Genomic DNA, 72089 nt, shown 5'->3' on the forward strand with positions numbered 1-72089 from the left:
GACAGGTGCCATTGCATCTCAGACAAAAGAGCTGGAAGGTGCCATTACCCACCCCTGCCCCTCAGCAAATGCACAGAGACATCTGCTGACAGCTGCTAACCCAGACACGGCTCTTTCCTGCACTTTACTCCAGAATCCACATCCTTGTGCTTTGGTGCAACTGCCCTTCTGAGACAAACTGGTACTGGCCCAGTGCAGAAGAACCTCCGCCAGAGGGTCTGTGTGGGTCTGTGCTGCACTGGTTCCTAAAGTTTGGAGTTGTAAAACTCAGCCAGCCTGCCAGGGATGGAAAACAGGTGCACTGCCCTGCTGGGTGGGCAGGTGGCCTGGACACAGACAGGGTGAGGCAGATTTCTGAGGAACACCCAGGTCACACAAGGTGGGGATTGTTCACTCTTCTGGGAGGGCTTCTGGGACACTGGTAAGTACGAACTCCCCTCTCTGGGGATGAGGAAGAGGGCCAGTGCCATTTATCTCCCCTGCCCCCGGTGTAAACTAACTTCAGGAAGCAGCATAGTGCCAACTCTGGCGGCCTAAACTGCTTACACAAGCCCCACCCCACGCATTCTGCAGATGCTGCTTTTCTCAGGCAACTCTGCCTGAGAACTAGTGTAGCGGGCCCCTCTCCCAGAAAACCAGCACAACCCCCCTGCCCCGGGGTCCACTGACCATAGAGTTCTGCAAAGCTTCAGCTCCAGTAGAAATAGCATCAGGTCTCTTTCCACAAAGAGACCAGGGCACACCTAGTTAAAACCTGTCACAGTCTGGCCAAGGTCCTAACACTCCCCACTGCAGGCAAGGACAGACTCTGCCAAAGACTGGCCGGAGGCAAATAGCAGCCAAAACACAGCAGCAGCATGCATACAGCACACCCCAGAGACACTTCCTAAAGCGCCAGGCCCTGGACAGCATACGACGTCTTCTTTATAAAGCCATTACTCTCAGTAGCAGGAAACATAACAGGCTTTCCTAGCACAGAGAAGAAGACAGACCTAGACAAAAATGCCAAGATGGAGGAATTCATCCCAAAGGAAAGAAAAAGAAAAAGTTACAGGAAGGGATCCAATCGAAACAGATAAAAGTAATATGCCTGATCCAGAAGTTAAAGCAATGATCATAAGAATACTGGCTGGGCTTGAGAAAAACATAGAAGATCCTGGGAGTCCCTTACTGCAGAGATAAAGGACCTAAAAACTCATCACGCCAAAATGAAAACTGCAATAATCAAGATTTGAAAGTAACTGAATGTAATGACCACAAGGATGGAAGAAATAGAGGAATAAATAAGTGATATAGAAGATAAAATTCTGGGGGCACCTGGGTGGCTCATTCATTACGCATCTGCTTTGGCTCAGGTCATAATCCCAGGGTCCTGGGATCAAGTCCCGCATCGGGCTCCCTGCTCAGCAGGAAGCCTGCTTCTCCCTCTCCCACTCCCCCTGTTTGTGTGCTTGCTCTCGATATGTCTCTCTCTGTCAAATAAATAAATAAAATTTTTTAAAATGAAGATAAAATTCTAGAAAATAATGAAGCTGAAAAGAAGAGGGAAAGAAAAATATTCACAAATGAAGACTTAGGGAATTTGATGACTTCTTAAAGAATAATGACATTTGTATCATAGGAGACCCAGAAGAAGAGAGGGAAAAGGGGGCAGAAGGTTTCTTTGAGGAAATTATAGCGGAAAGATGTCTATAAGGAAACAGACATCCAAATCCAGGAGGCACAGAAAACTCCCTTCAAATTCAACAAAAGCCGGCCCACACCAAGACATAGCATAGTCAAATTTACAAACTATAAAGAAAAACTCCTAAAAGAACCAAGATAAAAGAAGTCCCTAACCTACAAGGGAGGACAAATAAGGTTAGCAGCAGATCTTTCCACAGAAACTTGACAGGCAAGAAGCCAATGGTATGATACATTCAACATGCTGAACAGGAAAAATATACAGCCAAGAATACTCTTGGCTAGCAAGGCTAGAATTCAGAACAGAAGGTGAGAGAAAGAGTTTCCCAGACAAACAAAACTAAAGGAGTTCACGACCACTAAACCAGCCCTTAAAGAAATATTAAAGGGAAATACTGAGTGGGAAAGAAAGACCCAAAGTGACGACGACAAGAAAAAAAACAGAAAATCTCCAGAAACAACAAAATAATAAAATGGCACTAAACTCCTATCTATCCATAATGACTCTGAATGTAAATGGACTAAACTGCCCAATTAAAAGACAAAGGGCATCAGAATGAATAAAAAAATAAGACCCATCTAAATGCTGCCTACAGGAGACTCATTTTAGACCTAAAGGCACCTGCAGATTGAAAGTGAGGGGATGGAGAACCATCTTTCATGCAAATGGACGTCAAAAGAAAGCTGGAGTAGTAATACTTTACACCAAACAAACTAGATTTTTATTTATTTTATTTAAAAAAAAGATTTTATTTATTTATTTGCCAGAGAGAGAGAGCAGAGGGGGAGGGAGAGGAAGGCAGAGGGAGAAGCAGGTTTCCTGCTGAGCAAGAACCTTGATGCAGGGTTCAATCCCAGGACCCCAGGATCACGACCTGAGCAGAAGGCAGATGCTTAACCAATTGAACCATGCAGGTGCCCCCAGAAAAATTAGATTTTAAACCAAAAACTGTAACAAGAGATGAAGAAGAGTACTATATTATAATAAAAGGGTCTGTCCAACAAGAAGATCTAACAATTGTAAATATTTATGCTCCCAAGTTAGGAGCACCCAAATATATAAAACTATTAATAATAAACGTGAAGGAACTCATTGATATAATATAATAGTAGGATACTTTAATACCCCACTTACATCAATGGATAGATCATCTAAGCAGAAAATCAACAAGGAAACAATGGCTCAGAATGACTCACTGGACCAGATGGACTTAAAAGATAAATTCAGAACATTTCATCCTAAAGCAGCAGAATACACATTCTTTTCAAATCTGCATGGGATATTCTCTAGAACAAATTACATTCTAGGTAACAAATCAGGCCTCAACAATTACAAAAAGATTGAGATCATACCATGCATACTTTCTGACTACAGTGCTATGAAACTTGAAGTCAACCACAAGAAAAAAAATTGGAAAGACCACATATACACGGAGGTTAAAGACCATCCTAGTAAAGAATGAATGGATCAACCAGGAAGTTAAAGAAGAAATTAAAAAAATACATGGAATAAAATGAAAATGAAAACACAAAACTTTTGGAATGCGGTAAAAGCAATCACAAGAAGGAAGTATATAGCAAAACAGGTCCACCTCAAGAAGTATGAAAAATCTCAAATATGCAACCTAACCTTACATCTAAAGGAGCTAGAAAAAGAACAACAAATAAAGCCTAAAGCCAGCAGAAGAAGGCAAATAATAAATATTAGAGCAGAAATAAATGATATAGAAATAAATCCAGAAGAGATGAATGAAATCAGAAGCTGGTTCTTTGAAAGAATTAATAAAACTAGCCAGCTTTATCAAAAAGGAAAGAGAAAGGACTAAACAATAAAATAATGAATGAAAAAGGAGAGATCACAACCAACAGCATATAAAGACAAACAATTAAAAGAGAATACTATGAAAAATTATATGCCAACAAAGTGGGCAATCTGGAAGAAATGGATAAATTCCTAGAAACACATAAACTACCAAAATTGGAACAAGAAGACATAGAAAACTTGAACAGATTCATTACCAGCAAAGTAATTGAATCAGTAATAAAAAATCACCCAACAAGTAAAAATCCAAGGCCAGATGGCTTCTCAGAGGAATTCTACCAAATATTTAAAGAAGAGTTAATATCTCTTCTTCTCAAATTATTCCAAAAAATAGAAATGGAAGGAAAAATTCCAAACTCATTCTATGAGGCCAGCATCACCTTGATTCCAAAACCAGAGAGACTCCACTAAAAAAAGAGAATTATAGGTCAATATCCCTGATGAACATGGATGCAAAAATTCTCAGCAAAATACTAGCAAATTGAATCTAATAGTACATTAAAAGAATTATTCACCACCGTCAAGTGAGATTTATTTCTGGGCTCCAAGGTGGCTCAATATTTGTAAATCTATCAACTTATACACCACATTAATAAAAGAAAGGATATGAACCATATGATCTCAATAGATGTAGAAAAAAAATTTGACAAAGTACAGCATCCATTCTTGGCATAAACCCTCAACAAAGTAGGGATAAAGGGAACGGAACTCAACATCATAAAGGTCATATATGAAAAACCCACAGCTAATATCATCCTAAATGGGGAAAAGCTGAGAACTGTTCCTCCACAGTCAGGAACAAGACAGAGATGTCCATCTCACCACTGTTACTTAACACAGTACTAGAACTCTTAGCCTCAGCTCTCAGACAACAGAAAGAAATAAAAGGCATCTAAATCAACAAGGAAGAAGTAAACTGTTAGTATTTGCAGATGACATGATACACTATGTGGATAACCTGAAAGGCTCCATCAAAAAAATTGCTCGAACCGCTATACAAATCCAGTAAAGTTGCAGGATATAAAATCAACATACAAAAATCTGTTGCATTTCTACACACCAATAATGAAATAGCAGAAAGAGAAATCCGATCCCATTTACAACTGCACTAAAATGCATAAGATACCTAGGAATAAACCTAACCAAAGAGCTAAAAGAGCTGTACTCTGAAAACTATAGAACGCTTATGAAAGAAATTAAAGTTGACATATAGAAATGAAAAGACAGTCCGTGCTCATGGATTAGAAGAACAAATATTATTAAAATGTCTATACTACTCAAGCAATCTACACATTTAATGTGATGCCTATCAAAACGCCACCAGCATTTTTCACAGAGCTGGAATCCTAAAATTTTAATGGAACCACCAAAGACCCCAAATAGCCAAAGCAATCTTGAAAAAGAAAAGCAAAGCTGAGGTCATCGCAATCCCTGAACTTCTAGGTATATCACAAAGCTGTAGCGATCAAGACAGTATTGTACTGGCACAAAAACAGAAAGATAGATCAATGGAACAGGAACAGAAAACCCAGAAATGGACCCATAACTATATGGTCAACTAATCTTTGACAAAGCAAGAAAGAATACCAAAGGAAAAAAGGGCAGTCCCTTCAACAAATGGTGTTGGGGAAAGAGGACAGCAACATTCAGAAGAATCAAACTGGACCATTTTCTTACAAGACACACAAAAATAAATTCAAAATGGATGAATGAATAAATGTGAGATGGAAACCATCGCAATCCTAGAGGAGAATACAGACAGCAACCTCTTTGACATCGGCTATAGTAGTTTCTTATTAGGTCTTTGGAAGCAAGGGAAACAAAAGGAAAAATGAACTACTGGGACTTCATCAAGATAAATCTTCTGCACAGTGAAGGAAACAATTAACAAAACTAAAAGATAACCTTTAAGATGGGAGAAGATATTTGCAAATGACATATCTTATAAAGGGTTAATATCCAAAATCTATAAATAACTTAATAAAGTCAACACCCCAAAAAACAAATAATACAGTCAAGAAATGATTAGAGACAGGAATAGACATTTTTCCAAAGAAGGCATCCAGATGGCTAACAAACACATTAAAGAGATGCTCACCATCATCATTCATCAGGGAAATACAAAACTAAAATGAGATTCACCTCACACCTGTTAGAATGGCTAAAATTAACAACTCAGGAAACAACAGATGTTTCCTGCGAGGATGTAGGGAAAGGGGAACCCTCTTACCGTATTGGTGGGAATGAAGGCTGGTGCAGCCAATGCCTAGAACTTCTTCAAAAAGTTCAAATAGCAGTACCCTAATCCAGCAATTGCACTGCTAGGTATTTATCCAAAGGATACAAAAATACTGATTCGAAGGGATACATGCACCCCAATGTTTACAGCAGCATTATCAACAATAGCCAGATTATAGAAAGATCCCAAATGTCCATCGACTGATGAATGGATAAAGAAGATGTGGTGTATTGGGGCGCCTGGGTGGCTCAGTGGGTTAAAGCCTCTGCCTTTGGCTCAGGTCATGATCCCAGGGTCCTGGGGTGGAGCCCTGCATGGGGCTCTCTGCTCAGCAAGGAGCCTGCTTCCTCCCTGCCTACCTCTCTGCCTACTTGTGATCTGTCAAATAAATAAAATCTTAAAAGAAAAGAAGATGTGGTGTATATATACAATGGAATATTCCTCAGCCATACAAAAGAATAAACTCTTATCAACTGCGGTGACATGGATTGAGCTAGAGTGTATTACGCTAAGGGAAATAAGTCAGTCAGAGACATGAGTGAAATCATATGTGGAATTTAAGAAACAAAACAGACAAATGTAGGGGCAGAAAAAGAGGGAAGCAAATAATAAAAACAAATAATAAAACAGATCCTTAACTAGAGGGCTGGGGATGGCGGGGGGGGGGGGGAGGTGGCCGGTTCAATGAGTCCTGGGCATTCGGGAGGGCACTTGAGATGATTACTGGTCTTTGTGCACAAATGTCGAGTTACTTAATTCTCCTCCTGAAACTAGTATTACTGGAATATAAATAAAAACTTGAATAAACAGTATAAAGCCTTGGTGGTCTCCGCAAGGGCTTTGGCTTTGGTTAGGAGAGGTGGGGAGCCCCCGGAAGGCTTCGACAGGAGGCGTTTACAGTTCAGCCAGGTCCAGCTGGTTGCTGTGCTGACCAAGTAGCCAACAGTGGAGGCAAAGGCGGGAACAAGAGAGCATTTAGGAGACTTATTTCAACACTTCAGGCAGCGTTGAATGGGGCTCTCCAACCAGTTTGGTAGAAGCAGGAGAGGCGGCTGGGTTTTGTTTGTATTTGCAAGCCGTAAGATGGACAGACTGTGAGTGTGGAAAAATCAGAGATGACCTCACACTAATGGACCTGCGCAACTGCTGGAACGAAGCTGCTGGGATGGGGAAGGGTCCAGGTTGAGCGAGCCGAGGGTGAGGCAGCGACCGCAGTTTGCTCAGGAGCCCCCCGGCTGCTGGTGAGTACCTTCCGCCCGGTTCCCCAGGGAAATAACAGGAAAACTCCCGCTCCCAGAGTGCCCCGCGCGCCAGCCCGCGAGCCAGGGGGCGGGGCCTGCGCGCGCGTGCGCCGAGGCGGAACGGGCTGGCGGGTGCGGCGAGGCGGCCCCTTCGAGCGCGGTAGTCTGTTCAGTGAGGAGAGCGAGGACGCTTACGCGCTCTCGGCCACCTTCCCTTCCCGGGTAAGAGCGGCAGCGGTGGTGGGTGCCGCCGCCAGGTGGGGGCGGCATCCAGGGGAGGGTGCTCGCGCGCCTGGGGGCCCCATCTGACACATTTCGAGCTCGCGGCCGTCGCCCCTCGGGGGGTATTGGTCGCCTCCGTGAGGCGGTCGGTGTAAGCTCGGTGCCCGCGGGCCCGGCCGCCGGGATTTCGCCCGCCTGGCGGGAGGGGAGGCGGGAGTGAGGGGCCGCGGCGGGCGGGGAGAGGCGAGCTGCGGGGAGCCGTGAGGGGTCGCGCGGAGCCCTGGGGACGGCCACCCAGCCCCGCGCACGCGCGCCAGTTGAGCGAACGTTGGGAGCCTCCGGTGCCTTGGAATCGCGAACTCTGGGGGACTCCGCTCCGAATTGCTGCCCTGCGACCGCTCGCTGTCTGTCGCGGACCCGGCCGGGTTCTCAGCCCCCGGAAGACTTGAACTCTTAGCGCTTTTCTTTGCCCACGACTTGCAGCGTGCGGCAGTGGGTCCGACCGGTGGTGCCCACGCCGGTTTCTGGTGGAGGTTACGGTGGTTGTGGCGTGTCGGTCCTGCAGCGTGAGCTGCGATCGCTCAGCGCACGGTGGGCTCGAGGAGTCGTCGTGCGGGTCCCTCTTGAAGGCTCGCGATGTGGGGACACTGCCAAAGGAAGGGACTACCGACCCCTCGGCGCGGTGTCTCCGCGGCTCCCGGTTTGCAGAGCCAGACTCTGGGCCGAGACGGGGGATGCGGTGCGGCCCTGCTGTGAGTAATAGTGAGCACCGGAACACGTGCGCCAGCCACGAAGAACAGACTGTTCCTCGGGAAATCTGGGAGTAGAGTTTTTTCTGGAAGCACCCCCCCTCCGGTACACACCCCCCTCACGCAAACCCAGGTTTCTGAGGAGTAGTGGAGCATTCTGGGCTAACAGAGTGGGCTGAATACGTGTATCTGATATTACTCCCTGCGGAAGTGTCACCCAACTTACAGTAAAGAGGATTTTTAAGAGAGTGAATCCAGGTGATGGAGAGAACGGGAAAGGAAACAGCAGCAGTAAAATATTGGGGCCTGGAAAGCAAATGTTCTTCGCAAAGCTTAGCTTAATTCTAAACCTGCAGCGAGTACTGTTGAACAAGTGCCTGCGAACCACACAGACGCTGGCAGCACCGGTCACCTTGGGAACTGGCAATGAAGGGAATGGTGTTGGGGGTGGAGCTGGAGGGCTTAAGTAAAGCTAACTTAGGTGAAATTGTTCCACAGGCACTTAGGTATCTACATCTCCTTCCCCATTTCACATTTTTGGGTGACCGCCTTTCTCCCATTAGAAGGCAGGAGGCTGTTCTCTTGAGAACATAAAACAGGATCTTTGAACCACGGGACCCCAGGCACACTTAATTATGGGGCTACATTTATGAAAGCAGGGACACTGAAGGCTGAGGTACTTTATCCTCCTTCTCCCACTCAAATCTCAGAATTGTTGTAGCTAGATTAATCCCTCTCATGTTCAAATAAGAATGTTTCTGCACACACATACACATATATGGAAGGACGATAAGTTGGTCACAGTGGTTGCTTCTGGGAAGGGAAAGGAACTAGGCGTTTGAGGGAGAAGGATGTGAGGAGACTTACTATTTACATTTTTGTTCTTTTAAAATTTTGTACCATATGCAAATATATTGCCTATTCAAAAATTAAATGTATTCCTTAAAAACTAGAATTTCAAATGAATACATCATTTGATACAGCAATTCCTCTCCCATGAATTTATTATATGGGTTTGTCTACACATAAGAAAATAATGTAAGTACATGCCATTCATTGCAATATTTTAGCAAAATATTGGAAATAATCTCAGTGTTCATTAATAGATAATGGTTGGTGAAATAAATTATGTAAGACCCTTCCTTGGAATATTTTGCAGCCGTAAAATACAATGAAAGAAACTCATTGTATAAAAAAAAAAGTAAGCACAAAATGTATTTTAAGTGGTAGGGGATTCAGAAAAACATGACTGTATTTTTTAAAAAGGAGGGGTATGTGTGTATATATGTATAAAATATCTGGAAGTACATGTAAGAAGCAGGTAATACTAGCTGACTTTGGAGAAGGGATCTGGGTAATGAGTCAAAAATGGAGTGAGGGAGGCTTTTCACTGTATATTTTTGGCATCTTTGAACTTTGAACCCTCTTACTGTTACCCAGTGAATGAATAAGTAAATGTTAACAGGTAAAAATAGATGAATAATGGAGATCTTGAGGTTGGTAAGATCCTGAACAATAAAAGATTTCTCAAAACAGGAAGGCATGCTGCATAACAATCCCAAGATCTCAGTGGCTTACATTTCATGCTCTTGGTTCTTCAGTGGCTCAGATCTTGGCTGGATTAGGCTGGACTCCAGACTTTAGTTTTGGGTTCGTATCTGCAGCATGTATCTTCGACCTGGCACCCAGGCTGAAAAAGCAGAAATACCTGGAACATGCTTTTCTGATGGCTGAGGGTGGGACTTCAAGGGAGGCTTCTTCAAATTTGCCATGTTTTCTGCTCAGAAGTGACACATCGAAACTTTTACATATATTCCATTATTTAAAGCAATGTCACAGAGTCAAGTCCCAAATCAATAGGGTAGAAATGTATGTACACTCTGTCTACTGGGAGGCTCTGCAAAGGCACCTAACAGAGAATGTGGATGTATACTTCTGTTGTGGGGTGAGAGGAGTTGGAGAGATAATGTTGGAAAGATAATGATGAAAGAAATGGGTTAATAGAAAGATACTGTGAAATTAAGTTGAAGATAGTTGGTTGAGAATAAAGATGCTTAGGAAAAAACATATGCATAATATATGCCAAGATACAGCATTTTACTCCGATATGAATTTTCTTAAGGTTTCCATGTCAAGGTATCATATTGGCTTTTCTTATGTAACATCTGCCATCCCCACACCTGACCCTGTAACCCAATTCTGAGTACCTGTGGTTTTAGGAAGCTTGAAAATTATTAATGAAATAATGCACCTGTAAAGGCACCAGTTCTTAGAGAAGTAGTTCTAAATGTGTGTATTTCAGCTACTGAATGTGTTCATTCATAGTTCTGTATGTCATATCCATGTCTGCCAACCCACCTTTCACAACAGAATCTTCTTTTCAGGGAGATGTCCTTTGCTTCTCAGATGTAATGCACTTTAAGTTTGTTATTCAACAGTGAAAATGAGTCATACAGAGGTAATACATATTTTCGTATGTTCTACATCTTCAGGGTTCCTTTTTTTTTTTTTTTTTTTAAGTCATGTGGCTCCAGAGTAATTTTCTTATTTTCAGCTTGTACAGTGAGAGACAGTATAGCATTAGTGGTTAAAAGGAAGGACTGCCCAAGTTTGAATCCTAGCTAGTGGCTGTATAACTTTGGGCACAAAGTTACTTAACCTGCTGTGGCTCTGTTTTCTCATCTGTAAAAAGGAGGTGATGATAGTACTTCATAGAATTATTAGGAAGGTTAAGTAAATTAATACATATAAAGCATTATAATAGTACCTGACACACAATAAATAAATACTTAAATACTAGCTATTGTTAATATTGCTTTTTATTTAGTGGCCATGTGAGTCATGGTTCTCACAGAACAAACATAGTTATTTAGTTGTCTGAATAGGCAAGGAAGTAATTTTTGATCCCTTTATTCTCTTGAATTCCAGGTTAAATTAAAAATACCTTTTGGAAATAAATTACTAGATGCTGTTTGTTTGGTACCTAACAAGAGCTTAACATATGGAATAATTCTTACACATGGAGCGTCAGGAGATATGAACCTTCCTCATTTGATGTCACTGGCATCCCATCTTGCATCTCATGGTTTTTTTTGCCTGAGATTTACCTGTAAAGGCCTTAATATTGTACATAGAATTAAGGCATATAAATCAGTTTTGGTAAGAAAATTTCTTTATATTTACTTACAACAGAATTTTGTTTTTAATACATTTTAATACACTTAATACATTTAAGACAAATTCTATTGGCAGTCGTTTGATTTATTTAAAAAGCTTTTAATGAATATTCTTAGAAACTCAATAGTACATGACAGCTGTATAGTAGTCGGATTTTTCTTTTTTGCTCTCAGTTTCCATGGAGATGAGTGCTCCCATCATAAATGTTCTTTCATGGTACCACCAAGGAAATTATTTATGATGTAATTTTCTTAGTGGAATTATTTAACTTCAGAATACAGTTCTGGATATTTGCCTACTATACTATGAATGTATAAATATAGCATTTTGAAGCTGTAAAATCCCTGGATAACACAAATTTGAAATTTTTAAAATCCAGATTATTTCAAACTTGCTAAGTTTTTCAGGGCTTTAAGTTAGATTTTAGTACTATTGTGTATTAGTTGGAAGATTTTACTGGCTTTATTTTTAATGTAATTCTTTAAAAATAATTTAATACTTTTTCTGAGACAGGCAAAGTGATTTTTTTTTTCTCATTTATTTGCCGGTATTTACCCAGCTATGATTTGATAGTGACAGCATGATCAGAAGAGCAAAGAACTGGTTACCTCTTTCAAGAAGAATCCCTTGAGATTTTTATGGTTGTCTTTGCAAACAGTTTTATACATTTCACTAATGATGAGAAATATATGTTGGTTTTTCCAGTGGAGTATTTCATAGGAGAAGAACTGATAATTTTTTGGTTGGTTTTTCTAGAATTACCTAAAGACCTCAGGAGAATACAAACTGGCAGGTGTTTTCCTTGGTGGTAAGTTGCAATACTTGCTTTTAAATCTACTTATATTAATATAGGAACAGGTGATCAATAATTAAAATTAATTGGTGATAGGAAGCTAATTTAAGGATTTTTTTGTTTTGCTAATTCACTTTCTTTTATAACATCAAGGCACTTTATATACTTAAAGCAAATTTAAGCCTCATACATACGTTTTGGAACCCAAAGATTGTTCCTTTTATTTATATCCCTGAGTCACTGTCTCTCAAATGATTCTTTGGTCCTTACCTCAAGTATTCTTCAGAAAAAAAACTGCCCCCCACTCTTTTTTTTTGACTTGGGATCAATTTTTAGCATTTCATGAAGTTATAGATGTCCATTGTGGATATTAAAACTTGTTAATTGCCACCTTTTGGAGTTAAGTGATAGAGATATGATGGATGAACAGTAAAGGAAATCTTACTTGCCATATTAACACCACTTCTGTATATGAATATTTGTATTTCAAACTGAACTTAATTTTAATTGATTTTTAGGTCGTTCAATGGGCTCAAGAGCAGCTGCTTCTGTAATATGCCATATTGAGCCAGATGATGCTGATGATTTTGTTCGAGGTCTCATTTGTATTTCTTACCCACTGCACCATCCAAAGCAGCAACATAAACTTAGAGATGAAGATCTCTATCGTATAAAAGATCCTGTATTGTTTGTGTCAGGCTCAGCGGATGAAATGTGTGAAAAGGTGAATTATAACTTGATGTTTGCATAAATGAGAGAGTGAATGAAAGACAGTGTCTTGGGAACAAGATATTATCTGCAATTTTCAATCTCTTTAAAAGGTGCTGATTGGACAAAATGCTAGTTTTGTGACTTAGTTACCTGTTACTTCAGAGAACTGAAAAATATAAGCATACTGACAGAATTCATCTCCCTGGAAATAGTTGCTAAATGGATTGACTCTTATTTGGGAATAAAAAGATTAATATCTGAATCTTGTGATTTGGGGATTTATACTAGGCTGTACATTTGGTTTATCATTTCAACATTTAAGCGGATTCTTCAGTTGGTTATAAAATTGACTCGAGACAGAGTAACTTAAACATGTTACTATAGATGGTCTAATGGATGCTTGATCTGTTCTATGATATTGCTGTATTTGAGAGATGTGGACTGCCACTTCGGTGGACATTTCTTTGCATAGTCCATTGCCTTGAAAGTTGTCTGTAGAGTAGATATTAATGAATATTTAGTGAATGGATGCCAGTAGAGGTGGTACAGGGAGAGAGAGGATCTTTATTAAACCGTGAAAGAGCATTAGTCTAGCATCCTCTTCTTTTTTTCCTTTAGAACTTGTTGGAGAAAGTGGCACAGAAAATGCAAGCTCCCAATAAAATCCACTGGATTGAGAAGGCAAATCATTCCATGGCAGTGAAAGGACGATCAACAAATGATGTTTTCAAAGAAATAAACACACAGATTTTGTTTTGGATCCAGGAAATCACTGAAGTGGACAAGAGATAATTGTATCTAGCTACAAACTACATTATTTTTAATACAAATACAGTTCATTTGATAAAGAACAGCATACCTCTCAGCATTATGAGATATTTCAGATGAAGTTAATGTTCTTTAATGTTTCCCCCATTTTTAAAACACATTTTAATTGTGAAATTAATGTCCTTTATAAAATGTCTTTTGAAAGCACTGTTATAGTTGTATAAAGATGATGTACAAATATTGAAGTGGCCTAAATATAATTTATTTTCATTAATATAGTTAAGTTTTGAAAAAAAAATTAAACATTTGAATTTTGTTACAGTGGAACTTTTGTCTTATTTGCTATGCAACTGAGAAAGTACTCTAATTTTGCAGAGTAGTGTCTTTAAAAAAGGAAAACAACGGTTTATTATGGTAAATTTAGTTGTTTTATAGAATGTATGCATTCATTCACCTTTTAATCTCAAGGGATAGGAAGGAAGATACATTTTCAAATTTGGGGACTCTGAACATTGTTTTTGGAATGAATTTTGGAACTTCATTCAAGAAATGTTTCTTGAAGGCCTGTTACAGGCAGAGCCTGATTAGGTTTGTGAAGATAAGTAATACTTAACATGGAGGAACTTGATATCTCTCTCTGATTAAGGGGAGAATGAAATAAGGCCTAAATAGTGGGATTAACATCTGTGCTGTATCTAGGTGGAGTTAGGGTACCTAATTTTGGCCTGGAAAGTTCAGTTAATACTTGGACTGGACTTTGGTGGTGTTGAGTTACATATTAAAAGCATAGTGTCTGTATTTCCTACAAAGGACACAGAATGTGATGGGGCTGATATATATGTTTGTAGGAAAGGGTAGTTTTCTATAGTAAGATACTAACTCTTTTTCCTGGCTTCTCTACTGCTCTATTATTAGGCCCTACAGAGAACCTCAGGATGGCCCAAGCCATGCAGATTTTTGAGGTCCCTCATTCTTCCTTCTCTGATAGAGCCAATGGATTTTAATTATTTGTTAATTTTTTCTAAGTAGTGCATAAAGAACAGAAGCCTAGATAACAATGTCTAAATTGTTTTATATTATAGAATGAAACTATGAAATCAAATTTTCTGTATCACTCAGTGTATAATAGTTACTTTTTAACTAAATTTCTCAAATGAAGCCTAACATTTTAAAAATAGTATATATTTAATCATTGATGAGCATTCAGAACTTTAAAACAGTACTGTTGTCAAAATATAAACATGTTAAAAACATCCAGAGCTGACAAATAGAATAATGTTGTATAAACTAGTATAAATCAATTGGGAAATATTAATACCGTAAATCAGAAGTAAAACTAATGGGAAAGTAGAAAGGAAAACTTACTATAGAGCAGACCATAATCCAGAAGTACAGTGAAAAAATAGATTTAAAAGATTATTAACCAGGTTATATAATTATTATAGTCCAGTTTGCAAATTAAAGTATAGGCATGATATAGATTACCAAAGATACTAAATCAAATATGGAGATAATGTAGAGGGTCATTTAAAGTTGATTATTTTCCCTGAGGGGCCTGTAGGAAACTTCCTGATTGATGAAAGGGCTTGTCATTTGAGACCTGTGTACCTAGTCAGGGATGGGAAACATAGAACTCCTAGAGAGATATGAGTGAGCTGGGTAAGGCTGAAATAAACATTTGTGAAAAGGTCCCAGCTGCTTTTCACAGATTTCCACATCTTGCAGGGAAAATGTGCAGCCCCTTCAAGTTTGAGATTATGGTCAAAGAGCTGTCCTGGCACCTCTTCTGGTAGGCACCCCTGATTAATGGCACAACCATTACCTAGACCAATAGTTCCCAGCTAGTGATTTTGCCCCCTGAGGGACATTTGACAGTCTCTGGAAACTTGGTTGGCACAATGGGGTAGCAGTGCTACTAGCATCTGATAGGAGGAGGAAAGGCATGCTGCTAACAGTTACAATGCACAGGACCGCCAGACATGAAGTATCAGATCCAAAATGTCAGTAGTGTCCAGAATCTTATCCTAGACAAACTTTACCTGTGGGGATACCTTGAAATCCTTTCTCACTCACCAGTAGCTTTTCTACCCCCTTCCAAAACCATTTGCTTCCTTTTAGTTGTCAAACACTGTGTCTTCAGTCTCAAAGTCTGATTTTATCCCCTCTTCTGTTTACACTGTAATCACTCTAATGTAGGCCTTTATCGATTCTCATCTGCATAATTACAGTAACCTAACTGATCTTCCTCTTTTGTGGTGGTCTTGCTTCAACAAACCAGTTGATACCCTCAATCAAAAGCTGTTGATGGATCTCTAAAAGTGGCTATTAAGGCCAAAGTCTTGAGTTCAAGGCTGTCCACAATAGGCACTATCAACTTTTTAGCACATTTCCCCATGAACGTGTACAGCACAGTGACTCCAGTTAACCTGGACTACCCAAGGTTTTGGAACAAAGTGTTTCTGTCTCCTCTTCCTGAAACTTTCCTGTTAGTCTTTGTCACCAAATCTTCCTCATCCTTTTCCTCTTTACAGCTTTTTTTGAATTACCACAACCAAGTATCCCTTCTTGGAATACATATAATATCTTCCTTTCTTTGTTGTTAATCACACTCTGCCTTCTTAGTATATTATTGCCATATTTGTGCCATATCACGTGTTAAATACTCCATGTAAGGGAATGGTTTTTACTGATCTTTGTATCCACAGAGCACTTTTTAATTAGCTGTGTTGAACCAAGATATTCGGAGGGAGAATTTTTAACCATCATGAGCAATCCTTGCTTTTTTGTTGCTATTTTATGCACATATTATTGGGACTTTTTCCTGATACATAAAAAAAAAAAATGCCTAGTTCACAATGTCCAAGTAGTGTAAAGAATGTAGCACTCGTAGATATAATTGGTCTTTAAAAACTAAACAATCTTTTGGCGTATTCTCTTCCAGTGTCTATATTACTGTTAGTGATGGGGTTTCTCTGGTGTTCATTATTTTATTTTTATATATTTTTTAATTTTTTTCTTAGATTTCATCCATTTATTTGTCAGAGAGAGAGAAATAGCAGGCACAAGAAGGGAGAGCGACAGGCAGAGGGAGAAGCAGTCTCCTCGCTGAGTAAGGAACCTGATGCAGGACCCAGTCGCAGGACCCCAGGATCATGACTGAAAGCAGACACTTAACTGACTGAGCCATTCAGGCGTCCCTGTTTTATTTATTTTTTATTGTCTTCATAATTTTTAAGAATAAATGCAGCTTAGCACTTACTTTTGCACAGCTTACTTGAGATGGACACGAGAAGAGGTTTCTGGGATAAAAAACAGAGGTGTCTACGCTGAGAACTAGGTGATTGTACCTTTTTAGTAGACAAGTGCATAGGTAACAAACATAACAAAGCCCTAAAGGAGGTTATGCTTTTCTTCCCCATCGGCAGGAGTGGTACACAGAAGTTCCATTTCAGTTCTTACAGAGCTGGTCTGTGGTATACAAATCAGGAATTCAGTGCCATAAAGCTCTGAAAGATCTAAGGAACTGTAAAGTGTTAAAACATTGAATACAGTAGTTAACATTAAATGAATTAGAGAATGCCGGCTATCCAGCAAGAGGAATCGAGTATTTTGCCAGCTGCATTAAATTCTATAGAAAAATGCAGCAGAATAAAATCACCCTGATTGTGTAGGTGGGTTGGGGGGTCAGAGAGGAGGGTATACTTTATCCTAGAAAAATCCAGAGGAATTGCCAAAGTTTCTTCAAGAACTAAGGAGTGCCTGCCCTGCATTCTGGAGAGCTATCCTTTACAAAGACAAACCCCAAGATCGTAGTTAAACCTAAGTAAAGACTGTAAATACCTGTAGGCTATGGTCTGGTAGACTGGAAGACTATAAATCGATGCTTAGGCTGTGTCACTGAGCTCATTATTTCCAATAGTCCAGGAAGGTAAGAGCTCAATAAATCTTTCTTTCACTCAGTTATATATAATATGACAGAAGAGACCTGAAGAGTTAACTCTGTTGTAAAGAATATACTTCTTGGGGCGCCTGGGTGGCTCAGTGGGTTAAAGCCTCTGCCTTCAGCTCAGGTCATGATCCCGGGGTCCTGGGATCGAGCCCCACATCGGGCTCTCTGCTCAGCGGGTAGCCTGCTTCCTCCTCTCTCTCTGCCTGCCTCTCTGCCTATTTGTGATCTCTGTCTGTTAAATAAATAAATAAAATCTTTAAAAAAAAAAATATACTTCTTTTCTCAACCCACCTGAAATGAGCGAAGACAAAGAGAATTAATATTCAAAGAGAAAGTACTCTAAATCCAAGGTAGTGTTAACACTTTTTTTTTTTTTTAATAGTCTAGATTGTCTTGTGTTTGCTCCGTAAACTTTTACACCTACTCTCTAGACTTGGAGGGAAAGTGAGCAGTACTTAGAGCTGGCTCGGCTCCATGCTAATTCTGACATGAGGAAGCCTCAGAAGTAGCTGTTCCTTGGAATCACCAGAGACAGGGCAAAAAGGGAATTCATCAGGAGACCATTCCAAAATCTAACCTTGGTTTTCAGCATAACAGCAGATTCTTAAGGAACATTGCTAACAGACTCCTCTAGCAAAAAGAATAAAATGAGACATTCTATTAAAAAAAAAAAAAATCAGGCAGGCCTATAAGAGAAAAACTATCATATGTCCTATGTCCTACCTAGTAACAATGAGACATACCAAAAAATTATTTGGTATTTATCTGAAACTCAAACTGGAGCATTTAGTTTCATTTTTTTATTTTGTTTTTACTAAACCTGGCAAAACTATATACTTCCCTTATCACAGGCATAAAATACAGTATTCCTGGTGGTTATGTCTAATTCAAATTTGTTCTACATTTTTTGAATTCCAGGGTAGTAATAATCCAACTGTGCTGAGGGATTGTTGTAGAATTATGTTTTCTTTTTGTGAAATTAATAAAGGATTTAAAATTTTTAAATGAAAAAAACTACTAAAGCAGCATACATGTCTCATCAATGAACTTCCATTATTGCTAAAGTAAGTTGACCTGAGCTCAGTCGAATACCCACTATGACACGTACCTCCCTTTACTCAGGCCCAGAGCAGGCCCTGCTGCACTTGACCAAGACACTAAGCAGCACCCAAAATTTTTTTCTGGCAGAGCATTGCATGTGGTTATGAAATGGGCATACCACCTTTTTGTGTTTCGGGGCATCCGGAATCGTAACCTTAAGAATGAACCATCAGTCTATCTCATATATTACACTAAAATGGCAAAGCAATTTTATTTCTTTAAAAAAGCAGGGCAGAATAGGCTGGAAGATAATACATTCTGGACATTGTGGGAACTTTTAGAGTCCTGGACTCAAAATGATTGGATGGCAATCTTTTTCATAATTTTCCTAGGGATTATTTTTGAGATCATACTCATAAAGATTTGTTCATCCTTTAATAAGAAGCCTACACTTCCAGAAAAGGGTAGTTCAAGTGCCCAGAAGGTAAGAACAAATGGTTGTTTTCTTTCTTTCCTATTTTTCAAAGTCATACATAAGAATAACTTACAAAATTATAGAACTCTGGTATTTGGATTACTCCTCTAATATTTGTTATTAATCTCCCTTGAAATAGAAGGAAGACAGTTGCCTGAAAGGCACGAAATTTGGTATGTTATAAATTTCATACTTTAATATAAAACTTGCTCAACCTAAGCCTCTCCTATTGGTGCTCTGACCTTTTTTTTTTTATTCCCTCTTATCTCTAGATAACTGCCCAACTCCTTCATCTTCTGAGAAAAGGTAAGTGATATATTATGAATTTAAGTGAAACAGGTTGGTTTTGTGCTATGCAAAATTGCATTTACATCTGAATTACAGAAAAGTATTTTCCCATATGTATAGACATCGTAATTCAACTTAACATTTCCCATATGTACTTGACATCGTAATTCAACTTAACATTGATTTTTATTTTTTCATTTTTTAAAAATTTAAATTTATTTAGCCAACATATAGTACATTGTTAGTTTCAGATGTAGAGTTCAGTTAATCATCACTTGCATCTAACGTTGATTTTAATGGTTGCTCTGTTCCAATCTGTATTAATGGCTTTTCATGTACTATTGAAATTATCCTTCTAAGTGGGTAGTATTATTACTGTTTTTACAAATGAGGAAAGTTTAATGAGGTTTAGTAACTTGCTTCCCTATCCAACCTTTCTCTTCAGTACCTACTGTGAACCAAGTAAACCCTGAGCTAGGTACTGCAAGAGTGACATTTTGTTTATAGAGTCAGAATCCATCAGCATCCTGAAGATATACTAGTGCTAGGGATTAAATATAACATCACTATTCTTGTTGCATTAATATTTTAATTGCTCGTATCAAAATCTATTCAACAATCATTAGATATCCACTCTACAATGGACATTGTGTTTGGTACAGGGATACAAACAATAAGACAGTCTCTGTTTTCTAGAAGCTTATATGCTTGTGGAGGAGATACATGCATAAAGGATGATTGCCTTGCAGTATGCTAACGCAGTGACAGAAGCATTAGGAAAACATTTAGGAGATAGCTAAGCCAGCATAGGGTGTTAGAGATGGCTTCATGAAGAAGCTCATGCTGAGGTGAATTTTAAAGGATGCATGAAAATTAGAAAAAGACAGCAGGTTAGGAGAGTAAGGAGGGTGTTCCAGGACATGAGTAGAGGCAAGTAAATAAGAAACAGCAGGGTATGTGCAATAAATTATGACTACCATTAGGGAAGAGATAGGGCTTCTATGGTGGGCAGCATATTATAGTGAAAAAACACAAATTTTAATTTAAAAAAGTCTAGGTTTATGTCATAGTTCTGCCTTTTAATGTCATTATAGCCCTAGGCTTAAACTCACCGGCCTGAACTCCATTTCCTTACTTTCAAAATAGCAGTTAGAAGAATTATCTCTTAGAAAATCATGAAGATTAGCTAAAATGATATGTGTAACAAAGCAAGAATACTTTACCCTAGCACCAGAATTATTTTTGAGGGCAGAACCATATTTGGGAGAGCATCTTAGATTATTTTGAAGTGATCCTGCTTGAATATTGATGGAAGCCCAGGCATCACGCTGTCAAAGTAGACTGCATCAGACTGAGTGAGTTCTGTCTTGCTTATGAAGTGGGAGAGAAGAGAAAGGTGGAGGGATGGGCAGAGGAGAGGGAGGAGCAGGGGAAAAGACCTGAGGCTTAGTACTGAAAGGCATCAAGGACATCAAAGGATGCGACCACCACTCACTATCTGATATCAGGGAGAGTCTTGCTGGCCAGGTGTAGTCTCAGTGAGCAAAGCAAACTGCTCATGTGACATCGATCCACTTTTGGGGAATGGTTTGTTTCAGGGTTGACGTCAGCCTTAGAAGTGTCTTGGGAAAGCCTGCCACCGTTATATGATTTTCAAAGCTTGGAGCTGGCATTGGTTGGTCTCAGAAGCGTGTTTCCTAAAGGGTGTTATCATTGATAAAAATGTTTAAAAATGGAATTGGTATTTATTTGTTACCATGACCTTAAGACTATACTGACTGTATTCCATTGAGTGGTTTAACAGATTTACAATTATTTCTGATGTGTCCTTGTTACCATGGCTGTAGAACTGTCATCTTTTCCCAGGAGTGCAGGGACTTCTTTTTAAATTTTCCAAGGCCAGGGCACCTGGGTGGCTCAGTGGTTAAGTGTCTGCCCTTGGCTCAGGTCATGATCTTGGGGTCCTGGGATCAAGCCCCACATTGGGCTCCCCGCTCAGCAGGATGTCTGCTTCTCCCTCTCCCTCTGCCTCTTCCCTTGCTTGTGCACATGCACACTGTCTGTCAAATAAATAAATAAAATCTTTTAAAAAAAATAAAAATTTCCACAACCAGTTGAGGTTGCTGGGAGAGATCAAAAGACATTGCAAAAATGGGGAGACACAACCAGTGTTTAAGTGGGTATTATTTGTATTGCTGTAACCAACTCCCCTCCATTTCTGCCTTCAGTCCTGAGCCACTTTTATGGGTGTTTTGTGTATATGGATTTCCCCCCCCTTACTGAACTAAAAGAAAAGGTTGGATTGTATGTCTGGGTCAGCTTGTTGTGGATGAAAGTTAGTAATCAGAAACCTACAGTGAAGAGTGGTCACTCAACAAATATTTACCAATGTGCCAGGCATTATTGTATGCCCTTGAGATATATTAGTGAATTAAAAAAAAAACAATGATTCCTGCCTTAAGGTTTAGTTGGAGGAAAGTCTGATAATAAAAAACAATAGGATAAATAAAGAAATAATATGACAAAACATGATAGGATTTATGGTAAAGCAAAAGATAGAATAGGGTAAGAGGAATGAGGTGCCAGAAGTAGGGGAGGAGAGGTAGTTGTAACATATATGGTGGGGTTTGACTAAAGCCTTGAAGGGATATGGGAGTTAAGCAAACAGTTAAGGTAGAAGAGGATTCCAGATACTGGGACCAACTAAATCAAAGACCCTAAGGGGGAGTGTACCTAGTGTTTTAGAAACCATAAGAAGGCCAGTGTGGCTGGTGTAGGGAGTGGGGGGGGTGACATATAGAGGATGGGGTCCAAGAAGTAATCAGTGACTAGATCATGGTTGGGTCTCTTAGGCCATGTTAAGGACAATAGCTTTTACTCTAAGTAACAACAGAGAATAATTGTAGAGTTTTACATAGGGAAGTGATTTTTTTTATTAACATATAATGTATTATTAGTCCCAGGGGTACAGGTCTGTGAATTGTCAGGCTTACACACTTCACAGCACTCACCATAGCACATACCCTCCCCAATGTCCATAACCCAACCACCCTCTCCCTCCCCTCTCCCCCCGGCAACCCTCAACTTGTTTTGTGAGATTAAGAGTCTCTTGGTTTATCTCCCTCCTGATCCCATCTTGTTTCATTTTTTCCTTCCTTACCCCCAACCCCCCCACATTGCCTCTCAGATTCCTCATATCAGGGAGATCATATGATAATTGTCTTTCTCTGATTGACTTATTTTGCTCATCATAATACCCTCTAGTTCCATCCACATTGTTGCAAATGGTAAGATTTCATTTCTTTTGCAGGCTGCATAGTATTCCATGGTATATATATACCACATCCTCTTTATCCATTCATCTGTTGATGGACATCTTGGTTCTGGGAAGTGATTTTTTTTTTTTAAGATTTTATTTATTTATTTGACAGACAGAGATCACAAGCAGGCAGAGAGGCAGGCAGAGAGAGAGGAGGAAGCAGGCTCCCTGCTGAGCAGAGAGCCCGATGCGGGGCTCGATCCCAGGACCCTGGGACCATGACCCGAGCCGAAGGTAGAGGCTTTAACCCACTGAGCCACCCAGGCGCCCCAGGGAAGTGATATTTTTAAAGGACTATTCTGCCCGTTGTGTTGAGAGAAGACTATATTTGCTCAAGGGCCTACGCAGATGGCAGGCTATTCCGAGTAACCCAAAATGAAAGATAAAGGTGAATGACACCAGGGTGACAGCAGCAGAGGTGGTGAGACGTGGTTGGTTTCAGGACATACTTAGAAAAGGAGAACCGACAGGGTGTGGATGTGAGAGAGAGGAGGCAGAAGTGAGTCCTAGGAGTTTTGGCCTGAGCAGGTAGAAAGTGCAGCTGTTGTCAACCCAGATGAAGAAAACTGTGGGTGAGGCAGATTTTGATGGGGAGATCAGGAATATTGTTTCCTATTTGTTGAATCAGGGCTATTGATTTGATATCTAATAGAGGTAGTGGTTTGGGAAAGATGTCTGGTAGAGGCAATAAGTTTGGGGGTTGTTGGCTTATGGACAATATTAAAAGCTGTAAGAGAGGATGAGATTTCAAAGGGACTGTGAGAAGGGCAAAGGAACAAGGACTGAGCCCTGAGATACTCAAAGAGTTCAGAAAGAAGAGGAGGAGCCATCAAAGGAGACTGGGAAGGAGCTACCAGGGAGTGAGGAGAAAAACCAGGAGAATTATGATGGCCTGGAAGCTTGCCAGATGGAGAGTATGTGGAACTGGTATACAAGATAGATATCAGGCCCAAATCCCTTATAAATAGAAAAGCAAAATCCTTAACAAGATACTAACACACCAATCCAGCAGCATATTAAAAGGATTATACACTATGATCCAGTGGGATTGTTCCTAGGAATGCACAGTTGGTTCAACATATGAAAATTATCTAGCATTGTTTTATTATGTTTAAAAACACAGTATTTAATTTTTTTTAAAAGATTTTTATTTATTTGACAGACAGAGATCACAAGTAGCCAGAGAGGCAGGCAGAGAGAGGAGGAAACAGGCTCCCTGCTGAGCAGAGAGCCCGATGTGGGCCTCGATCCCAGGACTCTGAGATCATGACCTGCGCCGAAGGCAGAGGCTTTAACCCACTGAGCCACCCAGGCGCCCCAAAAACACAGTATTACATTGCTGAAATACCTGTCTTGCATTTCAGCTTTCCTCTTTTTCCTGAAATATGCAAAAATTAATCCTTTTTATGTATTATATTTTCACTATTTGTTCTACTTTTTTAAGTGAATAATCACATTCTTGTCCTGATGAAATTTTATCCTAATTATGTTTGGACACTGCTATAATGTATTGGGGTCACTTGATTCCCCAGAATGTTTGTGTATCTTACCTTTATCAGTTTGGATATTTTAATTCTCAGGTAACAGGAAACCATGATTCAAACTGCCATTCTAAGAGAATTTATGGTATCATATGATAGGAAATCCTGAGGTAGACTAGTCTGCAGAACCGGTTGATAACGTGCTCAACAACTTCATTAAGTTCCTTTCTCTCCTTTTGCCTTTCTCAGTTTTAGTTTTACCTTGAGGTGGGTAGAAAGGTGGCCCCTAGAGTTTCAAAATCAGAACTGCAATGTCCAGAGGAAGTAAGAGGTCATTTCTTCCTGTGTCTTTCTTAGGAATGGGGCAACTTTTCCCACAAGTCCTCAAAAATCATTGCCTTATGCTAGGACTAGTTCATGCCCACTCCTAAACTAGTTACTTGGAAATAAGATTACTATTCAACTTAGCCTGATCATTTGATGTAGAATAGATGGTGGAGAGTCCACTTCCATGATCATTATTCCAATCCAAAGTTGTGCTGAGAAGCACTACCCTAAAATGTAGGCCTTTCTCTCGATCAGAAATAAACAGCTGTTAAAATAATCTGGATATATTTAAAGAAAACACTTATTTATGATACTGGACCTTCTTCTGTTGTATCTAAATTTTCACAAGAATATTTTTATCCTTGTCAAAACTTTCAGAGAACAGAAACAAACTGATATTCTTTATAAAATGATATGATATTTTAAAAAAATATTTTACTTATTTATTTGAGAGAGAGCATGAGAGCAAGTGCATGAGCAGGGGGAGGGATAGAAGGAGAGGGAGAAGCAGACTCCCCACTGAGCAAGGAGCCCCATATGGGGCTTGATCCCAGGACCCAGAGATCATGACCTGAGTCAAAAGCAGACACTTAATCAACTGAGCCACCCAGGTGCCCCTGTAAAAGGATATAATCTTAACCTGCAACTTCTTTTTTTTTTTTTTTTAAAGATTTCATTTATTTATTTGACAGAGATCACAAGTAGGCGGAGAGGCAGGCAGAGAGAGAGAGAGGAGGAAGCAGGCTCCATGCCAAGCAGAGAGCCCAATGCAGGGCTCGATCCCAGGACCCTGAGATCATGACCTGAGCCAAAGGCAGAGGCTTAACCCACTGAGCCACCAGGTGCCCCTTAACCTGCAACTTTGACTCACTGTTGTCAAAAGTAGACTTCAGATGGGTTGAGATTAAAAAAAATCCCTCATTCTCTGAGAAATGAAACTAATTTACTTCATTTTGTCAGTGGATTGATTTATGAATGAATGAAACTAGGTTATGAATTATTTTATAGTGTGGATAATGGCTTTTCAATTTACTCTTCTGTTGAGCTACGTTTTCATATACTATATTGGGTTTCCGTAAATCTAGAGAGAGTTCTTATATGAAATATGTCCTAAATGACAACTCATTTACATACTATTTTCTTATATTCAGAATTAAAGACTCTTCAGAAAGAACAATTACTTCATCACTTACCTCTGAAGAAAATGAAGGTGACTTTGAAGATAGAGTTTCAACAGCAGATGAAGTAATATGGTCAAGTACCAGTGAAAGTAAATATCAAGTAAGTCACTTTAGTGAAAGTCATATGATATCTTCAAATGGGACTAGTTCATCTTTGTCACTGTTTCATTCAGAAGTAAAGAAATTTTTTCCAAGCCATGGAGGGTATCCAGAAAATGAACATGAAACAATACAATTTTCATCCAAGAAATTATTTTCAATAATGAAAACCAACAAAAATAAAAATTTAGTATTTTCTTCTGACTTTAACTTTTCAAGAAGTTCTAGAATCACTGTAGAAAGCGAAGATATCGATGTGGCACCATGCCCTTCTGCCCACTTATTTCTTTCTAGGGACCAAGTCAGACTTCTGGAAGAAAATGTGAGAAATCAAATTGCTTTAAAATCCAAAACTACATTAGAGAATAAAATTACTTATCTGTACTCAAGACTTCAAGAGTCCTTGATCCAGAATCAACGTTCTGTTAGAATGGGTATTTCTGCCCAACCACAAGATTCTTTTTCAGGACAGAATCCTCCTCAGAATCAAGATTTTTATGAAACCAGATTTACTAGTCAAGCCCAACAATTTGTTAACAACCAAGAATCAACTAATAGCCAGCCTGATATGGCCAGATACTTTGCACTCCCTCAGGATTTGATAAGGAAGTCATTTTCCAGCAGCATGCAAGACTCCTCCCAGACCCAAGATATGGACAGAAACCAACATTTGGTCGATGTCTCATATTGTGTTGAGACTCAAGATTCAATCAAGGGCCTAGAGTCTGATAAACACTTCAGTGAGGCCCAGTATTCTGTTTGGCTTAAAGATTCAAACAAGATTAAATATTTAATTAAGGGGCAAAATACTATTTTTAAGAATGCCAGATTTCTAGTTTTAACTCTAAGTCCAGATTCACTTGCAGAAGGGGTGCTGCAAATGGAGAGTGTAAAGCCAGGGGGACAGAAACAAATCGCTTCATCAGAATTAAGTCAGTATTCTGTATATGGCTCAGGGCCTCTTTCACCTATCCTTAAAAGGCAGAAAAACAGGAGAAAAGCATTACACAATACGAGTAAACTTAGTCTCAAAGTTCCATCTCGAAAGTCAAAGAAAACACAAACTCCATGGGTATTTCAAATGACAATATGTCACACTTCAAAACCTAGCAAGTTAGGATGCACGTATAATGCTAAGGAGAAAGAATTACATCAAAGAAAAGGTATATCAGATACGGCTTTGCATCTTACTTATGTTTCCAAGCTTATTCCTCCCTATGTTAAGAAGTATTCCAGAAAAAAACTAGTGAAAGTCATGCCAAGTGTAACAGGATGTAGACATTCTCTGTCAGCAGATGCAGAGAATGTTGATTACCTGGGGTCTCTTGAGAAAAGAGGAACCTCGGGCAGTACTAAAAATATAAAGGAGCATGACGGAGAAAATAAAGGACAAAAAACCATTTTACCAAAAAACTCACTTCGTCTAGAACAGTCTTTCATGGTCAATACTTTTCAACTAAAATCACCTTGTTCTTCCTCGATAGAAATGACCTGGAAGAATAAAGAGTCTCTTAGAGACCCAATTATACAAGCAAAGGAAATCGGTATTGCAGAGTTTCATGCCCCCAATAGTAAAAAAACATCTGACCTGCATATTCCCAAGCAGGAGGCCCCTTTAAAAGAAGCTTTATCTGAACCTTGGCAAAAATGTGTCTCCTCTACGGAAGTGGAATCAAACAGGAGAATGAAAACACAGGAAGACCTAAAAAATACAGAGAATTCCCATCTTCCACTTTCAAGTGGAGAGAAGTTACCAACTAGTTCACCAGAAACGAAAAGGGACTTTCCACATGGAAACATACAAAAGCAAAAAGATTTTCTAGAAATTGTTCTGGAGACCTCAGAGGTTAATCTGCTTATTTCACTAGGAATCAAAGAGCATAAAACCAGTGAACAATTAACAAGTGTAAAAACTCAAGAGAATACAGAAGATGTAATTATGAAGGAAAAGAAACCACTACTAACATTTCATATTACAGAATGTGATAACCTGAGTGAAAGTGAGGGACTGGAACATGACACGAGAGGCAACATAAAAAACATGCAAGGTAAAAGAATATTTGCTACACTTCACAATGCCACTGACACTATCATTTCTGAACCACCTGATGTGGAAATGCATAGCAGATTAAAAGCCAAGATAGGTACATCAACAACAGGGGTTAGTCATTCAATGGCAATGAAGAAATTACCAGACGAAAAGAAAACATGGGATGCAAAGTACATTGAGAAGAGATGTGTATCTAAAAAGCCACAAGAACATGACAGAGAAGAGCAACAACAAACTTGTCAAGAAGCATTTCCACAGCTGACACAAGATTTCAGCCTCAGCCTGCAACTGAAGCAGAAGCCTAAATATGTCAGATTTAAAATAAAACAGAGCAGTTCAGAAAGTAGAAAAACTCAAAATAAAGAGCAAGAGGTGCAACCACAAACTCTTCCTACAGGAACAATTCTGAGGACTAGTCCATGCCCCACGACGGGTCCATTTCGAGCTGAGGTTAAGCAAAGCAGACACAGACCTTCAGGCAGAGGAACTTCAGATCCAGAGAATCCTCTTCCAGGGCTGGAGAACTCAAGAGCTGGCGAAGTTTTGACTGAAACAACAGAATGTGGTGTCCCCTTTGGTGGAAGCCCCAGAAGGATAACAGAGGATCATATTACAGAAGAAAAGGCAGACCTCCAACAAGTTTTACCTGCAGCTGCTCTGAGGTCCTTCATTATCCATATGCTTCCTTTATCATATTTAAAAAGACAGCAAATCAGAAAAAAATTATCGGGTGCAAAAGGGGTACTCCGTCCCAAATCTATAATTATGAAAGTAAAGAAGCCAACAAATTTACTGATGCCCAGTATTAGTAGGCATGGTACTGCAAGTCTTAGGAAAAGATTGAGCGGCAGTTTTAAATCCTTAATTAAAGAGATGCTGCAAGATAAAATTGTGGCAGATGAGCTCGTGAGTGTTACTTACCCTCACATGTCTGGTTTGCCTTGGATTAGAACACAAAGCAGATTAAATGCAGAGAACCTCAGTCAGACCAAGCTAAAACAAGAGAAAGCAGAAGATGAAAGGATAAAAAAGTATTCAGATTCTTTTAATAAAGGCAGTGTCTCTGGCAACACACTAGAAGTTCAATTGCAAGACGAAGTGAGAGGAGACAAAGAAGCTCCACGAGAAGCAGCCCTTCATGACAGCCGGGGCCTCCGATCGGATGCCGATCCAGAGAAGGCATTCAAAACAGAGGGAGAAATACCTCCACCAGTTACATCCTTGGAAACCCTTATGGAGTCTGTTTACTCTCCCGTAATAGACCTATTTCATGTTGAGAATATGAAGAAAAGCCTAACAACACAAGCCGACTTAAAATGCAGTGCAGATTCTGAGACGCCTCTCCCAACATCAGAGTGGCCTCTCCCAACATCAGAGACATCACTGGCTGAAGACCCTTCAAACCAAACCAGAGAAAGTGAGGTTCTAGATTATGGAAGTGATACAAGGGAAATGGGTTACTTTTCTGCAGAAACAAATTCTGCAGAATTACCAAAAGATTTACCAACAACCTTGCCAGAGACTTTTAACTACCACGTGCCTATTGCAACTCATTCCAAAATAAATAAAAACAAAGTAAGATTCTCACACACAGAAAGCTCGGTGAAGCCTAGACCTGTAGATTCGAAGACTGCGAAGCCATCAATTTCACAAGTATTTAATAGCACAGGTCAGAGAAGGACACTGAACTCCAAATGTAAGGCACAGTTGGAGAAGATCAACCAAGCTAATGGACTGCTATACGGATTTATAAATACCCTTTACTCTCCCATGCAGAGCCTCTGTCCTGCTCAGTTAAAGCAAGGGAAATTAGAGGAAGTGAGACCACGGTATGTTGATTTCTTTGACAAGAGCTATGCGTTCCATAACCAAGAGGAAAAAGTGGAAGATGGAGAGGAAGTAGAGCCAAAAACTTTGCTAGAAGTAGCTTCACAGCACACCCAGTATCGCTGGCCCAATGCCTCTCAAGGGAAGGAGACCCACCTTGATGAACCAGACTCAGTGCTGGACTGTTTAACACAGGAGCTGCCTGTTAATGATCGAGATGTGCAGCACCAAGCATGGTTTGCACAAACTGCACTGCATACTGGCCCCCAGATGGGTCCTAGAGAAGCTGAGGAACTCAAGAAAGTCAGCAAAACAGAAAATGACATAATAGCCCCTATGGGCCCAAAGATTCCACCTCCCAAAGCAGAGAACTCATCCTCTGATATACACTTCAACACCATGACTAAGGGTGGCTTACCATATGGTGGAAACCCTGAAAGGGTACTAGATTCTTATTTTGTGGAAAACAATTCAGAGGTACCAAAAGATTTGCAAGCAACATGCCTGACTTCTTTTGATTCTATTGAGCCCTTTGTTTCTAAATCTGAAAGAAAGAAAAACACATTAGAATTAGGAAGGAAGCATAGAACAGCAAGTCACAGATACAGAACTATCAGGGGGAAAAAGCCATCAGTTTTACATACGCTTAAAGGCACACAGAGCAAGGGACTGCAGTGCAATTTTAAAACAAAGATGAAAAATCCACAACAAAATAAAAACAGGACAGATGCATTTCTCAGTGTCATTCAGTCCAACATGCCTATTTTGTCCAACACCAAAATGAGTAGCAGGTTGAATGTAGAGACAGATATGCAGAGGATAGCAAGACTTGATTATATGCAACCAATGCAAGACAAATTGCTAAATGGAAGAAAAGTGTGTTGCCCAGATTATATTGTGAGTACTTTAACTGACAGAGTGAGAGATGAGAAAGAGGAGGAAGGGAAACATGAAACTTTACCAGGTCCAGAGAATAGCCGAGACTTTATATTCAGTGCATATCAGAAGAATTGTGACCTTGTCAAATCAGATGAGGAACTGAAACAACCGCAAAGTATACATACTCAGGTACAACCACGAAAACATAGTTCACAAACTATTTTAGGTTCTGCTTCATGCCCCATATTGGATCAGTTTCGATTTGAAAAGTTGGAGAGTTATGCTAGGTTTTTACCTCCAAAGTCAGGGGGAGCAAAGATGGATGAAATCGTTTTTTCTGCAAGAGAATACGGTGTCCCGTCTGATGCAGATCATCAAAAGGAAGACGCTGGTGGTATTGAAAAGAAAGACACAGTGACTTTTGATTTCCGCATACCTGCTTTATCTACATTCAGAAGGAAGAAAAATTTTAAAAAATACTCAGGCACGAAAACTTTAGTGAATCTCAAATGTGGAATTTTAAAAGCAAAGAAACCGTCAGTTTCATACATATTCAGTATGAAGGGTGGTGCCAGCCCAAACCATAGAAAAGAATTGGGATATAACTCTATAGCCAAAATGGAAGAGATGGATCAAGGTGAAAAAGTGGCAGCTAAAATATATTCTTTCATGGATAGTACACCTGAGGTTAATATGTATAGCAAGACAGAAAGAGGAAAAGGTATGTTAGGAGAGAGAAGTCTCAGTTCTAAACAAGTAAAGCAAGTCTTATCACCACAGGAAGAGGATATTACTTCAGATGACACTAAAGAGAACAGTCTTCAAGATGCAGAAGAAAGTGAGCAGGAGCCATTAGAAGTAATTCTACAGCACAGCCAACACTTCGAATTCTGTTCAGGCCACAAGGAAGAACTTGGTTTTCATCAATCAGAAAACCAAGGAAGTGGGAAAACTCTGTTTGTTACTGAACAAGACATCTCACAACAAATGCTGCGTCCAGATTCAGTGCAGGGACAGAAGCCGAAGAAAAGCTACCAGACACAAAGTGGTGCAACATATACAGTAAGTTCACAGCTTCCTTTTCTAAAGTCAAAGAAATCACTAATTGATCAAGTTTTAATGGATCCTAAGTGTCCACTTAGGACAAGTGACCTAAGTGTTGGGAGCCATAAGGGGGAATTTTACAGTCATGATAAAGAGGAAAATGCAGAGTTTATAAAAGATCTACAAGCAAATGTCCTGGAGTCTTTGGTCATCTCTACACCTGGTCTATCTGAATCTAAACTGCAGAGAAAGACATTTACATGTACAGCCTTAAAAAATAAAATTAGTCCCAGATGTGTGATTATGAAGGCAAAGAAGACACCAGTTTCACCAATATTTAATATCTCAGGGAGTGGTTGTCTAAAAAACCTACGTCCAAAGACCCTGAAATCACAGATTATTGACTTGCTAATTCATATAAAATACTCTGGGATCCTGGAAGATCTTATTGCAGAGAGAAGGAAAGGATTAGCACAAGAATTACCAGCAACAAGTCTGGAGTCTTGGGATTTATCCACACTTGCTTTACCTGCATTAAAAAGAAAGAGAAGCAATTTGAAGTATATAGACAAGAGAAATAAAATGAGTCTTAAATGGGTAACTTCAAAGGCAAAGAAGGCAGTGATTTCCCAGACACTCACTATCACAAAACGTGGCACACCCAGCCATAGAAGGCAATTCACATGCAACTTCAAAATCATGATGAAACAAGGGAAACCCACGGCAGACATGAGCCTAAAAGCCACCTCCTCTCCTGTTCCTGTTTTACTTGATGTGAAAATGCATAACAGAATAAAAGCAGAGTCTGATGTGTCCTGGAAAATGAGATTCAGTCACAAACTGCAACAGCAAGAGGAATCATCAGATGGAGAGAGAGCCTGCTATGCTGACTCCAGTGATCGGAGCGGCCGCGCCTCCAATGACACGACGGAGGTCAAAGACCCGTGTGAAGAGGCAGCTCCGTGGAGTTCTGAACACCCCAGCTTCATTGCTGGTAAAATGCAGGAGCTTTACGTTGTGAAGTCAGAACTAGAACTGAAGAACTCAGCAAAGATAAAAATCCCAGAACCACTTAACACAGCCCTGGAGCTGCAGCAACAAACATTTCTCACACAAAGTGTATTACAATCTGTTTCTTGCTCTATTTTGAATTCACTTCCCTTTGAGAAGCAACCAAAAAGAACAAAAACACAAAAAGGTTTACGATATGCAAAGAGTCCAAAGATTTTATCTCCAGTGCTAGAGAAATCAATTCCTAAATCTTTAATTGTTACAGCACAGAGTGACATCCCAGCTGAAAGAGGCCCTAGAAAGGAACTTACTAGATTTCCAGAGGAAAAGATAAGGTTGCGAAAGGATTTACAAGGGAGAACCCTAAAGGGCTTTGATTTCTCCCTGCCAGCGCCAACTGAATTTGAAGGTGGGAGAAATGCAGCACAAATTCCTAGAAATGGGAAGGCAAAAATGGCATCAATTTTAAAGACAATCAACATTGCTAGGTCTGGTGCTCTTAGTCATGGAAAGGAACAGGACGTCACCTTGGAAAACACGGCCAAAGAAACACCTCAAAGTATGTCAGATACATTTTTTAATACCTTCCCTTCACCTACACCCGTTTCACCTGCCATCAAAACACGTAAAAAAGTAAAAAAGAGAGACCTATTAAGAAATAAAAGCAATATCATACAGCCAGAACAACATGAAGGGGAAAGACTCTGTCCCTATTCTTCTAATAAATGGAGCAGCTCAAGCAGCACATCAGAATCAAGATGGCAAAATAGAAAAGAAAGAGAGGGCGACCGAGTTTTATTTGAAGCAGGTCTACAATTCCTGTATAATACAGGAAGGAGAAAAGATCAAAATATGCTTCTTACAGAGGAGTACATGCAGCAACAAACACTGGTTTCAGAAAGTAAATTGGAAGCTACTTGTTCTCCTCCGATTCCATTTCAAACTGAGGAGCTGAGTAAGACTCTCCCACCACAAGAAGACATACCAAATGGAACAGGGCAAAAGATTCCATTTCCAAAATCAGGGAAAACAACGTTTGACTACTTAGTTGATGAAACAGAGCATAGTACTGTGTCTGACGGGAGCCCTGCAAGGAAGCTAGATGTTCACGTTGCAGTTTCCCTACAACCTGAAGAAGAAGATGTCATCAAAACTCCAAAAGTAATGAAACACAGAGTTGATCAAAATATCTTACCTACCAAATCAGGGAACACAGTACTTGGAGATCCAGGTGATATAAGTTCTGGAAGGAAGAAACATAGAATGCTGCAAAGAGATTTACTAACAACATCCACAGTATCTCTTTTATTTGACTCCGAAAGTCAGGAGAAGATATTAAAATTTCCAAGAAGGAAAAATCGTAGGGGTCCCAAATGTGTAACCATGAAGGCAAAGAAGCTTCTTTTTTCACAGATGCTTAATATCACTGAGCATGATCATCTCTACTGTAGAAAGGAACAGGACCACAACTTAAAATCTATAATAAACGACATGCAACAGAATAAAAGCACAGCAAATGCATTTTTGTCTCCCATGCCTGTTTCAACTGATAACAAAATAGATATTGAAATGCATATCACATCAAAAGCAGAGGCGGGTCAACCAAGAGTAATACCGTACAGCTGTACTTCTGCAGAGCTAGGGAAATCAGCATGTGATGGGGAAGTGTGGAAGGCCAACTCAACTGATCCACAAAACAGATCAAGCAACACAATGAAAATGAATGTGCACCATGAAAAGGAAGAGGAAAATATCCAAAAAATATTATCGGAATCAGTCCCACACTATAAGCAACACTTCAGTTTCAATGCCCATCATATGAAATATCCTGGTTCTTACCAATCAGAATCTGAACTGAATAATTTAGAAGTCAGAAGCACTTGGAATTTGTCTTATGCAGCACAAAAAATGAGGCCAGAAAAACGCTTTAGAGGAACTATTTTGAAGCCCGTCTCTAGACACGTGATGAATTTTCAAGTTGAAAGAGTGAAAAAAAGTCTTCATACTCAAGAAGGAATTAAATGTATGGGAGGAAGAAAGACTCCATTTCCGAAAGCAAGGAAATCAGAGACTGGTTCAATACAATGTGGTGTTCTCTGGGATGGAAATCCTAGGAGAAAATGTGATAGTTGTATTTTTGAGGAAAAGGCAAGGAATCAAAATGACTTAATAAGAACAGTCTTAAAATATTCAGATTTCCTCAGCTTTGATTCATGTGACCCTAAAAGCCAGAGCTACACAGAGTTTTCAGGCAAGAAAAATATAATAAATCCTGAGCATGTAACTTTGAAGGCAAAGAAACAACCAGTTTCACAGTTGCTTAATATCACAGGATGTTTTATAGGAAGCCATAGAAGGATGAAGGGGTGCAAATTTCAGTACAAGATGAAAGTGAGGCATTGGTTTGAAGGTGTGGGTGAGGCATCACTCCTTGCTGCTGTGGGAACTAAGATTCCACCACCCAAGTCAGTGACTGATAAACACTCCTTCGAAGCAACAGCAAGGGGCACTCTGTATAGCAAAACACTTCATAGAAATCTGCATGGTTGTATTACAGAGGAAAAGGTAGAGTTACAGGAAAATTCAGCCACAACTTTCCTGGAGCCTATAGATTTATTTTTGCCAATTTTATCTGACTCTGAAAGCCAGATAAGCACAGTACAATTATTAGAAGAGAAAATCACGTTGAACCCCAGACGTTTAACTCTGAAGGAAAAGGAGCCAGCAATTTCACAATTACTTAAAATCAGAGGGCGGTTTACCACAAAACGCAGGAAAAAACTTGGATCCAGTTTAAAAACCAAAATGCAACAGATACGTCAAGGTAAAAATGTGGCTGATACATTTCCAAATACCATGTACTTCACACCAGATACCTCTGACATTGAAAGACAAAATAGATTCAAAAAAGGGATGGACAGAATATCAAAGTTTAGTCATGTACAACCAACACAAATGCAGTTGCCAGTTGAAGGTCTACTGATTTCACAACCACTTAATCCCACTGGTCATGCTGCTTTAAGCATTAATGAACAACAGGAAAAGAAGAGAGACAGAAAGAGAGAGAATACTGCATTAAATGTGGACCTAAAATTTGTATATGAGTCTATGCCCATTTTATCACACATCACAATGGAGCAGTCACCCAGTACCTGGGGTATCTATGAAGACTCTTCTGAAAAAAGACATGCCCTAAACAAAGCAGGTGCTAGTTCTGCTTATGCCTACACACCTATGTATCCTAAAATCATAAAACATAAAGCTAAGGCAAAAAGAGCAGATGTGAAAAACACTGTGCATACCAAACGGATGAGACTGAAGGCAAAGAAGCCACCTGTCTCCCAGCTGTTTCATACTATAGGTTGTGGAACCAGAAGAAGCAAAAAGGAACCGAGACGTGAAATGAAGAAACAGAAAGAGTTCCATCAAGATAAAACCATAGCAGATTTATTTCTGAACACTGTTTGTGATTCTGGATCTCTTTCATCTCAAATTAAACAATTTACAGAAGGAGAACAGGAGAAAGACAGGCCAAGTAAGCCGATTTACCTTCTTCCACAGGTAGAGCTGGTGAAGTCACTAAACAAAAGAAAAATGTCATCTTCAGAGTCCACTGATATAAAGAGTACTATATCAAGAAATATCAAAAGACTGAAAGAGTGTATTAGAGAGCAAAAAGAAAAGGGCCGAATCGTTTTACTAGACATTCTCCCACAATGTAGAGATCAGTTAGTGATTAGCCAAGAAGTGAAGAAGGAGCTTGACCATGTGAAGATAGGAGTAGCTTTGAACAGAGAAGTCCACCATGGTCTAGCTTCCCAGAAGAGGGAAATCAGTTACACTGGGTTAGACATCCCAAGAATCAGAACACATACAGAATATGAATTCCTTGTTGCACCAAGAGCAAAGCACAAAGATGCAGACATAGTCGAACATTCAGTTTCAGTTCCAGGGGGGAGAAGAGTATCCAAGAAAACCAATGTTTCAGTAAATTCAAAAGGACAGAATATATTTCTTGAAGAGTTGGATGCTTCTCAACAGATGACTCGCAAGGAGAAAGAATTCCGGAAACAAGGAAGTATTTCACAGACAATTTGGGGATCTTTTGCCTTCTCCATTATGGAACCTCCTCATCTGAAAAACACAGGAAAGGTAGCTGAGGAAGATACGTCCACTAACAAAAGGACTATTTCACATCTATTGAGAAGAGAAGACATAAAAGAAACTGATATCTCACGAGGTTCAAAAGGACAGAAGTTTCTTTGCACCAATCTGCAGGTCCGGCAAACTATGTCTGCAGTGCAGAAAGGAGAGGGGAAACCAGATGGCATTCCTGAAAGTATTATGGATTCTGTGTCGCATCCAAATAGAGAGCGTCTTCAGGTAACACAGGCAGTAAATACAAAGAAAGAAGACATAAGCACTCCTATAAGTTTACATGTAAATCCATGGAGAAAAGAGCAATCAAAGTTAATGGATATTCCATTAAGATTAAATGGATGGAAAATGACTTTTTCTGAAAAACTGAGGGTGAAGCAATTCCATAGTTCTAACCAGAATAAAGAAAATATTCTGGAATCCGTTTCTTCTTGCATATTAGATCAACTCTATAATGGAAAGCGAAAGAAAAAAGTCTCAGCAAAAGGAATGAGTTCAAAAGTTTTGAGTTCAGTGGTAGACAAAGCATTGAATGAAGTAGATACTCCAGTAGATCAACCTTATATTAACTTGCATAACAGAAGAAGAAAGGAACATCAAAAAGAGAGTACATGCGAGGTTCTCCAAACATCAGTTTCTCATTCCTCGATGGATGTACTTCAGATTAAGTTGCCATGTGTAAAAAAAACATTGAAGGCTCCAACATACCACACTGCAAATACAGAAGGGATTGGCTTGCATGTGGAGGGAAATGAAGAGCATCCAGAATGTATACATCATACTTCTCCAAAGTCTGCGTCTCACTCTTCGAGGGATGTATTTCAGAGTAAGACACCATCTGAAAAGAAGGCATCAGAAGAAGTAGTTAGCACTGTGGATTACATTCCAAGTACAGAAAAAATTAGCTCACTCTTTACAAGAAAAGAGACCAAGGTGCAGACAGATAAATGTAAATCAGCTATAAAACTGTCAAGCTTGTGTACTTCCTTACCGTCTCTATCACATACTAATGTGGATTCGAGAATAAAAGTAGGGCAAGAGAAGTCAGGAATACCAAGGAGCTGCCTTCCACCGCTAAAGCGCCAGGTATCACCAAATGTCAGGAAAACTTCATTTGCAGAGTCCATTAATAGAGGTAGCTTAAGCAATGTAAGAGAACCAGAACATTTGCCACAGGGAAAAAAGGAAGATGGAAAAACTGTAGTATATGTGAAAGACATAATGGGCGTCAAATGTGTCGCTTTTAAAGGAAAGAAAACACCTTTTAAACACACACTGCATGGAAAAGAACCACAGTGGAAAAACAAAAAACAAGCGGAAACAATGCAGAAAGATAAAAGCGATCTAGAGATAGTTCAGAGCAAACGCCATGCTTCCATTCCTCCTCCACCTCGTGTAGAACGGGATCCTGAGATAGAACAGGTGCTCTTGCGAGGGATCGCAAGATTTTGTCTTCCGTCACTGCCACTCCAGAAGTTATCAGATGCAATGGGAATATGCGAGGAACCGGCTGATGATATTTTAAGCAGAATAAGAAAGGCAAAATATGCGCCACAGAAAGATAGAGGGGAAATGGACTTGGAAGCAATCAGGCATCCCAAAAGAATAGTTTTGAAAGCAAAACAGAGTTCAGTTACACAGGAATTACAGTTGGACATCAAAGAAAAAGTGAAAGAGATGCAGAAAGATAAAGATAAACAAGTTGGGATTTGGAGCAAATCTTGTGTTTCCATCTCTATTCCTCCTGATTCAGAAGTGGACACAAGAATAGGAGAGGAAGATGCCTTGCTAATAGAAGCAAGATCTTCTTTCCTACAAACAGAACTCCAGGAGTCCTCAGATACAGGAAAAAAAGCATCCAAACAGGCTATTTATGGTGATACCTCAAACAGTGTAAAAGAAGCCAAGGAACATGATAAAATGCAGGAAGAAGAGGAGGGAGTAAAAATGATTAAAGTCATATTTTGGAGGAAAAAGAAATCAATTTTACAGGAAATCCAACTGGACATCAAAGAGCAAGAAGAGAAGAGACAAGAAATTAAAAGTGAGCCAAATGTCCTTGTGACCAATACTAGCACTTGCGTACCTGCTCCTTCTCATTTACAATTGGATACAAAAATAAAAAAAGCAGACTATGTAACTGAAGTAACAAGATACTCTCTTCCAGCACTGTCACAGCAGAAATCATCAGATGCAGTGAAAAAAGCAAATGAAAAGTCCACTGATGGTGATCTCACAAGTGATGTACAAGAAGCAAAAGAACATACACCACAGAAAGAAGAGACTAAGGCAGAGAAATCAGCCAAGAGACACATGATGCACCCAAAAGGTGAAGATGTAGAAAGAAAGAAAGCACTAGTACAGGACATACCATTGAATCTTAAAGAGCCCGTGAAAGAGGATCCAGAAAGCGAAGAGCAGGGGAATGTGGATGGAGGAGGTAAATGTGAACAAGAAGTAGTTCTGCCCACAAGCTGGGCTTCTGAATCTTCTCTAACTCACCATGAATTGAACACAGGAATAGAAGGAGAAGAAGACAGGCAAGGGATAACAAGATCTGCTGTTTCAGAGCTCCAGCTACAGAAGTCATCTGATGCAGGGAAAAGAGTGTATGCAGAGTCAGCTGGAGATGACATTTCTAATGATGTCAGAGTAGTACCAGAGTATGAGCCACAGGAAGGAGAAGATAGAAGAAAAATAGTAAATATAAAATACATAATGTATCCCAAAGGCACAACTTCCAAGGCAAAGGTATTACCACTTCCACACGTACTCAACACCTCTGGGGGTTGTGACCGCCGAATTACAGAAGTACAGACAAGCATGAAAGAAAAATCAAGATACACACAAGAAAGAAGTGAGCTAGATAAGGTTCTGACAAGACCTTCTCCGCCTCAGTTTAAATTAAACAAAGGTATAGAAGGCAAGGAAGAGAAACGAGTAACAAGACCCTTTCTCCCACCCTCATGGCAAAGGGAATCATCAAATGCAGAGAAATTGAAATATACAGTACTACCTTTGAATGCTATTTCAAACGATTCGAAAAGAACAAAATACATGACACAGAAAGAAGAGGATGAAAAGAATACTTTTGAGAAAGACATAACACATTCCAAGTATATAGCTTTGAGGGCAAAGAAATCACCCCTTTCCCTTATACTCAAAACAAAGAAACTGCAAGTGAACATCAAAGAACAAGTGAAAGTGGGACAAGAAGATAACAAGGAAACCGTTGTGCTTCTGAGCAAAATTCATCCTTTTCTCACTTCCTCAACTCATCTTAAGTGGGACACAAAAGAGGGGGAACATGAGCCAGAAGTAATAAGAAATGATGCGCCACATCTTGAGCTCCAAGAATCGTCGCCCCCAGGGCAAATAGCATCTACAGAGTCCCCTGGTATCCATGTGAAGAAGGGAGCACAATGCCCACAACAGGCAGAAAGGGACAGAGTACAAACAGAAGCCATGAATGACTCAATGCAGCCTCAGGGCTCAGATTTTAAGACAAAGACATCACCACCTCCTCATGAATTCAGTGTCACTGAGCACAGTGCTTCGAACGAGAGAGAGGAGCCTCAGTGTATAAAGGAGAAAGTAGAAGAGGAGCAGCAAAGAATGGGAGATCCCGACATGGCTCTGACAAAAACTCCTCCTTCCACACCTTCTCCATCTTACAACAGCTTGGACACAAGAACCAAAGTAGACAAAGACTTGCTTGCAATTGCAGGATTCTCTCCTCCACAACTGCTGTGCCCCAAGTCATGTGCAGGAAAAACCAGATATGCAGATTCCAGTGAAAGCACTAGATCATGTAATATAGTAATAAAAGCTTATCAACATGTGCCAAAAACAGACGTAAAGGACAGAGTAAAAATAAAAGGTGGGAAAGGTAGAAGATTCCCCCAAATAATTACCTTGACAGCAGATACATCCCCATTTCCACATCTACCCAGTAGAAAGAGGCTACCTTTGAACATTAAAGAGCAAGGAAAAGAAGTGCCAGAAGACAAAAGTGAACCAGAAATGGTTCTGAAGGAAACCTATGCCTCCTTACCTTCTCCATCTTATCCGAAATGGTACACAAGGATGAATGAAAAGGAAGACACATTAAGAATAACACAATCCTGTTTTCCACCACCAAAGATTCAAGATCCATTCAGTTCAGGCAAAAAGCCATATATTAAGTCATTTGATGTTTGTGGGTTAAAAGAGAAGGACAGACTCAAAACAGATACTGAAAACAAAGTGGTCCCAACACCTATGGCTATGAGGGTAAAAGAATTACCACTTTCACCTGTACCTGATACCAAAAAATTGCAGTGGAAATTTAAAAAGCAAGAGAGAAAGGTGCAGAAAGATGAAAAGGACCTAGCTACACATCTGGAGAACATTTGTACTTCTTTACTTACTCTACCATACCTTAAATTTGGTTCAAGAGAAGGAGAGGGGTACGTGATGAGAATTACAAAACTGCCTCTCCCACACCTACCATCCAGGGAATCACAAGATGCAGTGAAAACAGCATATGCAGAAACAACTGATGGAGAACTTTCAAATGCTGTAGAAAAATGGAAAGAAGACGCATTACAGAAAGAAGTGAGGGATAGAGAGAAAAACGTGGATATGAATAGTAGAATGGATCCCAATGATAGGTATTTAAAAGCAAAGAAATCGCTTAATTTACTTAGATACAATCTAAGGGACCTTCGATGGAAAACCAAAAAGCAAGAGGGAATGGCTCAGGAAGGTCAGCATGAGCCAGGTGCGGCGAAGCTGACTAAGACTTGTACTTGCCGAGCTTCTCTCCTTCACTTCAGCACAAATACCAGAGATGAGGAAAGGAGAATGCCAGCATTCATGACACGCTCTTTTTCCTCAGGCAGCTCCCAGGAATCATCAGATTCTAAGGACAGGGAATGCTCAGAGCCCATTACCAGTGACATTTTGATCAGTCCACGAAAAGGAAAGCATCATATGCCCCAGAGAAAGGAAAAGGATGGAGCAGATAGGGTAAACCTTGGGTTTCCCAAACATCAAGAAAAGAAGAGGCAGGAAAGGGAAGATGAACCAGGTGTGGTTGTGTCTGGCTCTTCCTCTTCATTATCATCTCTCCCTCACCTGCAGCTGGATAAGGAAATTCAGGTAGGTGATGAGGTGCTGGGACCTGCAAGGTCTGTTGCGGAGAGAGAATCAAATACCAGGGAAATAGTACATACAGAAGCAATCCATGGTGACGGCATTACAGACAGTCAAAACGAGAAACAACTTGTGCCTCGGGAAGAGGAGCAGGACAGAGAAAAAACAACAGATTTGAGAAATAGGACACAGATCACAGATACAAGTTTGAAGTCCAGGAAATCACCTCCTTCGCTTACGCTCCACAGAACAGAATTGCATCTGAACATTGGAGGGCAGGAACAAAAGAAACATGAATGTCCAGGTAAACCAGCCTGTACAGTGCTAAGAAAAATTTATGTTTCCAAACCTCCAGCTGAACTCACACTGGATAAAGGTATACAAGTAGGTGAAGGTAGGCTTAGAATTCAAAGACCCTCTCTAATTCCACAAATGCTTTCAGCGGTGTCAGATAGAAAGAGGAGAGCAGATACAGGGGCAATTTGTGCTGTGAGTGAAAGAGAAAACAAACAAATGTCACAGAAAGAAAATAAGCGTGAAGTGAAAACAGTAGATATGACGATCAGGATGCATCACAAAGAGGCCCGGATCTCGTCAATTTCACACATCTTTAACACAAAGGAATTTGTGTTGAATATTAAAGAGCTAAAGGAAAATGTGTACAAAGGTAAAGATGAGCTACCTGTGGTTTTGACAAGGACCTTTTTTCCTGTTCCATCAGCCCCTCCCCTTTCTCCAGACTCAGGGAGCAAAATAGACAAAGATGTGCCAGGATTTACAGGATCCTCTCCTGCACAGCAAGATGTCCAGCAATCCTCAGGTATCCAGAAAACAGGAATTGCAGAGGTAGTTGCTGGTGATGGTGAAATTGTTAAAAAAGCAGAACACTCCGTACCCCAGGAAGAGGCAGTGCAACAGTGGGCCTCAAACTTTCTGATCAGTGTACGGCGAAGGAATGATCCTCCACGAGTCAAATCTGAAGGAGATTTGAGTCAGTTAGTTTTAAATTCACAGCATGAGGATGTTTATTTAACAGGATTTGGTACCAGAAGTGGGAAAAGGCTGGAGTATTTCTTTACAGGGCAAGAGGTTCAGCCAGAAAAATACAAAACAGAAACTTTTACTACATTTCTTTCCTACCCAACCAGGGAGCCCACTAAAATTGGAAATCTGAAGAAACAAACTGAAATAGTGGATAACTTAAACCATAAAATGAGTCCTAAGGTTTTCGTTTCACCACCAAGGAAAATATCCAAGGAAATATATATTACCTTTGGTGCCCCTGTAAGTGCAAAAGGATTTTCTGTTTCAGAGCAAGTTGCCCACCAACAAAAAACATTATCAAAAGCATCTCCAGGATCTGCAGATTCATATAAATTGGATAAGCCAGAGAATGATATACACAATAATGACAAAGGGAGCAAAATGCTCTCTCCCAGAGTCTCAGCCGCACAGACAAAAGGATCACTTGAGAAGACGAGAATCACAGAGACAGATGCCTCCCCAGGTATAGAGGAACAAGAGATTGTTGTGAAAAAGCAAGTGGTGCTACAGTCAGAGAGTGGACATAAGACCTGGCTGGACTCCAGCTTTTCTCTTAAGTTCCCATTTCAAAGTGGAAGGCAGAAGGCACCCTTGGAAACAGATGTATGCAAGGAAACTACAGTGTACCCTAGAATACAAATACTACCAGGAATACACGTGGATATTACAGTGTTTGATTCCATAGGAGGGAAAGGAGAGCAGGGATTGCCAGTTCCAGAACAAGAGGAATGTATTCTAGACTCACTCCAGGAGTCTCTTTCTTCCCACTGGACTTTTCCACTTCAGTCTGGAGACCTGGATGGAAAAAATAAGACGGACACAAGCACTACTATAAATCTGGAGCAAAAAACATCAGAAGTGGAAGAAGGGGGATTAAAAATAGACAGAAACATAGCTATCCGCCTGGCAGCGGACAAAACAGAAATGCATAAACACACCATGGTCAAGCTGGAGGAGAACAAGAAAAGGGACACAAGCAATACCGTAAACCTGAACATTGCATCTCTAAAGGCACGGAAATCTCAAATTAGCACTCAGGTGATAACTCGTATAGCGAACAGCTGCCCAATTAGGCAAAAACATAAAAAGGAGCTAGAAGTCTCAGGTGCAAAACAAAATATTCAGCCACAGAAATTGTTTCAAAAACATGTTCTGGATTCATTTTATGCCTATATTCCTCTTTCTCTCAAATTTAAAGGCTGGAAAGGCAGATTGACAGTAGCAGATTTGAAAAGAGAATTGAGCCCCAAATATTTAACCATGAAAATCCCAAATCATCCAATTTCACAGATTCTTAACAACACGGGACGTGGCACTCCAAGCAAGAGAAAGAAATTAGAGTATGACTTGAAGAAACCAAAGAAAATAGTTTTGCAGAGTGAAGATGCCTCGGGAATATTTATCAGAAATCTTTCTATTTCCGCAATGAGTTCATCTCAGACAGAAGAAATAGTAGACTCTGAAACAAATCGAGGAAGAAAAAAGATACTCTGTCTCTCTGAATTCCAGCGGAAATCACCAAACACTCAGGGGAACAGCTCGAGCACTGTAAAAGAAGGGGACCAGCATTTTATAAACACAGCTCCACAGGATGCCCAGCCCTTTGTGGTGGAGGGGCAACGAAAGCAAAAACTCCCCAGTGTCAAAACAGAAGCAAATCTCCACAGCAAAACAAAAAAAATTTTCCTTCCACAAACAAGAGAAGAAAGGGTTGTTCCAGGGCATGACAGTTCAAGGACCATGAAAGAACCTGACTTGCTTATGACTGAAGATGAAGAAAAGGCACCAAAACCCATTCTGACACCAACAGAGGGTCTACTCATGTCTGACCATCCGAAGGACAATGTGGACACCCACATGGAGAGTACTCTAATTATGATTATTTCCCCTCCAGGACTAGAAGTACCACAACATGGGATTCAGCCATTCAAAACCATGGAGAGTGGCTCACCCCCTCAACAGGGGGGTCAGAGCAAACCCATCCAGGACGCAACCACACAAAAGGTCCAGCAACAAAAAACTTTTCCAGGAATTGGGCCTATAGCATCCCAAGTTAAAAGTAATGAAATAGAAGGAGTGGCACATAGTATAAGTACAGAAAGTTTACTTCCTCTCTTTGAAGCAATTAAGAGTGTCTTTGAATCCCAGATAAAAATTATCCATGACAAAATTTGTGAAGATATACTGAAAAAGGTAAAAGCCCCAAAACCCGATGATTGGAAGTCACCGCCACATGCAGGGAGCCCAGATACAACATCCACAATGACACCTCCCAAAGTGCAGCCAAAGCCCATTTTAAAACGTTTTACTCCCAAAGAAAACAATAAGCTCATTCATCATTTTGAGTCAAAATCATTTGAAATAAAACTGAATCTGATGCCAGAGATGGCAAAACAATCCTTCCAAAAGTTTAACTTTTATCTAAAACAGTCTGTTTCAGAAGATAACCGTAAAAAAATGTGCTTTGTGTCTCTAGAAGGGATTGATAGTATAGAACTTAACTTAAAACAGAAACACACCAAGGATTCACTGCCTGTCAGGGGTATGAAGACATTGATTGTCAGTGTTTCCAGGGACAGCAAAGAGATCATTACAAAGTTGAAGAGTATTAGTAAGCTAGAAAGTAGAGCGTCTTCAGTGACTTCTGCTAAGCAGATGCCATTGCCTCCTATTCTTCAGAACTATTCAGTAGAAGAAGAAGACAAACTGCACATACACTTTTCTATGAAAACACTGGAGATTCAAATGAAAGCCTTTCCCAGAATTGTAAGAGAATCTTATGCAATGGCCGGGCCTCAGAATACAAGGAAACGTTTATCTAAGTGTATTCATTCTGGTTTCAAAGTACCAAAACGAAAAAACAGAATTTTGTTACTTTTTGAGGAAAAGTCTCTTCATCAAATAGATCTTGATTTACAATACAAATACCTTCGTTTTCTCCTGGGGCTTCCGGTCAGACATATATTCCCCAAACCAGCTGCACTTCCCAAACATACTCTTAAGTTAAACACGGTAGCAATATGTGAGAATATAGGTAACAGGGGAGAAAGTGATGGTGGTCTCTGCATTGATAAGGAACTGTTAGAACAGCACATCTCTTTCAAGAAGCAAAGTCCTCATGAAAACTCAAAATTGAGAAAATTCCTGGAGCCACCCCTTGTGTGTGCTCCTGACCCCAATCAACAAGGCACAGTAGCGAGAGATACTACAGCTCTTTCAAAGTTAAAATCTCACAGGACTCTGGAAAAAGATAAACAATGTCATGTATGGTTTCAGGAAACAGATACATCCAAATCTTTTGATTCAAAGACTCAGGAAAGCACTCCCAGTTTAGTTGATTCCCGTTCAACTCAGATTTCTGAAGATTTTACCCAGAGTCAGACAAATATTGAGAGTTCAGCCAACTTGGAGGAATGCTTGGCTCTTGAAGCACGTGAGAGTGAAGAATGTATGTTTTTAGGAGCCAACCCTTATTTAAGTCAGGAATCACGAAACATTCTATTTGAATTACAGAAGGGCATTCCTTTGGAAAATCTGTACAAGATGAAAAAAAGGAAAACTAATTTGAAACCATTGTACAGGGAAGATTCGGATTCCCAACGTGTAAAAGGCTGTAGAAAACACTCCTCAGTCATCACACCTTCCTATGAATCCCACAAAAGCAGGAAATACACGTTGTCCTCTAAAATGCCATCTCCTGACTGGTTGTGCCACGGTTCATTAAATGCTATAGAAGTTCCGTCTAGATCATCTTCTGTTCCATTCAGTGGAGAGGCGGCTTCATGGACTGCAAGGTGCAGAACCAACCATTCTTTAGCTCCCTTAACAGAATCAAATATCAAATTACATCTTGCAAAAGGCCAAGGCAAACTTCACAGGCATATGGAAAGCAAAGAAGGAAAGAAGGCCAAAATTGATTTATTTAGAAAGAACAACATTCATTGGGACTGTGATTACAGTTATACACGGAATAAAGAGAAACGCATGAGAAAGAAGAAAGCCCATAATTATGAGTCAGAAAGACCAAATTACTGCCCAAGCAAACCTAAGTTACCATCAAAGCTTCCTCAAGAGGATATCAACTTTCATTTCGAAAGAAGACAAACCCAGCCATTTTTTTATGCCTGTATACCAGCAGACTCACTGGAGATTGTGCCCCAAACCATTCGCTGGACTATTCCCCCAAGAACTTTACGGAAAACAAACTTCAGAGTTCCTCTGGTGGCAAAGTTTTCAAGTTCTTTCAATATATGGACTTCACCCAAGAAGATTTTGGAGTCCCTCCTGGTGTCCTTCAGTCCAGTTCGTCCAAACTGATATTAGCACATCTAGAGTCATCTGAAGTGGAAAACTCGTTGCTGTTGTGTTATTCTGTGAAAAATAAAACCACATAAAGTCAAATGGTTTCCTCATGAACTGTTTTCTAAACTGATATATTTTATTTCTGCAGTAAATTTGCACAATTTTTCTGGAGGACAGGATGGAAGAGCAGATGACTTTGGGCTTGATCCCACCATGCGGTGGGATCTCCTTTTAATTTAAGCTGCCTCCTCGTAATCCCACAGGAGAGGAGCAGAGACGAAGAAGCCCTCTTTCCATCCCACATGATGACTGAGGGTGCGTCTGGAGAAAGGGACCCTGTAAATGAGATTGGGAGAGAGTGACCAGAAAGTTGGGAGGGCATAGAAACCAAAGGGAGAGAGTTTTAAACAGCAGTGAGAGTTCAACAATGTCAAGGGTTACAAAACACAGGTGTAAGTATTGGTTTTGAGGGACCATATTCCCTTGATGATTTTGTCCTCCTTTTGGACCTGAGTGGCAGCTCATTGGCCTGCACCTGATCACCGTCTGCCACTGCTGGGTTTTCTGGTCATTTCAGGACCTCAGTCCGGAGCACCTGCCACTGTGCAGGAACATCCTCTGAGGGGCAAAAAGTCATCCTGCAGAACTACCAGGGGAAGGGAGACTGCCACCCAGTGTACCTGCACGACCTGTCTGCCCATGGCCACCTGCCAATGTATTTCCCTGCCCTGGGCTTCAGGGCCCCTGGCTCGGGGGTACCGCAGGCTCACCTCCTGCTGCTAGTGACTGATTTGTGTCAAAATGCTAATGGAGGGGCGCCTGGGTGGCTCAGTGGGTTAAGCCTCTGCCTTCGGCTCGGGCCCTGATCTCAGGGTCCTGGGATCGAGCCCCGCATCAGGTTCTCTGCTCAGCGGGGAGCCTGTTTCCCCCTCCCCCTGCCTCTCTGCCTACTTGTGATCTCTGTCTGCCAAATAAATAAAGTTTAAAAAAAATACTACTGGAGAAATGGATGAGAAGTAGATAAGACAAGTTTGGCTATAGATTGAAGTTCGAGGGCTGCGTGAAGGATACACAGAGGCCCATCCTACTATCCTGTCTTTTTGTGTGTGTATGTTCAATATTTTTTATAATAAAGACTATTAACATATTCAATCTGATTGTCAAACCCCATGGACAGATCTCATGTGTAAGATGCCAAGACCATCATTCTGATGACAGAATCTATTAAGTTGGTTGTAGTGCATGTCTTGGGAGGTAAAGTCTTTCTATTGTTAAATATCAAAAACAAATAATTTCATTATTTCTATTGTTAATATAAAGTTGTATGTAAATTGTATAAAATTATGTACTTTGCTTAGTTAAAAAAATGGAATATTTTGCAATTTTTTGTTTTATTAAGCATGCCCAAATATTCCAAGCATAGTAAATATGTGTTTTAAGAAGATCAAGTAGCATTTATAATAAAAGAAGCATTGTTATTCTATCATGAATATAATGGTGATATGAAAAACGATTATCTATCTTGTCTATATATAGATATTTATTATCTATAAATATTTTCTGTATCTCCACAAGATAACTATTTTTAACAAAATCATTTCACATCTTAAATAGTAACATTGATTTCTTAATATCAATTATTCAATCAGATGATTTCCAATTATTTCATAAAGTCACTTTCTAAGTTTGTTCGAATTGGGGTATAAAGAAAGTTGCACTTTGCACTTGGTCTTTTAAGTCTTTTTTAATTCATAGGCTTCTCATTCCATTGGGATTTTTTCCTTACAATTTTTCAAATTGAAGAAACCAGGTTTTTTGTTCTGTAGAGTTTCCCATGATCTGTGTTTTGCTAATAGTGTCCCCATTGGCAGATTGAAATGATTAACTACGGATCCCTAATTGTTCCTTTAAAAAGTCTTCAGAGAGGTTTCACAATGTGCAGCATTTGAAATAATGTGTTTACTTTGGAAGATCAGCTGTCACTGTGGCAATGCAAATTAGAAGATGTTAGAGCTATAGAGCTCTTAAATAGTTAAATGTTATATAGTTGGAGGGCGCCTGGGTGGCTCAGGCATTGAGTGTCTTGCGTTTGGCTCCAGATCATGATCCCAGGGTCCTGCTCAGTGGGAAGTCTCCTTCTCCCTCTCCCACTCCCCTGCTTATGTTCCCTCTCTTGCTGTGTCTCTCTCTGTCAAATAAATAAATAAATAAAATATTTTAAAAAATGTCATATAGTTAGAGCTCTTATGGCTGAAATAGCAAAATTTCCTCCCATAAATGATAGGGGAGGGATCGAGTGATTAGTTCTGGCATTGTAACTAGTTTTTACATCATGAGACACCAAATGTCTAGTTGTTAATAGAGAAATATTGTAAGATTCTGAATGTAAAAGTAAATATGAAAGGGCATCTTCAGAGTAAGGAATCAATACATAGTTCAAAATTTGTAAAGCTGATCAAACCCAAACCATCATAATCCAGAAAAATGACATTTTTGTTAACTGGTTAATGTACTTTTTTCCAACATTTTTTTGGCTGCACACTCTTTGATCACCTCTTGGAAAAATAACTTTTTATAATTTTTCATACAGAGATCAAAGGTAAACCAATCTTCTAGTGGTTGATCAAAATTTATTTATTACTGACAATGTAGAAAATGCAGGCACTTTTGTTGACTCAGTGGCCATTTTGCGTATCATTTCATTTGGAACCACCAGACTTCATTAGAACTGGATACATTGGATCAGGAAGATGCAAGCTGATAGACTAAGATGTGTGACATGTTACATTACACACAGATGTCCTTGCTGTTTGTGGTACTGGTATTGGTTCGTACCATAGCAGCAAACGGTGGTAAACTCTGTATCATGCAACCCCTGTGAAGAAAGAAAGTATGCTAAATGTATCCTGTGTGCTCTGCTCTTTTGAGTATATTCTTGTCAGAAAAGAACATCCTTTTTGACTAGGTGTTGTGGAGAATGACTCAGCAGCTTATTTTTTTACATATTTTTACATATCTGATGTAAGATTTTCTATAGACCAGTTTCCTATACCTTCTCTCAATATCCCATTTTTCCTCTGTAATGGACATTCCTCCTGCAGCCGGCACTGTGGGAGGCTTTCACGAGACCATACCCCTGACTTCATGTCTCAACCTGGGATGTGTCCTTCAGAGTGGGCAGGATTCCTGGCACCCATTTCTACACGGGGATGGCTAGCATAGCTATAGACAAGAGTGAATGTCAATCACAAACATTTAGCTCCTTGAACCCAAACTAAATGCACCCTAATTCCACTTCCCCTGAGATGGATCCCAAAAATATTTACAGCCTCTCTGATCTCACCAAACATGAAGTCAAATATGACAGAGGCCAAGGCAAAGTAGAAAGAGAAAATATTTTGAACTAATTATAATTAAAATACCTCAAATATTTATAAATCTTTGGGGTCCCTACAGCTTAAGCTTCTTCAGTTTTTTTTGTACATCTGCTTATGCAAATTAGATAACAGAAATTTATTAATAGCCACATTTTTTTAAGGTTTTATTTATTTGTTTGACAGACACAGATCACAAGTAGGCAGAGAGAGGAGGAAGCAGGCCCCCTGCTGAGCAGAGAGCCCGATGTGGGGATCGATCCCAGGACCCTAAGATCATGGCCTGAGCTGAAGGCAGAGGCTTAAACCACTGAGCCCCCCAGGTGCCCTAACAGCCACATTCTAACATTAAACATTATTCAGTGTCTGCCATGTGCCAGGCCTTGTCCTGGGTACTGAACTTATCAAAAATGAAGAAAGCCCAGTCTTGACTTGGGAAGCTCACAGTTACAGATCAAGAGGAGAAGATCTTTGCAGAGCCCTGTAACAGGCTCCCACACGCACACACACATAAACAGCTTAGTGGCAGCTCATTTCCCCAACACACAGGCATTTGTTCCCGTATCTTTGCTGGAGAAAACAAAAGCAGTTCTGAGGCCACAGTTATGTGGCTTGAGCCATCTATCATGAGTTACCCATTTGCAGTGGATGTTGGCAAAACAATTAACATCCAAGCCAAGTCTTCTGGTGACCCACATGGCTCTGGGGGAGCCGAGAGTCCTGTGTTTCCTTTTGGCTTTAAATCCCAAGTTATAACACATGCTGCTGGTGCAGCCAAGTGCCATTAAAACTGGGTAGAGAGATTTCCACTTAAGTGTCAAGGTAATGAGGGAGGATTTTTCTTAAGCTATCCCGTGCAAGATTTAGATATAGGTGTGAGAATTTCCTAGTTCTACTGCGCACAACTACATCCCTCAGGGGCCTTGACCCATTTCTTGGAAGAAATACAGGAAGCAACAAGAATTCATCCTCAAATCAGAGGTTCCCGAAATTTCTCAGTGCCTTTGGTGTCTCTGATTATACCCCTAGACCAAAATAAATAACTAATAATTCTTCATATTAAGTAGCTTAGGTCTAAACAACCTCATTATTATTCATATCTTAACAATAGAAGTTGTTTGAAAAAACATAAATGTGAAATTCTTAAATTTTATTCTTAGATAACCACAATTGCTTGCTAGAGGGTTGTTTGTAGCTGTTGGGCACTGCATTTTTCAAACTTTGGAATCAGATTGGATACTCCAACTGATTTTTGTGCAGTGTTTTATCTCGCAAAAGCTAGAAAACTCAGCTTCACAAATAAATTAAGGAATGAACAGAAATCTAGAACCATCAAGTAATGTAACTGTGAACTACATTGAGCTAGTAGTTTGCACCGATGCCCAACAGATGTCGCTGTGTTTCCCTCACAATTTAAAAATACTCCATGTGGCCACAGGGCACCTTTGCAACTGCCACCTTAAGTTTGTTGCAGTGCTCTATTTCTGTAGTTTGTTCAAGAGCAGGTCTTCAAGAATAACAGGACAATGAAGGTGGTGTGAATGGGGCAAAGGGACAGATTACTGAGCGACTAAAGCTGGATGGATTCATTTCTTTCTCCAAGCAGATTACCCTACATACACACATAGTCACTCTAATTTGTGTCCTCTTATTTTTGCAGCAACAAAACTGGTGGGCCTTAGTACGTTTCCATAATCCATTCACTCCCAGCTCCCCTAGCTAACTATTTTACACCTTTACTTCTCTCCTCACACCTCTAATTCCTACCCTATCCTCACAAGCAAATGACCTTGTTTTGTACTTTACTTTTCACAGACTCTCTTCCCATTTGCACTGACCACAGATGGATGATCCCTGATGCTATCTGAAGCCAATGCCTCTGTCCCTTAGATCCCATTCCTTCCCATCTGTTCAAGGGGTCATTTTAACATTCTCCCCTCTCTGTACTATATCACTGTTTTTTTCTTTTTCTACTGGATCATTCCCAACAGCATATATGCTGTTATTTCTTCATCTAAAAACAAAACAACAACAACAATAAAATGGGTTACCCATGAGTTCAGTTGCTTGCACATCCATCTCTTGGTTTCAGCTCAGTTCATGATCTCTCCATGGTGAGATCAAGCTCCATATGCTCTGTACTCAGTGAAGTCTGCTTCAGATTCTTTTTCCCTCTCCCTCCTGCTCTCACTCATTCTCAAATAAGTAATCTTTAAAAAAAATTTTTTTAATTAACATGTAATGTATTATTAGCCCCAGGGGTACAGGTCTGTGAATCGCCAGGTTTACACACTTCACAGCACTCAGCATAGCACATACCTTCCCCAATGTCCATAACCCCACCACCCTCTCCTTTCCCCGCTCCCCCCAGCCACCCTCAGTTTGTTCTGTGAGATTAAGAGTCTCTTAACGGTTTGTCTCCCTCCCGATCCCATCTTGTTTCATTTCAAATAAATAATCTTAAAAAAAATAAAATAAATAAAAACAAAAACCCAACAGATCAAAGCTCTGAAATCATCTTTTAACCTTTCTTCTACTGCCAGCTACTTCCCCATTTAGTTTCTCCTCTTAGCAAGAAAAGTCCTCAAAAGAATTCTTCACTCACTATCCCATTCCTCTATTCCACTGTCTCATAAATCCACACCAACCATCCCCACCACCGCACTTAAACTTTCCTTATGGAAGCCATGAGAAACCTCTGCACTGTGAAATTTAATGCTTTAAATCCAAATTATAAAACCTCTTCCACTCACAATATCTGACCCAGGTGAGCTCTCCCTTTCTCTTGAAACAGTTTTCTTCAATTGGTTTCCATGATACCACAGACTCTTGGTTTTCCTCCTGCCTCACTAGCTCCCTCTTCTCATTTGCATCTGCTCATTCATCCTCTTTTCCCTCATCTCTTAAGGTACTTGGTTTCCTTTCCACTTCCTTAGTGATCTCATTCAGTACCATGGTTTGAAAGATCTATATGTTTAATTACATCAAATTTATATCACTGACTCAAACTCTCCCCTAAATTCTAGAATGAGTTATCTAATCGCCCTCCTCAATTTTTCCACTTGTTTGAGTAGCGGATGTTTCAAACTCAATATAACCAAGACTGAAGTCCTGATCTTCATGTACAAACTTGTTCTGTCCATAGCCTTTCTCATCTCAGCTGAGGTCAACTCTAATCTTCTGGTTGTTCAGGTCAAAAACCCTAAGGTTTGTGTCTTCTGGTTCCAGATAAAGTGGAATAACACATGCCATCCTACTTCTTCCTGTAACTATAGCTAAAAACTCGGGATGAAATAGATAAATACAGAAGACTCCGAAAAGTGGGAAAAATAAGGCAAATTAACCAGGGACTTTAGGACTCAAAAAAGGGTATGGAGGTGAGTTCTCTGTCTTATTTTCCACCTACTTATCCTGCTCTGGGGAATAGAGAATGCCAGCACCTAGAAACACAAGGAGCAGACAAAATAAAAACCTCCAGAGATGACTTCTCCCTGTAACTGAAGGACCAGGAAAGGGGAAGCTGAGCAAGGCAGAACCCTTTTGACTATACCTGTCCTACTCTACACAAGTACCACAAACTATACCCTTTCCTCTCTCTGCTAAGTATTGTAGCCCCCCACTGGCATGTGGGCTGAGCCTTAATTCCCTCCCTGTCCTCTAGTAATGAGGTGACACATCTTCCTCTTCCTACCAGTGTGTGGGTAAGGTTTCCGTGGAGACTATGGGTGGCACCCAGACTTTCACTGCCACCTTGCAGTAATGAGGTGGTGCTTCAAGTGGGGAAAAGATTACTTAGAGAAAGATGCGAGGGAAGAGAATTCCTTACATATGCATATGAAGTAGTGGGACACGCTCAAGCAACCTATGCATGAAATGTGCCAGAATCAAACAGCAAAAGGTTTTAGAAATGAATTCTACTGTGAAATGCTAACTGGGATTCAGACTGTCCTCTTAAGTAGCACACAAATAAGCAGACTAAAATAACAGTGCAAAACCTTTGAAAACTAAGTTGACATTTCAATAAAAAAAGAAAAAAAGAAAAGAAAGAAAAGTAAGAAAAAAACGAACAAACCAAAAATGGACCAGGATGTATGTGATAAAGGGTAGCTACCTGCCAAGTTAGAAGAGATAAAGAAGTAGATTCTCAGAATATTTAAAAAGTCCAGAACACAATCAAATATTAGTCACCACACCAAGATTCAGGAGCACCTGACCTCAGTGAGAAAAGACGAGATCTGTCAAAGGTTTTAAAACAATCATCACAGAAATTTTCCAATAAGCAAGTAGGAACAGATTAAAAAAATGAAGTCTCAGAAAAGAAATAGAAGATATAAAGAATCAACTGAAATGTTTTAACTGAAAAATGAAATTAGCAAGTTCATTGAATAGGCTCAAGAACAGAATGGAAATGACAAAGGAAACAGCATGTGAATTTGAAGGTAGATCAGGAATCTGAGGAATTCCTAAATAAATTCTTGCCAAGATATAGCATCATAATTTTTTTTAAGATTTTATTTATTTATTTGACAGAGAGAGATCACAAGTAGGCAGAAGGCAGAGAGGCAGGCAGAGAGAGGAGGAAGCAGGCTCTCCGCCGAGCAGAGCGCCCGATGCAGGGCTCGATCCCAGGACCCTGAGATCATGACCTGAGCCGAAGGCAGAGGCTTTAACCCACTGAGCCACCCAGGTGTCCCTCATCATAAAATTTTTGAAAACAAAAGACAAAGACAAACATTGAAAGTATTCAGAGAAATGAAACATTTCCTATATAGGAAAAAAATAAGAATAACAGTATATTTCTCATCAGAAACCAAGAATCCTGAAGAGAATGGCCACATTTCCTAAGTGCTAAAAAAAAAAAAAAAGGAGCTTTTAATAGAGAATTTTATATTCAACAACCCTTTTTTTTAAAAAAAAAAAAAAAGATTTTATTTATTTATTTGAGAGAGGGAGGGGAAGAGGGAAAGGGAGAAGCAGACTCCCAGCTGAGCAGGGAGCCCGATGCAGGGCTTGATCCCAGAACCCCAGGATCATGACCTGAGCTGAAGGCAGACGCTTAACTGACTAAACCACCCAGACATCCCAACAATATCTTTTAGAAATGAAGGTGAAATACATTCTCAGATAAAGGAAAACCAAAATAATTTGTCACCAGTGAATCTTCCCTAAAATAATTTGCCAAAGGGCATTCTTCAAACAGAAAGGAAATGATAGCAGAAGGAACCTTGGAACATTAAGAATGAATAAAGAACAATGGAAGAGATGAGTATATGAGAAATACAGCAGACGAGCCTTTGATGGTTGAAAGCAAGATGTGATTCTCAATGTAAGGAGAAAAAATATTTAAAAGAAGTATATTTTAAAAAGGGGATTTGCAAAAGGACCTAAATGGTAAGTTTTTTTTTTTTTCTTAAGACTGATTGATTGATCTGAGAGAGAACAAGTGGGGGGAGAGACAGAGGGACAGAATCTCCAGCAGACTCCACACTGTGTGCAGATCCCAAAATGGGACTTGATCTCATGACCAAAATCAAGAGACAGACACTTAACCAACTGAGTCACCCAGGAGACCCCTAATTGGCAAGGTTTCTCTATTCTGCTATTAACTACTATTTAAATATGCTCGTGAGTTCCAGGCAGACTTTCAAAAGACTAGTGCATGAAACCAACCAGAATCAACCCAAAAAAGTTTTAGAAGTGAACTACAATCACCCAGAATCAGATCCTGAAGTGTGTGTGCGTGTGTGTGTGTGTGATATTTATATTTTTAAATTATATATACCATAATGTATTTTAAGTTATATATATATGTATACACACATATATGATATATTCAAAATAATCTTTGGAGGAATCAAAAAATCAAAATTGATTGCCAAATACCTTTCAAATAATTCCCTAGAGGAATGCAGGGAAAGGGAGACATGAACAAAACCCAGAGGGAGCAAACATTTACAAAACACAATAAAATGGTAGACTTAAGTCCTAACATATTATTAAGTCCATAAAAAAGAATGAAATCTTACTGTCTGTGACAACATGAATGCTAAGTGAACTAAGTCCGACAGAACTATATAGTCTCAATTATATGTGGAATCTGAAAACAAACAAAAACCAAAAAAAGGAGCTCACAGATACAGAGATCGTGTTGGTGGTTGTCTGAGGTGTGGGGTAGGGTGGGCAATATGGGTGGAGGGGGTCAAAAGAAATCCGAAAGAAAGAGGAGGATGCCGGGAGATCAGCTGTATTTCTTTTTTTTTTCTTTTTAAAGATTTTATTTATTTATTTGACAGACAGAGATAACAAGTAGGCAGAGAGGCAGGTAGAGAGAGAGGAGGAAGCAGGCTCCCCGCTGAGCAGAGAGCCTGATGTGGGGCTCTATCCCAGGATCCTGGGATCATGACCTGAACCGAAGGCAGAGGCTTTAACCCACTGAGCCATCCAGGCGCCCCTCAGCTGTGTTTCTTACAGCACCCAGTGACAGCTCTATGCAACTGAACGTTCCATTTCTTCTAAAATTCCCTACCACCAAAGCTATGTTCCTATACTTTTCCCAATTTCTTTTTAAGATGCATACAAATTTCTTATTTAAGTTGTTTGCTGGTTTTCTTAAAATACTGTCAAATACCTATTCCCAATCCCTTCTGCACAATATATAAACAATTCCATGGCTTTTCCAGCAACTCAGATATGCTCCCTAAATATCCAGAAAAGCAGATTACCCCCTCTCAGCCAACTCATGAGTAGATTTAGAACATACATATCATCATAGGATTACCAGGATTATTAAAAATAAGCCATATCACCTCTCCTTGCTGACAAAAATAGACTGGAACTCTGGAAAGGAAAGCTTGTCCTTCTTCCAAGAATCTCAACTGATTGTGAGCTCCCGCATGCTACATTTACCAGGCCTCAGCATTACTCTGTGCTCATTCTAAGTTAACGTGTCATCAGTTCTTTAAAACTCAGCTGTTGCTGGCATATCATTTTCCCAAGGGAGTAAGTAAGTTGCAGCATACATTCTAAACACTAAATAATACCATCCTGATGTACAAAGCAAAGCCATGGGACCACCCACCACACCATGAGTGGCCATCTCATTAGGGAAGTTCTGGCCCCACACGTGAGCCAGGGAGAGCTCATCAGCCGGCACATATTAAGCACAAGGCATGCCAGATACACATTATAGCATTTACTCTCCACACAGACCTGCTATTACTACCCTTTCCATTTTACAGATGTGGAAACTAAGGCTCAAAGTTTCAATAACTTGCCTAAAGCCACTGGTTAAGGGACAGCATTAGAGTTGTACACACAGTCTAATTTTAAAGTCTCATTAAAGAAAAATACAATTTACATTACCTTCAAAGATGAGATTTCAAAGGGGGCTCCCTCAGGCTGGTTCACCTCTGGTTAGAAAAGTGTGGGGAGCTCCGGTCTCCTCTCTGTCACTCCCTGAACGGGCCCCCCGACCTCCACACTCTTGTTTTTCCAAAGCTGCTGCTCGTCCAGTGCCAGCTGAAGTTAATGGGCACGTGAACCCAGAGCTGACAGCAAGGAGCCATGGGCTCGGTCCCGTTCTGCTACGATCTGCTGAACCTCCGTGGCCTCTCTTCTATTTGGGATCTCTCCTATCTATAACCAAGAGCCTAAAAAAAAAAAAAGATACTTGACTTTTTAGTTAGCTTTATCTCAGCTGTCTCCTTTCAGCCTAACCAACCATGATTTGCAGTGAATTCTCAGGAAGCTTTTCCTGACAGGTGACACCAGCCCAAGTGATTTCTTTCTTCTCTGAATTCATGGCTCATCGTCTGCCATGTAGAATGCTGTCCTGACATGTTTCTTGCCCCAGGACCCAGGAAGAATACAAAAAAGACCCACGTACCGTTTGTCTAAATATGGAAAGGTTATAAATCAAACTAACAAGCTGTTATAAAAAAGTGTTATATCTTTTGGCTGTGACCAATCAATCTTCATAATACCCTGGAAGCCCAGGCTCAAATTCAGGATTCTCAGACTTCTTGGAGATCTGCTCTGGAAAGTGACAGTGCAGAGGGAGCTACTCTTGGTGGAGGATGCTGGCCCACAGTCCACCCCCCTTCCTTCCCAACCTGGCTCCATTCCCACAAGGAAGGGGAACATCGTGCTTGCGGGTGTGACACACTAGCATACACAGCCAAGCTTCACCACACACACAAATACACACTCACACACACACACACAAACATGGAAGTCCCTTGCCCACCACTGGGTCCTTCCTTGTGCATTCATTCCCAGGCTTGAGAAGAAGCATGTTCAGGTCCTAGGAGTTCACGCAGGTCTGTCCGGGAACCTGCAGCACAGTCGAGAGGAAAGTGGGTTGTCATGACCCTTTCTCCCCCCCCTCCCATCCCACACCCTGGATATTCCTTGCCTGAAAGGTGGGCTCTGCATGGAAGAGTGGGGTGCTCTAAGACCTGGGTGCAGAGCAGGGTACCCTCTTGTGGGCATCTCCAGGTGGTACTTTGTGGCATTGTTTTTACTCCTTCTGTTATCTCTCCTATTTCTTCTTGTCGGATAAGTTCTTCAGACAGTTTTGCTTCCTGTGGGTCTCAGAATTTTCCTATCAGCCTATTGACAGGGTTTTCTTTGCATGAGGCCTTTTCTAACACAAGATTCCTTATTTAGCACTTATACAGAATTCTAGAAACCTAAACAATCTGTCATCAACCATTTACAGTTAACCATATATCCCTAGAGTCATAGTTCAAAAGTATTCTCCATTTCATATTTTTCCATCTCGAAGTCGATTTTCTAATTATCATTTATTGTAGCTGGCTTTCTGCAGTCTATTCACCACATGGAGTGTGAGTGCCACAGTCTGGAAACCACACGTGTCCCCATCTGTGTCTCTGTTGCCACCTGGTTAAGTGCTACTTTGGCTGGATATGGATTCTTGGGTTGAACCCTTTTTTTAGCTGCAGTTCATAAATACTATCTGTTTCCTAGCCTCAAGTGATGACAGAGGAGATATTCAATAGTATTCTCAACCTTTTTCTTCTGTAAGTTTATTTTTTAGTGGAAGTTCTTCAATTTTCCTTTATCCTTGGAGTTCAGAGCTTTTCCAGGACCTGCCCACGTCTAGGTGTGCAGGCTTCCCTGGAGTAGGATAGTCCTTTCAGTTCACAATTGGGGTCATTCTCTTCTTTAAGGGTCTCAGTGTATTATTCTTATTGCCCCTCTCTTTGCTCTTTATCTCCTCTGGAAAACCTAGTATTTGTGCAGAAGTTCTTTTAGATGTGTCTTCCGTGGTTCTCATTCTTCCCTTCATGTTTCAGACCTGTTTTTCAGACTATCTTCCACGTGATCTCCTGGGCTACAAATGTGTGTCTTAGCAATGAAAAACCTCTCCTTTAATGCATCCACTGATTTTTTTTTAAAAAGAATGGTTATTTTTATTGACGGATTTTACAGCATTTTAATTGAAGGATAACACATAAACAGGCACAGATCCTAAGTGTCCAACTCAGACATTTTTGAGAATATGCTCATCTAGCCATCACCCAAACTGAGACATAGAAAGTTGCCAGCATCTCATGTACCTCCTTCATGACCCCTTCCAGAAATCACCACTCCCACACGAATCACTGTTCTGACTTTCATCACTATAGGTTTGTTTTGACTTATTTTGAACTTTATGCAAATGGAGTCATAGAATATGCACTTTTTAAAAAAGTAATCTTTGTATCCAGCATGGGGCTTGACCTTACAACCCTAAGATTAAAAAATGGCATGTTCTACTGACTGAGCCAACCAGGTGCCCCATACAATATACACTTTCTGTGGGTGGCTTCGCCTGTTCAACATTTTGTTACTCCATTCATCCATTTAGAACTAGGTCATTTATTCTCATTGTATAATTTTCCGTTGTATGAATGCACCATAATTTATTTATCCATTCTAATACTGATAGACAAACATGGTGTTTGCACCACTTGGCTATTTCACTCTTGGGAAACATGCTCTTACAAGCATGTGGATAGGGGAACATGCATTTGTGCACATCTGTAGTGTATACTCTTAGGAGTGGAGTTCTGGTGCAAAGGGCACACATATGCTCAGCTTCATTAGATGCTGCTAAGCAATTGTTCAAAGTACTTGTACCAGTTCAGACTCCCACCGCAGCTTGTGAGAATTCCTGTTGCTTCACATCATTGGTAGCTCTTGTATATAATAATTTTTGTCCCATTACACCCATTCTGTTGGTTACTAGCAATATGTTATTGAGACTTTAATTTGCCCAACTGTTTCTCACTTAATAAACTGCTATCCACTAAACTTACTAAATTCAGTTATTAATTCTAGTACTCTGCCTGCAAATCCTTTTGTTTTTTTTTCCCCACATACACCATCATATCTGAAAAATAATGGTAGTTTTATTTCTTCCTTTCATTATCACATGTTTTTAAAATTTTTTCTTGCTAGAACTCCTTGTTCAGTGATGGGAGAAGTGGTGACAGCTGGTCCATGGTCTCATTCGCAGTCGCAGAAGGAAAGCCTTCAGTACTTCAGCGGGAAGTATGATGGATGCTGGGAGCTTTTTGTAGACGTTTTCTTTAGATTAAGAAGTTTTCGTTCTATTCCTAGTTTCCAACAGCTTGTTTAATCATGAATAGGTGTTACTTGTTGTCAAATGTGCTTTTCTAGATCCATGAGATGATCATACAACTCTTCTCCTCCCCACCTCCTTCCTAGTAAAGTAATTTTGAGCATTAAATCACCCTGACATTCCTGGAATAAAACCCATTTAGACATAACGTATGCCCTTGTCGTGCATAACCTGATATGCTGTTATTTTGTCTTCTTCAATTCCCTATTGAATTTTTAAGAGTGAATTCATATGTTATATTCAAGTCTCTTTGAATGTTCTTTTTTATGCACTTATGCTGGAGTTACCATCTGGGCCTGTTTAGAAATAACTCTCCGTCACTAGGCCCTGCAAACTCAGCGCATTCTGTTGCAACCATAGTGTCCTCTTTTGCTCCTTTGTGGCTCTCTTCATCCCAAGGGGCTCAGACCCAGCCCCCAATGTGCCATAAGCAACAGTTCTGTGCAGAAGCTGGAGTAACTTCTTCCCTGGTGGCAAGTTGGCTGTTCCCTGTGCACATGGAGATGTCTATTTTCTCCTAGTCTTCTCAGCTGCAAGGTCAATGCTTTCCCAGCTTTGGAATTTGGGAGGGTTCAGCCCAACTCTGCTCTTTCTCTGGAGGTTCTTAGCAGCAATCATGAGCAGGTAATCCTAAGAAAAGCCATGTGTCTTCCCCTTTGTGGGTCTGTGGATCTGCACAAGCCATACTCTTTCCATGAGCCCGTTTTTCCAGACCATCTCGCACTCTCCCCTATTGGCCCTCAGACCGTCTTGTAGACCAGTGGTGGGGGAAAGCTAGCACAATCCCCAGCCATGTGCTGCCTGGCAGATCCCAAGGCCCTTTCAGCATATCAAGGCAAACCATGGAAGTCTGGACAACCAGCAGCTATTTTGCTCAAAAGAAGTCTTAGGAGAGGAGGGTGTCAGGGCTGCATTTAGGTCACCATCTTTTCAGAACGCAACCTACCAGCATGTTTTTAATGCAACTACTGAATTTTTTATTTTAAAAAAGATTTTATTTACTTGAAAGAAGAGAAAGAGCATGAGCAGAGGGAGAGAGAGAAGCAGACTCCCTGTGGAGCATTGAGCTTGACATGGGGCTCGATCCCAAGACCCTGAGCTCTTGACCTGAGCCAAAGGCAGAAGCTTAACCTACTGAACCACCCAGGCATCCTGGACCTACTGAGCCTTGAAGGATTCAGATGAATCACCCTCCCAGATGACTTTTCCTATTCATATCCCATAAATAATACACAGTAGTGTTTTCTTCCAGATCACATCACAACATTTCTTTGCAATAATCATGTACTATCAAATCTCTTAAATTTTTTCCATCTAATGAATGTTAAATGGTATCTCATTGTATCTCTCTTTAAATAGCTGTATTGAAGTACAGTTGAATAAACCACACAACCTTAAAGGGTATAGTTTTCTAAGTTTGACTTATTTATGCACAAACATGATAATGAACATATGCATCACTCCCAAAGTTCCCTTGTGCTGCTCTCTGACCCTCTGCCATGCCCTCCTCAGCCACCTGGCCTCCATTCTGCAGAGAACTGCTGATCTGATACTATAGAATGATCTGATTTTTGTAAGAGTTTTATATAAATAAATGGCACAATTATTTTGAGAATCATTCATGATGTAACATGTATCAGTCACTCACTCCTTATTGCTAAGCCATACTCTGTTGTATAGATATACCATAATTTGTTTATCCACCTACCTATTTCTAGATCCATGTTATGTTCAGTTTTTGGCAATATGAACAAAATTGCTATGAGCATTCATGTACAAATCTTTGTATGGACATATTCTTTCATTCCACTTACATAAATACCTAAGTGAATGGTTGGATCTTACGACTGGCCTATGTTAAACATTTTAAGAAATTACCAAATTATTTTCTAAAGTAATTGTATATTTTACATTCCCATCAGCAATGTATGAGAATTCCAGCTCCCCCACATACTCAGCAACAACTGGTACTATCAGTCTTAAATTTTAGCCGTTATAATAAGTGCTTAGTGGTATTTCTTGGTTTGAGTTTTTGCTTAATTAATGACAAATGATTTTGAGCAAAATTTCATGTGCTTATTTGCTATCAGTATATCTTCTTTGGTAAATTGTGTTCAAGTCTTTTGTGAATTTTTTACTTCATTGTTTTCCTATTATTGAGTTTTGAGAGTTGCATTTTATAAAACATTTTGCAGAACTGGATATAAGTCTTTTATCACATACTTGCTTTGCTAATATGTTCTTTCATTCCAGGCTTGTATTTAATTATTCTAGTGTCTTACAAAGAACAGAACACTAATAGTTGCATCTCTTAAGATTTTAACTTTCCTTTTTATCGTATTTGCTCCCAGGTTTTGGTTCCAGATAGAGATATATGTAAAGATCTGTTTTGACAGAGGTAATGTGCCAATCTTGAACTTTCTGCCTTTTAGCTCCAAATTCAGCCTTTCTTGACTGCTGTGAAAATGTATGTGAGTCCTCTATAAAATTTTCCTTTGTCCACTGGGTTAGTACTGAGCTTTGTCAGTAGAGAGTGCAGGAGGAAAGGATTTTTCCCCCTTGTTCAGGTGTGGCCTGGCAGTCCAGCGGACTTCCCTGGGCCCAGCTCCCACACAACCTGCAGCTTCTCCTGTGCTCTGCAGGCAGTGCATGTACTGGGAGGTCTGGCACCAGCAGCATCCAACAGAAGCTCTCCCTAGAACACTTGGGCAGTTTTGTGGCTCAGTCCTTCTCTCCAAACAGCTTTCTGCAGCACCCTCTAGGGCAGATTTCCAACGAATACAACCAGTAGGACAACATTAGGACAACTCTTACGCTGTCCAGTAAACTACCGTGTCTTCTCATGAAAATCTGGACCTCAGCCCTGTGGGTGTATGGGTGAGGAGCATGGGAGGGAGTCTCATCCCAGCTCTCAGCGTTGTGACTGCTCCTTATATTTGCTATTTCTATATTCTTCAGAGTTCTTGGTAGCCAGTGCCCTATTATTCCAATCCCCTGTGATAGTTATTAATTCCTTACATTTAATTTTCCTTGTTAAATTACTATATGGTTTCTTTCTTTTTATTGGACCCAAGTGGAAATAGGTACCAACAAATGTTCCTTTCAAAAAGTATCTTAAATTTATATTTTTCTAATATAATATAATATAATTAATGTTGCTGGTGTGGCTGCTTTTACAGCTGGATGTCGGGTAGGGATTTCTGTGTCCTATGCTTGTATTTCCCATCCCATAAGAGCCAAAGGGGATGGTTCTGGTCAGGAAGAGGTGATACAGAGAAGTGACGGTGCTCTTGGAGACTCACACACCTAACTCCTATGAACTGTATGTCACTGTGACCAAGGGTTATGTCCAATGGGCAAAGGGACACAGCTTCCACTTCAATGCACAACCTAAGGTGTGGGACTGTGACTTCCCTGGTGTGACCACCAAGCACACCCCTTTTGAAAACTGCTATTAATTACTCTTGGGCTCTGACTGAATGCACACCTGACTCATGGAGGCTGTGTGACCTGATATCCCCGTCACAGGGTGGGTAAACTCAAACTCAGTGACTAACACAGTGGGAAGGACCCAACAAATCTCACTTGAAAAATGGCATCTGGCCAGACTGACACCAGCAGCACCTTGGCTTTATAGGAAAAGGTGGCTTCTAGTCCCCTGAGTAAAATGTTATCACCCACTTCACCACTGAAGCAAGCCTTCTGGCTCTGTAGGGCCTCTACTCACAAAGGGGCACAATTAGGGGGATAAGAAGCATAAAATCATTTAATTCACTCAATGAGTTGAATATATGAGAGAGCTAGAGAGAGAGACTTAGGTCATCGGACATCACTGGAAGTACCAGAGCCCCAATTTCTTCATCTGAAAATTGGCAATTAAAAGGAAAGAATTAAGCACTCACCTTGCCTTTCAGAATAATCACATAGCCCTAGTCGAAGAGAGAAAGTTCTTGCTTACAGAAATTCCAGCTAATAATTGTAAGAAATGATAAAATCAGAAAATCATCATCACTTTGTCACCCTTAATGAAATAACTGAGTCATGCAACAATCCTCAAAGGATATTATCACATGATCAATGATTGGTGGAAAGCTATAATGGAGAGATCAGGCTGTTACCACCCGAGCCCTTTGATCAATCTTAACATCACTAAAAATAGAAGCTAGGTGCCTCCTGATGTAATTCAATATGAAAAACACAGCACCAACTGTCATATATTCTTGCCGAAAAAAAAAAAAAAAGTTAAACCTGATCTAGTCAATTCTCCTCGGTGAGCAGGAGGAAACACAGGGGATGGAGAAGAAAGTCAAGTAAAATCACAAGGCAGCAAAGAAATGAATCAGAATGTGGGACGTTCCATGGGACAATTGATCTAACTTACTGAATAAGCTGTGGTAGGAGAAAGGGCAGAGAGGGGGAACTCCGTTTGATTAAAAGAGATTAAGAAAGCACAATAACCAAGTAAAATGAGTGGACCTTGATTCTGTCCTCATTTGAATAAACAATCTGTACAGATATTTTTGAGACAATTGGAAGAATCTGATCTTGGTCTTATTATAAAAAGATTCTGAAGAATTATTGCTAATTTTATTAAGTGTGATAATAACATCGGGGTTAAGGAAGATAAAGTTCTTATATGTTAGAGATTGAAATATGAGGGAGGGAAACGACATGTTGCCTAGGATTTTTTTGAAAATAACAAAGAAAAAGGAAAATGGAAATAACATGAGATGAAAGTGGGAAATCTCAGTGGCTGCTGAACCTGGGTGAATGCTACGTAGGGATTCATTGTACCATTCTCCGTAATTTTGTGCATATTTTATGACAATAGGATTCAAAGCCTTTTAGACACTAGATTAAAAAACATTACAAAATAGAAATTAGGAACCATGAAAATGAACAGCAAGGGAACCAAATGTCAAAATTTGGGGGGATGTGGAAAAATATTCACAGGAAACCTTGTGGCCTTGAATGTTGCAGTTATGAAAAAAAAAGCAAAGAGTGAGAAAAATAGGCATTTAAATGAAAAACGTAGGAAAAGGCATTCTTCTGCAGCTGGCCAAGATGGAGTAACAAGGAGCTGGATTTGCCCTTCTGTCTGAAACAATGAGTGGCTGCCAAAATATTGAGCATCAGGCCATTAAAAAAAAAAGTAATCCCAGAGAGACAGCAACAAAAGACATGAGTGCTATGATTAAACCAGCTCACTTCCTGCATCAGATTTCTAGGCTGTAGGGAAGGGAGAGGGACCTGGGAGGAACAGCACTCCTCCCCCCCACACCCCATCACCCAGTCTCCATGAGTTGAAGAGACAGGTGTCATTGTTGCAGACAAGACAGCCAAAGCTCAAAGAACAGAGAGCCAAGAAAGAAGAGAGTGTTGCTTGGAGCTGGCAGGGGACAAATTAAATAAAGCACCCACATCCGTTCTCACAGAGCAGGTAAAAGTGGGTGAATTTGAAGCCAAGAGGCAGAAAGTCCATGATCCGCACAACGTATCTGCTGAAAGGGATCTTTTCTTGTATCTCTATCTTCAAAAAGTACGCAGGAACAAATATGATAAAAGGTTAAGTTAACATTCTAAGTGGTGAGACTTCTAGTGTTTGTGATATCAGCCCTGTAACTTTCCATAAATTTCAAGTTAAGCAAAGAAGTCTTGGTGATAAAAAGGGATTGATATATTATTTAAGCTTGAGAAAAGCTGAGCTGGTAGTTCAATCCCCCTACCTCTGAAGAAAGTGATCTACCTCAACTGTTTACACTTGTGTGATCTGAAATGTGTTGAAGAAATAAGAAAGTTCTTTCCAGCGTTCACTCATACATTCATTTACTCATCAAACAGGGAATGAGGATCTTCTCAATGCCAATGATCAGACCAAGTACAGGCTCTCTACTCTCAAGTTCCTCACAGTCCAGTGGACAAGACACAAATCTCAGACAGTTAAACTGGACCATAACCAAAGAGAATGTAAGTGAGATATTTACCAGGAAGGGGTTCTAGAAGTCTTCCTGGTTCAGGGATTTCTGAGCTGTGCTGAAGGAGAGAGGTAAATAGAGGCAAGAATGGTTTTTCAGAGACAAAAACTGTTTGAAAAAATACAAAGTCCAGTTCAGTTTTCACCTATCAAATAATTAAACCAAGAGAATGGAAAAAGTGAGACCTTATGTAAGAAATGTCTGTAAGAAAAAGCTATCTTCTGAATAAAGTAATTATTTTGATGGAGTTAAGACATTTATAAATAACCTGTAATCCTATGCTTCTCCCTGTGCCCACAGAGTTTTTAAACTTGGGGGCACAGTTAATTTTCTGGCTATCTGTGATGCTGAAGGTTTTAAGCAGTCAGGATAACTCAGCATGCATTTCAGACTGGAATCAACGTATTCTGGGACAGGTGACGCAGATATCCATCATGAAATGCACATTTCAGCACCTTCGTCTTTTCTTAAGTAAAAGTAGTACAATCCTTGCATGTTCTCTCCTGTTTATCCTGGGATTTTCGAAGAGATACTGCAATGTAAGATTGTTGTTTTCCATGTATGTGCAACTGACTATTTCTGATCTCATTGTCTTTGTGTTAAGGCATGCTGCAATTCTCTCCTTTGGGAGAAGTCACTGTGTTGTTCCAATACCTGAAGTGATTCACATGGCTGGAATGACAAGATGATCCCGTATTGGTGCCACCAATAATGCCATCGTGATTGCTGTGCTGGGCAGACAACCAAGCCGGTAACTAAATCAGCTAATCTTTGACACATGTGTAAAGCACTTAAGCTACCCTGAAATTCAGGGTTTCAACTTGCACTGACCTGACGACTGAATTCTGATTTCCCCTCAGGGTTTTCTATTAATGTTGTGAGAAGTGATTGTAAAAGACTGACTTGTTAAATGTTTTCTCACGAAACTAACATGGAACCCAACCTAGTGATCGTAATTACAGTCTCTTAACTCTTGTTATGTCTGGAGGATTTCTGCGGCCATTTACTTTTATTAATTAGTAATTTTGGGGATACTTTTAGGTTCACAGCAAAATTGAGTGGCAAGTATATGGAGTTCCCATATACTCCTGTCCCCACAGGTTGTGTTGACTCCCCTTACTGTCACCATCCCCACAGAGGGTTATGTCTGCTACAATGGATGAGTCTACAACCACCCATCACTACCACCCAAAGCCCACAGTTTACATGCTTGGTGTTGCAAATCCTATGGGTTTCAACAAACATATCGTGGCATATACCCATTGTTGTAGCATCATACAGAAGAGTCCCATTGTCTTAAAAATCCTCTTCCCTCAGCCTTGTCCTCCAACCCCTGGCAATCAGTGGGTTTTTTGTTTTTTTTTTTTTACTGTCTCTATAGTTTTGCCTTTTCTAGAATTCATGTAGTGGGAATCATATGATAAGTAGCCTTTCAGACTGGGTTCCTTTACTTAGTAATAAACATTTAAGGTTTCTCCATGGCTTTTTATGGATTTGACAGCTCATTTCTCTTTACTGCTGAATAATATACCATTGTCTCGATGTTTGTCCATTCATCTATGGAAGGACATCTAGGTTGCTTCCAGGTTTAGCAATAATGAGTTTATGAGTAAAATTTCTATATGTATCTGCAGGTTTTGTGTGGACACGTGTTCAACACCTTTGGGTAAATACAAGGGAGAACTAACAGATGGATAGCATGGTAAGAATATGTTTTGTAAGAAACACCACACTGTCTTCCAAAGTGGCTGGTCCATTTTGCATTCCCAGGATTCCTGTTGTTCCACAGTCTGTCCAGCATGTGGATTTTGGCCATTCTCATTGATGTGTGGTGATATCTCATGTATAGTGGTTCTAGTGATCATTTCCCTGATGACATCTGGTGTGGAGCATCTTGTCATATGCTTATTTTCCATCTATATATCTTCTTTGGTGAGGTGACTGTTTAAGCTCTTTGGCTCATTTTTAATCAAGTTGGGTTTTTTGTTGTTTTGAGTGTTGAGTTTTTTTAATATTTTGGATAACAGTCCTTTATCAGATATGTCTTTTCCAAATATTTACTTCAGTCTATCATCATCATATTTCTTGACATATGTCTTTTGCAGGGTAGAATTTTTAATTTTAGTGAACTCCAGCTTATTAGTTATTTCCTTCATGTTTGGAATGTTTTTATTTGACTAATTATTTTCCTTTTTACTCTAATAAAGATTACTGTCCTGTAAGCATCCTGCTGCCCTCACAGAGCTAACTGAAAATTTCCTCCTCTTATTTCCCCTAGTATCAATGCTGATGCCTTTTCTGTAGATCCCACAACATTGTTCTTAGCATTAACTGAGATGTTTATGAATGGATTTTGAAAACTGAAAGCAGCTGTACACATCAGATGGCATGAGCAGTCTCTTGAAAAGGCACACACACTGACATGCAGGTACATACATGCACACACAAGCACACACACATTTTTTCCTTTGATGGCACCAATTAAAAAGAGAGCGGCTTCTGGGTCGGGGGGTGGGTCCAAGATGGCAGAGAAGTAGAAGATTTAAATTTCCTCTGGTCCCAGGAATTCAGCTAGATAGTTATCAAACCATTCTGAATACCTACAAACTCAACAGGATATGGACACAAAGATAAGCAACAATTCTATGAATAGAAAAGTGACCACTTTCTGGAAGGTAGACATGCAGAGAAGTGAATAGGAGGCAATATATGGGAAGATAGACCACCGGGGGAGGAAGCCTTGGTCTGCTGGCTAAAACAGAACTTTTAGAAGTTGGCTCCATGGAGGGACGTTGCTCCAGAGGCTAAGCAGGGGGTGGAATCCATGGTGGGACAGTGTGGTCTCAGGACCCTCAGGGGTTACAGAAAGGCTGGGGGTGCCACAGTGTGGCAGAGTTCCCAGGTATTGGAGCGGGGAAGGAGGCTGCAGACATGGAGCTGAAGAGTGGGCTTTCAGCTTGGCTTTGCCATAAATCATGAACTGAGGCACAGTTGGGCCACTGCTCTTTGAGCAGGGACCCCTCAAGCAACAGATCTGGGAAGACCACCCCCCCACACCGCCCATTTCTCCACCAGGAAGAGCAGCATAGGAGCACACCACAGGAATCTGTTGGGTTTGGAGACTCCAAATGGCACCAGGCGCCAGAGACAGAGAGAATCGATCACAGGCCAGGAGAGCAAAGATTGAGGCTGGAGACCAGGGAGGCAGCAGTAATTGACTGCTTTTCTCTGAGGGCTTACAGACGAGGGGAGCCCCTGAGCTCTCAGCTCCTCTGGGGCCAGAAATTGGGAAGCCACCATTTTCATTCCCATCCTCTAAAGCTGTTTGGAAAGTGTTCAGGGAACAAAAGCTACCAAGAGCAAACCCTAGCAGATTACTTAGCCTGGCCCCTGGCAAGGGTGGTGCAATTCCGCCTCGAGCAAAGACACTTAAGAATCACTGCAACAGACCCCTCCTCCAGAAGATCAACAAGAACATCCAGCCCAGGCCAAGTTTACTGATCAATGAAAACTGCCAAACTCCTGTGCTAGGGGAATATAGCACAAGGAATTCATAGCTTTTCCCCCATGATTGTTTAGTCTTTCAAAGTTAATTTTTTAAATTTTATTTTTTTCTTTGAATTTTTCTTCTTTCCTATTTTAACCAACATCTTATCTTATCAATTCCTTTTTTTAAAACCTTTAAAAATTTTCATTTTTAAGTAACATTCCATCTCTTCATTGTATTTAACCTTATTTTTGTACATATGTTTTTCTTTCTTCAAAATTTTGGGAGGCAGTTCCTTCTAACAGACCAAAATATACCCAAAGTCTAGTGTATCTGTTTTATTCACCAGCCTGATCATATTCTTTTGTTTTTCTTTTTCTTTCCCCCTGGTTTCAGCTGTCTTCTGATCTGTTTAATGTATATGTCTCAGGGGTCATTATTACCCTTTCAGCATTTTGTTCTCTCATTCATCTATTCCTCCCTGGACAAATGACAAAACACAAAAACTCACCTGAAAAAAAGAACAAGAGGCAGTACCAACTGCCAGGGACCTAATCAATATGGACATTAATAGGATGTCAAAGCTAAAGTTCAGAATAATGATTATAAAGATAATAGCTGGGCTTGAAAAAAAGCATAGAAGACACTAGAGAATACTTTTCTGGAGAAGTAAAATCTAACCAAGTTGAAATCTAAAAGGTTATTAATGAGGTATAATAAAAAATGGAGGCTCTAACTGCAGGATAAATGAGAAAGAAGAGAGAGTTAGTGATATAGAAGACCAAATGATGGAGAATAGGCAAGCTGAGAAAAAGAGAGATAAACAACTACTGGATCATGAGGGGGAGAATTCGAGAGATAAATCATAGCATAAAGTGAAACAATATTAGAATAATTGGGATCCCAGAAAAGGAAGAAAGAGAGATAGGGGCAGAAGTACACTGGAGCAAATTATAGAAGAGAACTCCCCTTATTGGGGAAGGAAACAGGCACCAAAATCCAGGAGGTACAGAGAACCCCTGTCAAAATCAATAAAAATAGGTCAACACCCTGTCATCTAATAGTAAAACATACAAATCTCAGAGACAAAGAAAATCCTGAAAGCAGCTCAGGACAAGAGGTATGTAACCTAAAATGGTAGAAACAGATTGGCAGCAGACCTATCCACAGTGACCTGGCAGACCGGAAAGGACTGACATGATATATTCAAAGTACTAAATGAGAAAAATATGCAGCCAAGAATACTGTATCCAGCTAGGCTGTCACTGAAAACAGAAGGAGAAATAAAAAACTTCCAGGACAAACAGAAATTAAAAGAACTTGTGATCACCCAAACCAACCCTACAAGAAATATGGAAAGGGGTCCTTTAAGCAAAGAGAGAGCCTAAAAATAACACAGACCAGAAAGGAACAGAGACAATATACAGTAACAGTCACCTTACAGGCAATACAATAGTACTGAATTCATATCTTTCAATAGTTACCCTGAATGTAAATGGGCTAAACGTAAAAGGGCTAAATCCCCCAATCAAAAGACACAGGGTATAATATGGGATTAAAAAAAGCAAGACCGATTGATACGCTGTCTG

General features: G+C 40.0%; 2 protein-coding genes across 4 annotated transcripts; both read left to right on the forward strand.

The window, feature by feature from the left end:
• Positions 1-7109: 7109 nt before the first annotated feature.
• TEX30 (testis expressed 30) lies at positions 7110-13732 on the forward strand. 3 transcript variants are annotated; one of them, XM_032881079.1, is made up of 6 exons: positions 7110-7207; positions 10341-10414; positions 10885-11115; positions 11890-11941; positions 12445-12650; positions 13256-13732. In XM_032881079.1, exons 2-6 carry the CDS (start codon positions 10400-10402, stop codon positions 13427-13429), a joined length of 678 nt encoding a protein of 225 aa, XP_032736970.1. In that variant the 5' UTR covers positions 7110-7207; positions 10341-10399; the 3' UTR covers positions 13430-13732. The 3 variants fall into 3 exon arrangements, with proteins under 3 accessions (XP_032736970.1, XP_032736972.1, XP_032736971.1); XM_032881081.1 differs by lacking the exon at positions 10885-11115; XM_032881080.1 differs by lacking the exon at positions 10341-10414 and having other exon boundaries at positions 7133-7207.
• Positions 13733-18619: 4887 nt separating this feature from the next.
• Positions 18620-47476, forward strand: CCDC168 (coiled-coil domain containing 168). Its single transcript, XM_032880975.1, has 4 exons — positions 18620-18879; positions 19010-19043; positions 19143-19176; positions 25437-47476. Exons 1-4 carry the CDS (start codon positions 18652-18654, stop codon positions 47029-47031), a joined length of 21891 nt encoding a protein of 7296 aa, XP_032736866.1. The 5' UTR covers positions 18620-18651; the 3' UTR covers positions 47032-47476.
• The last annotated feature ends 24613 nt before the right edge of the window (positions 47477-72089 follow it).

Source organism: Lontra canadensis, unplaced genomic scaffold (genome assembly GCF_010015895.1).
Source record: "Lontra canadensis isolate GAN:19392208 unplaced genomic scaffold, GSC_riverotter_1.0 scaffold73, whole genome shotgun sequence".
NCBI lineage: Eukaryota > Metazoa > Chordata > Mammalia > Carnivora > Mustelidae > Lontra > Lontra canadensis.

What these genes read in the sequence shown, in the direction of transcription:
- TEX30 (XM_032881079.1), top strand. An exon ending in AGGCATATAAATCAGTTTTG is followed by an intron (nt 11,116 to 11,889) that starts GTAAGAAAATTT and finishes TGGTTTTTCTAG; the next exon opens with AATTACCTAAAGACCTCAGG. An exon ending in CGGATGAAATGTGTGAAAAG is followed by an intron (nt 12,651 to 13,255) that starts GTGAATTATAAC and finishes TTTTTCCTTTAG; the next exon opens with AACTTGTTGGAGAAAGTGGC.
- CCDC168 (XM_032880975.1), top strand. Translation starts at nt 18,652, where the DNA reads ATGGCAAAGCAATTTTATTTCTTTAAAAAAGCAGGGCAGAATAGGCTG. An exon ending in CCTGAAAGGCACGAAATTTG is followed by an intron (nt 19,044 to 19,142) that starts GTATGTTATAAA and finishes TCTTATCTCTAG; the next exon opens with ATAACTGCCCAACTCCTTCA. An exon ending in CCTTCATCTTCTGAGAAAAG is followed by an intron (nt 19,177 to 25,436) that starts GTAAGTGATATA and finishes TCTTATATTCAG; the next exon opens with AATTAAAGACTCTTCAGAAA.